Source organism: Anoplopoma fimbria, chromosome 17 (assembly GCF_027596085.1).
Source record: "Anoplopoma fimbria isolate UVic2021 breed Golden Eagle Sablefish chromosome 17, Afim_UVic_2022, whole genome shotgun sequence".
NCBI lineage: Eukaryota > Metazoa > Chordata > Actinopteri > Perciformes > Anoplopomatidae > Anoplopoma > Anoplopoma fimbria.
Window position 1 is genome coordinate 9,147,088 of NC_072465.1, and position 72,089 is coordinate 9,219,176.

The following is a 72,089-nucleotide window of genomic DNA, read 5'->3' on the forward strand; positions in this document are numbered from 1 at the left end:
TATGAAGCTTCAGAAGCCAGAGTATTAAAACTTGATTTGACTAATTTAAAAGCTTTAAAGCCTCTTAAAGCCTATGAACTTTACAATGTATTCTTGCTTAAGTTAAGCTTAAGAGTTTCTTTTTTTCTATGTGAAACATATCACAAAAAGTGTAACAGCATTTAACAAGAGGGAAGCCTCTTGCGTTATGACAGCAGAACACAATATTGGTCCGGTGGACTTGGCAGATGGAACCTAAGCCTTTGTTGTTCAGGACACATAACAAAAAAAAACAATAATCAAAACAATGTGTTGTCACTGTCAGGCTGAAGGTAGTCATTCAGTTCTCTCTATTGTTCAGATGGTCAGAAACAACAATGCATGCTTTTTTTTGAATTAGGTGACTCACAACACAACCATGTTTCAGTAAATACCGGATGCTGGAATGCTGGAAATGCATTCTGAGACTCGTCAAACCATTAATAAAAATCACAGAATGGTGTGTGGGCAAATGCAACAAAAAAAGAAAAGAAAATCCTTACTGACGACCAAAGAAGAAAAACTAGCCTCTATACTTAAAAAACAAAAACAGTTCAGTTCACGAAATTTGAGTTGGTTATTAGAAGGGATGGTACGTGGCTCACAGCCCAGAAGGTCCTGGGCTTGAACCTGTTCACCAGCTCAACCTTGAACATCATAAGTGGTTGAGTAAGCAGATAAAATAAAGACAGTTTTAAGATGTTTACTACTCCAGATCTTGCCTGCGGTATATTAAATGACACTTTTGCATCCGCAATTGCTACGGTGATTTATTTTGCTCTTTTCTTGAAAGGGACTCCTCCAGTGCACCCCCGTGTCTCACAGCTGCATTTCCTACTCCCTCCACTTCCATATTTTGACATGCTACAGTTCATCCCCATTGTTGGAGACAAAAGGCGCCGTTTTGAGTAAAGGTGACAGAAAAGTAGAGTGTGCTTCAGTTTGCAAAAGCAGTGAAGATATGCTGTAACTCCTCGTACAATCAGTTCTGGCCTGCAGTCACGAACAAAACAAAAAATTAGGTAAATATATTAATTCAATTCAATTCAGTTTATTTTGTATAGCCCCGAATCACAAATTACAAATTTGCCTCAGAGGGCTTTACAATCTGTGCACATGCGACATCCTCTGTCCTTCCCTCACATCGGCACAGGAAAAACTCGCCTAAAAAACCCATTTAACAGGGAGAAAAAAGGAAGAAACCTATGGGAGAACGACAGAGGAGGGATCCTTCTCCCAGGATGGACAGAATGCAATAGATGTCATGTGTACAGAATGAACAGCATAACAGAGATACAACATATTCAATGTATATGACATAAATGATTCATATAATAAGACTACTTATAATAACAGCAGCAATTATTACAGTAGAATTATAGTTATCAAAATAGGGATAGTAATGTGATTAATAATAATAATCGAAGTAGCAGTGGGTGTCAGTCGGCTCACAGCAGGAGGCACGACTACGGTCCAGGTACCACAACGATTCATGGAAACCTGCAGAACAAGAAAGCAAAAGGGCTTCAGGGTGGAAGTAAAGCTAAAATGCTTAATGGTACAGGTAATAGTAATGTGACTAGTAATAATAATGGTGGTAGCAGTCGGTGTCAGCAGGGCCGTAGCAGGATGCACGACCACGGTCCAGGTACAGCCACGATTTATAGAAGCCTGCGAAGCGCGAAAGCACAAAGACTCCAGGGTACAAGCAAGTCAATAAGCGTAATAGTACAGGCAATAATAATAGTAATGTGACTAATAATGATAGTGGTAGTAGTAGTGGGTGTCAGCAGGGCCTCAGTAGGTGGCACGATGACAGTCCAAATATAACCCCGATTCCTGGGAACCTGCGAGGCGAGAAAGCACAAGAACTCCGGGGAAGAAGCAAAATCAGTAATGTGCATAAATAGGGGATTAATACATAAAGATGGAGGGAGAGAAGAGGAGAGAGGAGCTCAACGTATCCTAGGTAGTCCCCGGCTGTCTAGGCATATAGCAGCATATCTAGGGGCTGGACCAAGGCGAACCTGAACCAGCCCTAACTATAAGCGCTATCAAAAAGGAAGGTCTTAAGCCTGCTCTTGAAAGTGGTGAGTGTGTCTGCCCCCCGGACTGAAACTGGAACCTGGTTCCACAGAAGAGGAGCCTGATAACTGAAGGCTCTGGCTCCCATCCTACTTTTATATACTCTAGGAACCACAAGTAACCCTGCATTGATTGAGCGCAGCTCTCTAGTTGGGTAATATGGAACTATAAGTTCCTTAAGATAAGACGGTGCCTGGCCAGTTAGAGCTTTGTAGGTAAGTAAAATAATTTTAAATTCTATTCTTGATTTAACAGGGAGCCAGTGCAGAGAAGCTAATACTGGAGTAATATGATCTCTTTTCTTAGTTTTTGTTAGAACACGTGCTGCAGCATTCTGGATCAACTGTAAAGATCTAAGAGACCTATTAGAACAGCCTGATAATAAGGAGTTACAGTAATCTAGTCTAGAGGTAACAAATGCATGAACTAGTTTTTCTGCATTGCTTTGAGACAGGATTTGCATGATTTTCGCAATGTTACGTAAATGAAAAAAGGCTGTCCTTGAGATCTGTTTTATATAAGAGTTAAAAGACAGATCCTGGTCAAAGATAACTCCAAGGTTCTTAACGGTAGTGCTGGATGCTAGAGCAATGCCATCTAGAGAAACTATATCGTTAGATAATTGATTTCGAAGGTGATCTGGGCCTAGTAGGATAAGTTACAGGTCATCCAGGTTTTTATGTCCGTAAGACATGCTTGAAGTTTAGAGAACTGGTTAGTTTCGTCTGGCTTAATTGATAGATATAACTGGGTATCATCTGCATAACAATGAAAGTTTACTGAGTGTTTTCTGATAATATTCCCCAAGGGAAGCATATATAAGGTAAATAAAATAGGTCCAAGAACAGACCCCTGTGGAACTCCGTGACTAACCCTGGTTTTCATCGAGCTTTCATTGTTTACATATACAAACTGAGATCGGTCTGATAAATACGACTTAAACCAGCTAAGTGCGGTTCCTTTAATGCCTATAAGATGCTCCAATCTCTGTAATAGGATTTGGTGATCAATGGTATTAGGCAGTATGTACTGGATTTTATCTTGCTTATTATCATTGACATCACAGTTTTGCCCTGATCCAGGACTATATGCTATACTAAACAATTAATTTACAGATCCACTCGTAAAATCTGTAATGGGAAGAATGTTGAAAATATATACTTTTTATTAGAGTGAAGAAAAAAATAACATCAGGTGGTTGTAAAGCAACAAAAGCATGATATATTCTGACGAGAAAGATCTCATCTATTAAAGTCAGTGCCAACCATCAAGGTGGGGAAGGACTCTTTCATTGCTCACACCTCATTGCCATGGAGGCCAGATTATGGCTAAGCAGTTGAGCTATCAGGACTGCTGCTGATGACCAGAAGCATTGGCAGCAATTATAGTGATCAAGACCTTGATCTCATTAATAATAATTAATATATTTATATATTACATTCATTTTAATGAGTGTATCTGTGACAGAAATGTTGCCATTCTGGCCTGGGTGACATGCGATTGTTTTAACGGCCTATTATTCCAAAACCCCTATAGTCCGATAAATGTCCCATTGGATCGAAAGCAAACAGCCATAGTTCCGAAAATGCAACTCCCCTGCAACAAACAGAAGGACATGGCTAATTATTATGTTAAATTACATCATTGGACCTTCCCCTTGAAGTCTATTATCCTACCATGACATGACCCGCCCTACTCGGCCTATGATCGGTTTACCCTGATATTCTTACCCCTAATCTCATTTCTAATGCCTAAACCTAACCAACCCAATCAACGAAGGACATGTGCTTCTGTTTGTTGCAGGTGGAGTGTGTGTATTTTTGAAAGCAATGGGCCTCGGAGCAATGGCCGTTAGTTTTTTGGGATCACGGGCTGTCCGACTTTTGGGACTATTGGGGTTTTGGAATATTGGGCAGCCCCCCAGGCCCGTATGTAGCATCTGGCTACACATTGTTCAGTGTGACACTGTAATAAATGGCATTCATTTTCTTCCATCACTCATTCACATCCCTACAGCCAAATATCCTACTGTCTTTGATTCAATTTTTTTGACAAAATGTATCCCATTGGTGTTTTCTCTTATATACAACATCACACAGATCCCTGAGTCCACATTTTCTAAAACTCCACACCTCTACAAAACTAGGGGCCACGCATGTAGGGGAAATACTGCAAACCAAATTGCTCCCAATGGACGACAAGTACCTTGCATGGTAGTCTTCTGCCATAGGTGTGTTAATGGATGAATGAAAGGCGAAATTGTAAAGCACTTTTTATAAAATTGCGTGTAAATGCAGTCAGTTTACATATTTTTATACATTGGATGAGACAACACAGCAGAATCTGATTATTTCTTTGTTGGGTAAAGCTTTAGAAATTGTAAGCAGAGGAAGAAAAAGCATGTTAAATATTACGTTTTCAAAGAGCGTGAAGGGAGTAAAGTGACAAGAAGCAACCCGTGGGTTTAAGATTATATTGTTTATAGCACAACATTTTTCTCCAAGAGGGAAAAGTTTTTCATTGATCTAGCATCTTAAGAAAAAAAAACAACTCCAGCTCCACTTGAAGAATTTTAAGGGGACTGAGGTTCATCGATGATGATTCAACTCATTGAGTTTCAGGGCCCCCCCTACTAACTACAGTCTTGAAAATGACTTTGAATCATCGACTCTCTAAAAAAATACTGAATAATTATTACAAGCAAAAGCTATCTCTGCCATCTCAAGGTCCAATTCACAAAAAGATAATGCACAATATTTTTGCGTCTGATTGCACTTATTTATGTGCCAAAGTCTGTATGTGCTTTAGGCCAGTGCGTCGGTTGTGAGGGAAGAAATTATTTGTCTATTCCTTAATGTTAATTTTTCATTTCTTTTTTTTCTTCCATGTATTTCCAAAAATGACATGTAGGGTATATGTATTTATATTTTAAACAACACAACCGTCATTGTATCCCAACAACAAATTACTTTTAGCGGACAATCATTATAAGTTCAGGTACCACCAACTCTCTGTAGACTAATATGTCACTGTAACTGCGTGGGGCTATCAGTGCGGATCTTAGGGAATTGGACTGTTTTTGCAATGAGGCTCAAATGCATGCGCCAAATGTCTGCATATTACTTAATTTAAATATGTGCTAATTCTAATAAGCGGCTCTTTACCCCCTTTGTGGGTGCTCCGAGAATTACACTGTGTTTTTTTTTTTTGTTCTTATTTGTGCAGGTTTAGCAACCGCAAAAGCTGGGAAATCCTTTTGTTAATTCACCCCTTGGAGTGTAGAGTCCACTGTGCACTGCGCGATAGTTCACACTCGTGGTAAACCCAATAACATCCAACAATCTTTGCAAACTTCTACCAGTTGAGGCAGGTACCTCTACGCAGCTACAGGTGCTGCCAAACTGGGTGCCGCAGGTAGAATTACAGCCATCACACAGAATCAAATGTAACACTGTCTAGGACTGTCTGAAGAAATTCACCCAGAACTCCTGGCTGATGCCGAGGGGTCAGTTGATCTCGTTTGAGGGTGAAGAGGGGTTCACCCAGCGCTTGAATCTCCATTCTCGTCAATCAAGAGACATCTAAAGAGCCAGAACACTACAACACAGAGACATCACGTTGCTTCACCGAAAGCATGAACCAAGTGTTCACATGTAAAGCAGTACATGTAAGTGTGTCCGTGTGTGTGTGTCTCAAAGAGAAGAAAAGACTGAAAAGATGAACTGAAGAGAAAAAAGGGAGATTAGTTTGAAAGCTGAAGAAAAGAGAAAAGTGGAGAAAAAAATGGGGAAGGGTAAAAGAGAAAAGGGTAGATGGAGAGAGAGAGAAAAAAAGAGAAGTGTAGAAAAGGGTTTTGTAATCTCAGTATACTGGTGTTGTGCCGTCTCCATGGCGACAGGCACAAAGGCCCGTGGTTGGCCATTGATGGCTAATTGTATTCTTCACAGCTCTTTTGTTAATTGTTGTCTGCCCAGCTCCCACTTCCTGCTGGGCCACGGCACAAAGCCACGAACAGGAGGGATTAGAAATGGCACATCGGCTCCCCCAACGCATCGCCGGGCTCTCTCTCTACCTTGTTCTCTCCCTCTCTTTCATTCTCTCTCCTCCTCTCTTTGTCCCTTTTTCTCCCTCTATCTCTCCCCCGTCCCCATAGAGCCGCGCCTCCTTTTATCTTCTCCTTACCGTTGTCCACTCCCGTGACCTCACCGATTCCGTCCTTCCCTTTCTTACTGTCTTGATACGAGGTCTTCACTTCTTCAGTCCCGTTTTCCCCACTTTCTGTCAGCCTCAACAATGATGTGTAATCGACAACTTCTGGAAATCATGGACAAAGTACATGACTTCCATTTTCCATTTTTCATCTATCGCCACCTTGGCCATTGGGAAATTGAGATTGTGGACCTTTTTCACTGTTACCTGGCAACGTTAAGAAATTGTTCAGAAACAACGTGACATCATCAGCATAAAATATAATTCTATTTCTGCAACGAGACACCTATTAAAAAACATCTGATAAAGACAATTTACTATTCTGACGTCTGATGACAGAAAGACAGAGCACCAATGATAAAATCTGTTTGCTTTGATCAGGTATATTGAAACGCAGAACAAGTGATCACAGCAGACAAAACCAAGCAGAGGTCAAGATGTTTCATCAATTCAACCACTTGTGGATGCAGTATTCGGTATGTACCACTGTGTTGTTTCCTATTAACACCATTTTAGGGGGGAGGAGGAAAAACAAGAGATTTAAAGAACCCATGAAAGGAGTACTTGAGCTTCCTGGTAAACAGTGCATCGCCTGTGGTGACTTCATGGTGTGTAAGTAGAAGTACATGCATGAATGGCAAACTACTAGCGTAATTCCAACCACATTGTCTAATGTATCCACACTGCCGTGGACCCAGGTTGAGGTTTGGAAACGTCCATAAAAAAAACACTCTTTTGTGGTTTGAATGTGTCATTCAGTGTTATTATGTTGGGAAAAAATGCTGAATAAAATACAGTATTTAGTGTATGTACTTTATGCAATTCTGTCATACAGTCTGTAAATATTTTTTCCCCAAGATTTCTAGGGAATTTAAAGAGGAAATAAAAAAAGATATTAAAGGTTCACTTCACCCTAATTACACATACAAAGTTGTCTCTACTCTTCTCTGCTGCAACATCCATGAAATGGATCTTTGCTTGTCCTGTTCAAGGCATTAAATTATATTTTGAAAAAAACCAAAATTGCCTTTTGGGAAAAACTGTGTACTCTGGATGAAACTTTTCTTTCAAACGTTTTTGTAAGGAAAAGAGTATTTGCATTTTTGTACCCAAGGTCACAAAATAAATTTAAGGTTAGTGAATTAAGAAACAATTTTCCTGGAAAGAGACACTGCTGTTGAGTTGGTGGAATGTCATTTATTCTGCTGCTTTAGGCAGCACAAATTAAATCCTGTTCATCTCTCCAGTGTTGGTGGCAGCAGATGTTTCGGTGAACATCAAAAAACCGTGACAAACAAAACAAAAACATTCTGCTGATAATTCAAACTACTGAGGGCATATTGGAAAACTTTTTTTGAAATTTAGAATTTTAAACGATAATTTGTTATATGAAGTGAACTAATTAGTCGATTAATCCATTAATTTGATCGACAGACAACTCTTTTCAACCTGTTTTTTTATGATCTAATAATTTGAAGGCAGTTATTAAGTGAAAATACCATCCATTTGTTAATTCCAGCTTCTCCGGACTGTATCAAAGTTACTGGGGAGGCTGGTTGAACTTTATGTTTTGATTACAAATTAAAAAATTAGACCCATCCAAACTCTAATCATATTTTCTTTGGACCTAACCCTTGACTGGGATAAAAACCAGCAGAAAAGCATGAAAGATGAGGGCAATGATAAACAAGATTCAAAACAAGAGCTATCCCCTCGATATACACATGTGGGAATGTTCCCCGTGCAAAGGGGACATAAACAAAGTGTTTTAGATACAGTTTGCTTAACCGTGGCGGAACGGACAATAAAGTGCGTGAGTTTTTAAATCACCCATGAACACTAAACATGTGAGCAGAACTGATCGTATTAGTAGCCTTCCAAACTGTAAGCAGCCACGGTCAACATGCTTCGTCTCACGACACCAACAAGTAGATGATGACTAAAGTTTATGTGACACATTTCACATTTTACTGAAATTCTGCTTCCTGTTTTGATGCAGAACAAAGCAAGGAGTGTGATGACTAAAGAACAAAATGTCCTCTTTGCTAGAGATTCAATTACGGATAGGATAATTAATTTGTTTATTTTATTTGACAGGACAGCAGCATTTGTAACATACATTTCTGCACAAGGGCCAGATGCACTGTGTTAAAATTTAAAAAAAGAAAAGAAAAACATACACAAAAGTACAAATGTTTTGTGTTTCTCAAAACAGAAATATTAGTCACTATTATGTACTTATTTGATTGTTATGGGGAAATAAACAGTTTTTTGTCCTCTGTATACGGCAACATTCACCTTTATGACCTGTGGTGGACATGTTAACCATCTTTCAGATTTTTTCATAGTTTCAGGCCCTGCCGGCGCTTTTGCTCGGACCCCACACCCATCTTTGAACTCAGCCTTCGTTTTGATCTCAACCACACACGTAAAGTTTCATTGCTAAGTCTTGCACATTTGTAACACTAATGGCGGCGACAAAATGTGTCCAAGGACAGAAATATAAAACCGGGCAAAGTCATCAAAACTTCTCCCTTGGCAGTTCCCGCTACAGTCTGTGTCTCCAGGACCACACGTTGTGGCGCTGTCGTGTCTGGTAAATACCATGACTAGGGCTGTCCTCGACCAAAGAAATTCTTAGCTGACTAACACTTATTGACAAATCAATCAGATGAGTAGTTTCTCAAGAAAGAATCAAAACCAAAGCACCACTTTAACTCTTGTGTTTACCAGAGATGTGCTCATGAATTCATGGAAATAAGTCATTTAGCATGGAAAGGCATTCAAAAAGAATGACTAAAAGACTAAAGGAATTGTAATCCACTCAGACCTAAACAACTAATCAACTATTTATAATTTCCCTACAGTCTCTATGATATTTTCCCCATCTTGTCCACTGGAAACTTGAGATTGTGGCATATCCCACTATTTTCCTGACATTTCATGGATACAACAACTAATATCGGTACAGTATCGGATAATGGAAAATAGGACCTACTAGTCACATATAAAAAATCGTATTAACACTTTCCATGTTGGTGGCAGATTGAACTGAACTCAATAAGCTTTTTTTTTTCTGTAGATCAACATTGAATGGGGATATCTAAAGGCTGTCAATTCGATTTTCGACTAACCGAATCGATAGCGATCAATAAGCATTTCATTTGTGTGTACAACATTTTTATTTTTATTTTATTGGTTTAGTTCAGGGACATTGCACACTAATCAACATTCAAAATGTAAGTGAGCCAGAGTTAGCCTGAGAGGCTAGTTTTCGTCTGTTGTCCCCTGCCAGATATTCAAAAGGCAACCTAAAATTACAGAAATAAAATGCATATAAACAAAGATTAAAAAAACAACATAGTAGTAAGAATGAATTGACAGACATGGCAAACCAACAATAAAATAAGCAGACAATAAAACACACAGTGTACATTAAACATTATAGGAAAGTGCACAAAACAGTAGATTAGAGCAGGACAAATGCACCTACAATAAAAACACATTCAGCAGCATAGAACACAAACATATATAGCAGCATAAAGCACAAACATGCAGCACAGACATACATCAGCCTAACATGTGACAAGCGGGCGGTGACAGACAAGTCGTTTCAGGTTTATGTTCCCTCCCCGCCGCCACCACCACCACCACCACCACCACCACCACCTGGAAATCAGTCCCTCTCCCTTTAAGTGGGAGGTGAGCGCTGGAAACGCACAGCGGGCAGACAGATAGAAAGTCACCGGGAGCGCGTGAGTGAGTGAGCAAAGGCAGTCTGTGTCTCCGTAACGTCTCTCTCTCCCACTATCTCCAGTTACTTTTCGCCCCCACGCCGTCATCTTCCTCCCAACATCCCGGCGCCGAACCCCTCTCCCTCTCCCTCTCCCCCCCCCCCCCCCACCCCAACACACCCCCGGAGCAGAGCGGAGAGGAGTCCGCGCAGCACGGACCGGCAGCGGCAGCAGAACCTCCGTCCCGAGCCGCCGCCGCCGCCGCCGCACCACCGTGCTCTGAATGCGGGGAGGAAATTAAAAGCGGGAGAGGAAGAGGAGGAGGACGGGGAAGTTTTTTTTTGTTTTTCTCAGTCTCTCTCCTTCTCTCTCTCTCTCTCTCTCTCTCTCTCGTTCTTTCTTCGCGTGGAGAGCGCACCGGGAACCGGTGAGTGAAGTCACATTTATCGCCGCGTGTTGAATGGAACCTCAGATAATCGCTCATTTGCTTTAAAAAAAACAAAAAAAAAAAATAGGAAAACACTTCCAAGCATGTGTTAAATGTCAGGTGTGGATGTGTGATGTTTGTGGTTGACTGTGATCAGAAACCAAGCAGATCATCTACCAACTACTAAAAAAAGTTTGCTCTCTCCTCCATAATAATCCATTATCTGAACTCTGTCACTCTCTCTGTCTTTGTTGACACTTAATATTTAGTTCCTCTGAATATTTTTGTCTGGCAGGGGTTTTAGCTGATGGTGAGGATGAGGCTAAGGATGAGGATGAGGATGATGATGATGATGATGATGATGGTGATGTCAGCTCTGTTGGCAGATGCAAATGTGCAGCTATCAGCCGGTTCCTTTTGAGAATAGATTCTGGGTGTCAACGTTTTCACCAAAGGCCTCAACACCTTCTGTTTTTTATTTTTTTTATTATTTGTTCGCTACTTCAGCTAATTCGCAAAAGTTCAGGAAGTGTCAGAGTGATAAGTAGTCTTAATGGACAAGGGAGCGCTTAAAAGCCTGTTTGTGTGAGGTGTCCAGGGGGGAGTCACGGGAGCATGTAGAGGGGCCCTTGGGTCCCCATACTGCAAGAGCCCTTTGAAAGCAATCAGGGGTCTCCAGTAGGCTCTGGGTCGTTTAGGGACGGACGGATGGACGGCAGGTCCCAGACCCAGCTAAGAGGTCTCATTGCAGAGCACAGAAGTGTGTCAAAGCTTGTGGGCATCTACCGCCACTGTGTGTGTGTGTGTGTGTGTGTGTGTGTGTGTGTGTGTGTGTGTGTGTGTGTGCTCCGTCTTTACAGTGACTGGACCCACACAAAGCTGTCCCGTCAGCGGGGAGTCCCTGACCTTTTTATTTTTCTGTCAATCTTCTGTCTCTTCTCCCCGTGCGCTCTACGTCTCCCCCCTCCCCTACTACTACCACCACCACCACCACCTCTCCTTTATTTTTTTATTTTTCTTCTCATCTTTTCGAGAGGACAGTTAGAAGGACGGCAATGCCAGAGCTAAAGAGCCTCGCTGTCTGTCACTCGGTGTGTACTGTGTGAAGCTCAGGGATAATCTCAAGGAGTGGTTTGGCATTTCACTCTTCACCTCTGCCTCCCCCCCCTCCTCCTCCTCCCCACGGTCCTCCCGTCTCTCGCTTTTTTGGAGCTTTGTCTTCTCAGGTGAATGGGTTCATGTGGGACGAAAGGTGACCCGGGCGCTCTCTCCTTTGTCTCTCTCTCTCTCTCTCTCTCTGGTCAGGTCGAGGTGCTATCATGTCTCTTACATCCTGTCCATGTTTGTTAAAATCATAGGTCGCCTCGCGCGCCTCTCAACTGTTTAACTGATGTCTAAAATCAGGGAGAAGTTATGTCAAAGTCCAGGTAGCCGTGGCAACAGTGCTCATGCTCCATGAGACAAAACTTTCGTCCCCATGTGGCCCTTGTGTGTTACAAGAGCGTCAAAGTGACAGAAGTGAAAATGCACGAGGTTGTTCATGAACACTTCCCAAAGAAGTGCGTCTGTATCTTAACACAATCGTACATGGTAACCAGAAAAAAACGTTATCTTCTTCAGTTTACGACCAAACAAATAATCTGTTACATCTGTATATATTATTGTCACGGTTGAGTAGAAATGAATCAGATTAGAAAAATAAGTTGCATTTTAATTGGCTATATTTTCTATAACATCTTTAAAATACGACAATTATAAAATGGCTTTTTTGTTGTTGTTGTTGTCATGATTAACTTTAGAAAAGCGCGTTTTTGTATACAACATTGATTGCGTTGAAAATGTCTAGAGATGACATGAAGTGAAAAATTATATTTTTTGGGCTGCGTTCATTGGTGCAATATTGTCAATGTTGAATTTTTAGTAACCTGAAAGTATTCTGATTACATTATATTATATTAGACAAAGTACAACGTTACTAATTTCATATATTGCCATGTAATCCGTATTCAGTAACAGACCACATTTCAAAGTAATCCAACCAAACCCTTATTATTGTTTCAGTCCAAAATGTCGTTTTTTGTTCATAAACAATGCGCTATTATTTAGCTTGAACCTGTACATGGGAATACTTTTTCATCCAGATGGTTTCTCTGAGGATTCTGATGAAACCTTCAGCACAGGTGTGTGGTATTTAAAAAGATCTCCAGGTGTTTATTTTTTTAGGAAAAGCGGATGATTATGGCTGTGACTGGACAGTAATGATAATCAGAGGCAAGACCGATAACTCAACTAGTACATTTATCGTCTGATATCAGCTCACTGCAGATATGTTGGCCGACTTGTGTGTATATCAATCACAATATGAAAAAGAAAACAGATGTAAAGGATCCGTTATCAAGATTGTTTGTTTATGTAAACCAAAAAAAATAAGTAATCTATCAGTCGCTATATCGTTATCTAATTTATCAAATATCGACATGATTATCTGCCTTAAAAACACAAACAGAAATGTTCCTCCAGCTGTGTTATAATCACTATAACGCACTGTCACAGAAAATAATGGACCGGTTATTTTTTGCATTATTTCTAACACATTTATTCTACTCATGTTAGACTTTTGAATTGTTGACGTTGCGTTTCAAATGATTTAAGTCATGTGTGTTGAAGTGAGAAAGTGTGTGTGTGTGTGTGCGTGTGCGTGTGTGTGTGTGTGTGTGTGTGTGTGTGTGTGTGTGTGTGTGTGTGTGCGCGCGCACCATTTCCTTTACATCGGACGTCTCCATAAGGGCAGCAGAGCAGACAAAGGTTTTTCTCTTCCCTCCCCTCTCTCTCCTCCTGACCTCTTATATCCTCTCCACATTGTTCTCTGATTCCTATTGAACCAGGAGTCCACAGAGAAACACCACAATGGAGAATAATGGTGTGTCTGTATGTGTGTATGTGTGTGTGTGTGTGTGTGTGTGTGTTCTCCTCAGCCTCTCCTTTTTAGCGCAGTGTGAGGCCCGAGCCAATCACACAGAACAATGCTGGGTTTGGGGAAGCCCGTATGATCTCTTTAAATAAAGCCCTCTGGCCCGCCATTGTCTCCTCGGGGAGAATCGCCACAACTGTGAACGTTCAAACACCGACTGGTAAACACGCCGACGGACGGCACGTGACGCCTCTGACGGGAAACCTTTTCATTATTCAGCTCATTTATTTGACTCCTTTCACTGCTTATATTAATAGGCTACTTAAGAGGCTTGTTTATCATCGTTCAACAGAATCATATTGATACGATACACATTATGTTATTAATGACTGACAAAGTACTGATGAATCTAACTTTTCTCCTGCCTTTTAGTGACATCAACTTGACTTCTGTCAGAAATAATTGACAAATGAATCTATGTAACATAGTTATTAACAATCTAAGTAATTTAGCGTAGATCTGCCATATTGTGAACATTTTATTAAAAAATGCTAATGATTTCCATCTACTTACCCAGCCCTGGCTGAGTGCAAAATGTATTCTCTTTTTATTCAACCAGGTCTAATATATAGACATCTGCACTGCTGCTTGGATGACTGTCACAAGCTTCAAAAGTGCACAAATGATAATAAGTTAAGATGCACATGCAGTAATCAGTTTTGAAATGGGGGAAAAAAGAGTTCAAACGATAACTTTTCTTTTCTTCAGCAAAACATGTCGGACTACAAAATAACTGGACTAGAATTGCTCGAAAGTAATGTCTCTCAATTTTCAAGTGTTTCTACACATAGTTTTTTGAGAGTTTAACAAGTTTTGTAGCTCAACTCTATTGAATATTGTGTGAATGCTTGCAGGCGAATTAAATGAAAAGTTAGCTTAAATTATGACCCCATAGTTATCACGTGTGCAACTTTTTTGGGTTGGTGTTGTACAGCAATGTCTCACGTTTTCCAGCTGTTTTAAGTCCGTTACTAACTTCTCAACTCAAATGCCTGAAATTTATCCTGAGATTTTTCTTACACATCATTTCCTTTTTGAGCCTTATTTTTCTGTAAAAACATGAAAAGAGACACAATCCTTTTGATGTGCTGCTAATTTTGTCTGCAGACCAGGAGTTTGATAGTTTTTGCCTTGGAATGAGTTAATTAATGGATCAGCAGAACATTAATCTTAAACTATATTTTCAGTTTCTATAAGTTTTCAAGCAGAGATGGCAAAAAATAAAATTCCCTTTGCTTTTTTTTTTTATCATTTTAATGTGTCACTTTTGGCTCTGGGACAATTGTGACATTTGTTTCTCATTGTCCTCGGACAGTTAACTGAATCAGACATCCTGAAAACAATTGGTAGAGGTCAATAATTAATTGATTTAGTGTATAAAATGCACATTTCTCGTCAGGTAAAAGTGTTTTTCTTTCTCTCTGTGTGGAAAAAAAAAAGCGGATAAAGTGAGATAATTCGGTTAATTCTTCACTTTGTCCTTGATAAGATCGCGTTATCGTGGTTCGTTCCCTCGTCCTCTTTTGCTTAATGTAACAGCCGTTCTCCCCTCGCGTTCACGACGGCGTGCATCAGTATCACAAAAAACTAAATCCACATGTAAGTGCTGAAAGTTCTTCTCATGAGAACTGACGTTAGAGCTCCTCTGTGACCCTTTTAAGTGTCAAGACGCACCTCGTTTATTAAAATCTACGAGGCCAACGGGGCGAGAACGAGCAGAGACGTTTAACGTGTGAGGAGAGGCTCTTTAATTCATCTCTTTGTGAAGGAAACACAAAGGTGGAAATGTTCCCTTAACATCTCCTCCACCTGTTGCCTTCATAGACGAATAACAAAAAAAACTGTATAGAAACTTCATAGGACACACACACACACACACACACACACACACACACGGGCGTACAAACACCGGGGCTCACGCTGGGTGATAAAGTCTTATCGTGGTGATAGGGCCCCACACACGCACACAGAACCCTGCAAGCATCTAGCGTCAAGGTAAATATGATTTTACTCTGAGGGCGAGGTTAAATATCTTCTTTCATGTGTTTTGGTTCTGAGGCAGATGCAGCAGGAGTGTGTGTGTGTGTGTGTGTGTGTGTGTGTGTGTGTGTGTGTGTGTGTGTGTGTGTGTGTGAGAGTGTGAGAGAGAGAGAGAGTGTTTCTGTGTGGGTATGTGTGTGACAGCAGTAATGCCGGTTTCTATTCCATAGAGCTGCAGATTAAACAGGGATTTGAAATGTTGTTTGAGAGATGTCACTCTTGGTGCGTTTACGTTTTGCCAGCTGCGCTTTGGATGTGCACCCACTCGCCAGCGAACGCCGTCGTAAGCTCATAATAAGGCGCTAATAATGCCGGGGGGGTGGGGTGAAGGGGGCTATTTATCAAAAGCTGTAAATCAGTTTTTGGAGAAGAAAGAGTGGATGCAATCTCTTGAACGCTGGCCCGCAACTTCTCATGCCACTTTTGAACACTTTCTAATCCCTCGAGGGGGGAAAAAAGAAAAGAAAAGAAAAAAGTTCTGAACTTCGTCTTGTGCGTGTGTGCCCCACGTTAAAATGATGCACGTGTGCGCTCACTCAGCACGCCATGTCAAAAAGCAAGCTCCCACAGGACTGAGGTGTGTTCCATTAAATACAGAGTGGGGAGGGAATCTTTTGTTGGAGAGTATGTGTTTTTTTTTTTTTTTTTTCCTTTTATTGAATTCTGACGTTTGTACATAACTACGGGTTTCCCTTTTGTCTCGCCGTTCCCGCAACGCTCGTCACGTAATGGTCTGTATTGTTTAGGCAGGAGACATGAACCAGCAGGTTGGTTTGTGACAAATCTGCCTCTTAATTTGAAGAGCCGAGAGAGAGAGAGAGAGAGAGAGAGAGAGAGATTTTACACAACTGCATTGACCCAATAAGGCCTGAGGGCTCCGCTCGCCATGTGAACATATTTCAGCTTCCTTTTCCGACTTTTTCAGCGTTACCCAACAGATTTGCATCGCCATCCGGGACGAGCGTGCCAATACAGATGTTTCGTTGTCCGCCGGTGACTGAAGAGCCTTTTTTATTTTAATTCTACAGCCCATTTGTTTATTCTGCCGTCGATCTAGACAATTCACAAGGCCGCTGTTGACAAATAAAAAGGAAAAACATATACCGCTTTCCTGGTTGATTTACATGAACGCCCCTGGGCTCAAACAACGGCGCTCTGTTCTCACATGAAACCTTAAGTTGATTTTTTTTTAATTTCTTTTTTTTATCAAAAGACTCCCACTGTGTGTGTGTGTGTGTGTGTGTGTGTGTGTGTGTGTGTGTGTGTGTGTGTGTGTGTGTGTGTGTGTGTGTGTGTGTGTGTGTGTGTGTGTGTGTGTGTGTGTGTGTGTGTGTGTGTGTGTGTGTGTGTGTCATTTGCAAATGACCAGAGTCCAGTGGCATGATTTGCATTTTCATTCAAAATCAGTGAAATCTAAAGCGACAGTAGGCCGTTATGTGCCCGACTTTTGAATAACTTGGTGGCTTGTTTGACTCTTAACATTTTGTGCTGCATGTGCAACGTACCAAACGGGCTGCTCCGACACAACTATAGTAGGACTCTGGCGTTATCATGCGTGGCCCGTTGAGGCGTTTGATATCTTTTGGTCCCTAACTGATTGATTAGAAAAGGGGTGTCTGGCTGCATCTGCTGCAGTGACACACATCTTTGTTTCAGTAAAGTAAAAAAAGTCATATAACTGTAGCTTTTCAGCATTTTTTTATCTGCCTGCCATTATAACTTCTTGAAAACATTATCTCCGCCCCCATCCGAACCCTTCGCCATTTTCAATATTTCAACGCCGGATCAAACATATAAAGTCGCCATGGGAAATAACCAGATAATGCAGGGTTTATGGTTTATCTGATTGTGTCAGGAAGAAGAAAAACTAAAAACTAAAAAAATATGAGATTGATGAGTAGATATTGTGACAGCGGTGAGGCCATTGACACGCAGTTACAAACTCCAGACTTGTCTTGTTACTCTGTTGGTTGCTCTTAAGCAGCTCGCTGTTGTTCCTCTGCAGTCAGATAAGGACACCCCCCCCCCCCCCCCCCCCGCTTTTTCATGTGTCTTTAGTTTTTATCATTAGCTTAAGCGTAACACAATTGAAGGAGAAACCACCCAGATAAATTTAAGTACATGGCATATAACTCCTTTATCAGCTTGTCGCCTCTAAAAACAAAAACCTCTGCGGACTGTGTGGAGAATGGTGAGCTTTTTCCACAAATTATATAAGCAGTATTTACTTTTCAGTGCTGTTTAACAAGTAGAGGCGTCAAAATAAAAAAAAGGAGAAAAGTAGCTGGTACATTTTCTTTATTATGAATATAATATTTAAAGCGGCAATGAGGAACTTTTATTTTGTGTTGATTTTGATTGGTACCAGAGTCCCTTTAGAAAACCTCTCATTTTACTGCAGCAGGGTTTGGCAGCCTTCCCCTCTCAGTCCTGGTTCTGTTTCTCCTGTGCCACCCTTCCCTCTAGAGGGCCGAGCAATACGGTCTGGGTCTCCAGCAGCGTGGTGTCCATGTTGGCCAACAGCTGAGCTTAAGGAGAACCGGGTGGGACCGTTGACAAGCATTAAGAATAACATCTCGCTGATGGTATCGTTTACTTATGTAGGTCATATAGAGGCATCGGTATTACATTTAGACTGTTTCATAACCAACATCATTAACTCCAGTGACTTCTGTTGTGCACAATCATTAGAGTGAGAGTTGCAACCTTTGCTCAGTATGTTTGTAATGTACAGCTGAGCCGAGCGAGTCACATCCATCTCCACCTTATCTGCAGCACCCAACCTCAAGCCCAGTTGTTCCTACTGAAGATGTAAATCTTTAAAAACAAGTTACAAATATATTGATTGATATTTAAGAAAATACAATGTCATTTAGTTGAACTGCTGGGCACTGTAGTTTTTTAAGCAAACTTAATTCAAACAGGAAGAAAGTGCATTTGTGGTGGACTATTTTTAGTGGCGGATTAATTCACATTTGGTGCAATAGTGTGGATTTGTGTGTGTGTGTGTGTGTGTGTGTGTGTGTGTGTGTGTGTGTGTGTGTGTGTGTGTGTGTGTGTGTGTGTGTGTGTGTGTGTGTGTGTGTGTGTGTGTGTGTGTGTGTGTGTGTTTTTTTATATATAAAAGTATACAGTGTGTGTGCTTTTAGAAATTAAGGAACATGTCACCCTGTAGCTGATGTGTTTTTTCAGTGTTTGAAGCTCTATGACACAGAGTTATGAAATATATCCCATAATATGTGTGACCAGGATCGTTTCAACACTGGTTTTGGTCTAAAAATAATCTTAAAAATGACCAACCTTATGCATTTTGAAGTTAGCCGGTGGGCAAACAGACTTACGTTGTGAACACAACACTAACGTGTCATTACTTCTGAAGTTGATATGATGACACTTGTTAGCATACAGTTGTTTATTTGCACATCCAGCAATTACGGAGCGGCACCATCATCCGCTTGGAGTAATGTTTGTATCCTCCAGATAAATGTAAGTCCAATATTGACTTTAGCTCTGTTTTTGGTCTCCACCGTCTCCTGAGGTAAGTGCCTCTATAGCTGCTGAAGTCCTCCACTATGTTAACAAGTCTGCTGTTTGGCTGCTGGGCCGGTTTTCAGCCGCGGCCTAAAACACCATGAGAGTGGTGAGACATATGTTCACGGCCATCTCTGCTTCTAGAATTGACATTCTTTCAAAAAAGATTCAATGGACTTTTAAATATATTTTTGTTCTCCATGTGTTCTTCCTGTTGTTTTTCCTTTTTTCAGACACTACCCAGACTTCTCTGCTGTTTAGTCAGGTCCGTGTGCGCGAAAGCCAGGCGCCGCGTCATTACCGTGGCCAGCCAGCGACTTCAGGCATGATCTCCAGCTTATTGCAGCTGGTTAAGACCTATGGCACTAAGTTGTTTGTGGCATAAGTGCGGCTATACTTGTGAAACGCGAGCACTGAAGCACACACACACACACACACACACACACACACACACACACACACACGCACACAGCAAAGACCTCCTGCTGTCCTCTCAATGCCGAGACGAACGGGCCCTCGGCAGAATCACCTGTTGTGCTCCTTACTGCGCAAAGGCGTTTCCATAGTAACCCCTCCGAGCCCTGGCCCCCTTGGTCTTTAAGACCCCTCGACAAACATAGACCCCCACCACCGCTGTTACAAACTCCATAAAACACACACGTAGACACACACACACACACACACACACACACACACACACACACACACACACACACACACACACACACACACACACACACACATACGTTGAGCACACGTGGGTGCTCTCAAGAAGCAGCGGTGAATAGAGTGAGGATATAAAGTGTGCCGTGTTGAAGGAGAGAGCGCATTGTGAGAGTCGGGGGCCTGCCTTTGTCTGAGCTAGCCTGAAGGAGTATGGGGTGGTGAAGGGAGTGGAGCTGGGGGTGGGGGAGAGGGGGCTTTGTGAGGGAAAAGGAAAAAGTGGCCTTCATACACATCCTTTCTTCTCTTTCTCTTGTTCTATCTCTTTATTGGGAGTGTGTTTTGTCTTCTCCCCTCTTCCTCCTCCTCCTCCTCCTCTCTGATAAATGCCACAGTAGCCTTTCGCTCGCCGACCACAATAGGCGACCTGTTTCGGAGAGCGAGAGGGGCAGAGGGAGAGTAACAGAGAGAGGGATGAGAGGGAGGGAGGCATGGAAAGAAAAAGAAAAGGCTGCTTTTTAACCTGTGCTTCTGAAAAGCAGAAGAATAAAGCGGCCGTGACTAAAGCCAGAGTCCTGTTCTCCTCTCTTTTCTCCCTCCTCGGTGTCTTTGTGAAGGGCACCGTTGTGTCATCGGCCTATTTATACATCTTATTTAGAAAGCTTTTGAGAGAGAGAGAGAGAGAGAGAGAGAGAGAGAGAGAGAGAGAAAGGCTTATGAAGTGCATTGGAGAAGGATGGAGAAGGATGGAAACGCAGCAGACATGTTTAACATGAAGACATACAATCACATAAAGTTAGAACTGTGCTCCAACATGATTTATTTCTGATTCCAATGAACTGCATGGAATGAAATAATGTGTTGTTGACTTATTGTGATATGTTCCTATTTTTTTTTCTTTTACTGTAGACTATTTTCACAGAGTAGCACATCAGTGGAAGATGTATTCAGATCCTTTAATTCTGTCAAAGTATCATTGTTGTACTTTAAAATAATCCATTATAAATTGAAGTAATAAAAGTACTCATGCAGAATTGCGCCATGCGGTATGTTCACTACGCCATGCGCAACTACATCATGCGCTACGTCATGCGCTACGTTCACTACGCCATGCGCAACTACGTCATGCGCTACGTCATGCGCTACGTTCACTACGCCATGCGCAACTACGTCATGCGCTACGTCCACTACGTCATGCGCTACGTCCACTACGCCATGCGCTACGTCCACTACGTCATGCGCTACGCGCTACGTCCACTACGTCATGCGCTACGTCCACTACGCCATACGCTACGTCCACTACGCCATGCGCTACGTCCACTACGTCATGCGCTACGTCCACTACGCCATACGCTACGTTCACTACGCCATACGCTACGTTCACTGCGCCATACGCTATGCTCACTACGCTATGCGCTCATTTACTACCCCATACGATAAGTTCACTACGCAGTATGCTAAATTCACTACACCATGCGCTACGTTCACTATGCCATACTTTACTACACTACGCCGTACACTACACGTTACACTACACCCAGCACTACGCTGCACACCACGTTGAACACTACGGCCTACACTACGCCAAACACTACACTGTAAGCTACATGCACTACGCCATATCCTTCGCCGTATGCCAAGTACACTCAGCCGTACACAACAGCGTTTGCTATGCAGACTACGCCATGCTCTATGTTGTAAGTTAAATTCAACACGCAATATACTGTGGGTGAACACAAGTGTGCTGACGTTCCTCTAGTTGGTTGCCTGGCGTCGTTATGGGGATCAGCCAAAAATCCTGCCTTTGCTGAGGGAGAAAACGAAATGGAGAAAAGCACTCCTTAAGATACTTAAGATACTTAAATTGAGTCGAGCCGAATCATGCAGTTGAACTAAGGCAATAGTTTCCTGAAACATTTCTTTATAGTGTCCTATAGTATTTTGTTAGCCAGGATTTAGACAGCCTCTTTCCACCACAAACAAAATACTTCAAACACAGTTCATAGCAACAGCGGCAATGAGAACACCGTGCTGGGCCAAGGTGGTCACCCTGGTTACGGGCACAAGTGGTATGCTGTTTTCATATTGTCATTTTTTTGTCTGACATAATGTCATTGCTTCATTATATAGTTTGCTGTGAGTTCGTCAGATACAGAATTACAGTTGATGTTAAAGCTTTGTTTCTTGTCTTGTTGACACTGAAACGCTAAATAAGAAACAATCTGAGCTTGAAAGCACTGCATTAAAGCAGCACAGCGGCTGCAGCTGTCTGGAGAGGCTGTGAACTTTGAACTGTGCGCTTACCTCCAGTCATCCACCTGTTGACTGGGAAAATTACTAAGCGTCGTCCACAGAATCTTTAAGATATCACTTAGAAACCCCTGTGTTTTTTTCCCCCTGCGTTGTGATATTTCTGCACTTGTAAAATGCTTGTATTCGACCAGCATGTGAAAACATAAAGGCCGTGGCCCTAATTTCTAATTTAGTCATAAAAATGTGTCCATCATCTTGTACTTTTAGACAAAGGTGAAAAAACTAAAACCATTTTTGTATTTTTAGGTGAACCGCAAAAAATACCATGCTACTCAACACATTTCCCTTAGTTACATACATAGCACCACATGCTGTGGTATATCTTGTTTTGCAGCATTTGAACGTGTGCATGCACACTTCAGGTGCGTGGTTACATGCTCACTAGTGTGGGCTGGGTTAATGTTGAAGAGGAAAACCAAAAGCTGACATTACATCAAGCTGGTGACCTCTGCATTTATCAGTTCTGTAGAAACTTAACCACAGTGCACAAACAGATGAGCAAACAAAAAACCACAACTTTGTCCGTCAGCAGAACACAGAGGAAAGTGCAGTCACGCGCTCTGATCGAGTCGAGATACTCAGTTAGGGGATGGCTGGTTAGGATGCAAATGATAAGTGATAAGTAATTTATGTTAATAATCAGTAATCATTTTATCATCGAAACCTTTTCTTCAGCACAAACTGTGGTTTTGCTATTTCAAAAGTGTCCATACTTAAGTTATTTGACAAAAGAGAGCTTTGAAAGGAGCTTAACACAGGACCTGATTCATTCCTGTATCAGTGAATAGGCCTGTCACAAATACCACTGTATGTAAAATCATTGGCCCTGATGTCCTGACAGCACACTAAAGTCTTTGTGGTTTTATTTAAAATAAATTGAGCTTATCAACGTGATACAAGGTGAGTCATAGGCAGTCTGTTCATTGTAAGCCCTCGACAGTTATGGCAAGTCCGCCGTTTTACTGCCGAAATAGTCTACTTTTGAAATTTTGGCCAGGTTTTTTTGGTCGTATGGTTGGGTAAACCTGTTTTGCATGCATGAATCCTTAGTTTAAATGAAATAATTGATTTATACCCATATCCTGGCAAACTGGCTCCAGATCAGACATGGATGTGCCCACCATTGCCCGCCTTTCTAACAAAGAAAAATAGTATATTTATATTGTCCATGCAGGAAGAAGGAAGTGGGAAACAGGTAGAGCAGGCAATATACAAAGCAACAACTCGCACGCTCATATATTTTTTTTATGATAATATGCTGTATCTAATTACACAACGCCATTCTTGGGTTAGGTTGAAGAGCTGTTAAGGGAAAACTTCTAATCCAGGCACCAAAACATCTGTGGTGTTCATTTTCTAGATGTTACAATACATTTGACAATGATGGCAATGCTGTTGGACTTTAAAAGCGGCATCTATGATTTGGCAAGGCCATATTTTCTAGTATTCTATCATCTGATATTGGGCTGGTACTGATGGGCCATTGGGCTGGTTTTATCACTTAGACCTGGCAACCGTGGTCTTTGTTAAAACGTTAGCATTCCATGGATGAATAATGGGCCCTCAGTGGCCCATCACAACAGGTTAATATCACCTGTTCCTTCTGATGATTAGCAGGGGAGAGCTAGTTCTTAAAACAACTTGCAACAAGGGAAAGGCCTATTACATTATTGTCTGTATTTTGTAGTTAAATGTAGCCAGGCAGCAACTCCCTGCTAGCAGACATTCCACTAATGTTATCTTTTGCAACTCAGTGCACTCTCTCTAAGTGTTAAAAGTGCTGGTGGAATTGTAATTTATACAGAGTGAACCACAGACATTTTCTTTAGTATTATGTGTTATTACAAATACTCCAAATATACAAAAAGTTCCTCTTTCATTTTGGCTCTGGGTTTCACTTTATAATAATCGTAAATTGATAGTTGATTCAAATTATTTATGGTACTGTTAACACAATGGAATGATAATTAACAATGTTTACTATTTATTAGTAGTGTTATAATTTGTTATTTGAACAGTTTATGGTTGCACACATTAAAACATTAAAACATTTTATATATATTATTAAGTATTTATTATTGATCACCAAATCATTTGTAAACCTTTAAGACATTGTGAAAGATTGTAAAACATCTAGAAACATTACTTATCGTTCATACTCTGTCAATGGTTAATAATTGGTTTGTACATCAACCAGTTGCAACTCATAGCCATCCAAATAATGTTTGACCTATTATTAACCATTAACAAAGTGTGACAAATATCTTTCTATCTATTGAATGTTTATAGATGTTTTTACAAACGATCCCTTTAAGCTTTACGAGTCATTTGGAAATCATTCTCAAATACCTGACATCATATAAAATGTTGTAATCTGTGCGACAATAAACTGTTAAAATAACAGATTAAAGCATTGCTTATAATAAGTAAACGTTAATTATTAGTTTGTTAGCTGTAAAATACTATAATTTAAGTTTAACTAACCATTCATTTAGCATGTATTAATGACGGTTATTACAAAGTTGCACCATGAATTGCGTTTCAATCCTCTGTCTCTCACTTTTTTTGTTTGCTTGTTTTCTTCGGGTCATGCATCAAAACGGGGCGTCTTGTGAATGCTGATGGGTGGGTGATGGTGTGCGATTTTATTTTCAAGCTCAGACTGACTTGCAGCTGGCATTTTACCGACACAAATGATCTTTTCATCAGGAAAAAGAAACATCAGATCATATGGCAAGAATGCTCCGCGTCCGTATCAATTCATTCGTAGCCGACAAAATAAAATGTGGGAACGGATCCGCATCGCGGAATTCTCTTTCTTCATTCCTTGTTGGTTCACTTCCATCTGTAATTTCTACTTCTACTGATATTTATGGGTATGGGGATTTTTTTAATTTCTTTTTTTATCAAAAGACTCCCACTCTGTGTGTGTGTGTGTGTGTGTGTGTGTGTGTGTGTGTGTGTGTGTGTGTGTGTGTGTGTGTGTGTGTGTGTGTGTGTGTGTGTGTGTGTGTGTGTGTGTGTGTGTGTGTGTGTGTGTGCGGGCAGGCGGGCCTCAGTGGGGCAGCCCCTGAACTCCAAGCGGAAAAGGGAGTAAAATGTAGTCTTTGTGATGTCTCTATCACTGAATCGCAGCGCTGGAGTTCCCAACACTGCTCTTTGTGTGATGTACTGACCAGCAACCGCAGTACAACAGCACCTTATCGGGGCTTGTAGGTCTCTGTGCTCACTTCTCATCGCGCGCACACACACACACATACACACATACACACACACACACAGGTAGAAAACAAACTAACAAAGAAATGAGGAAACTTAAGTGTGTATTCTTGATGAGCTTTTTCTTTGGACTCGCCACTATATGGTTCAGTACCCTCGACATCAAAAGGCCAAGAGAACAGAGGAAGAGAGGGGAAGGAAAGGAGAAGAGGGCAAGGCTTTTGTGTCTCCAGTCCTGAGAGCTCATTCTCTAATGAGGCCCAGTCAGCAACGCAAGGAAGCTTTGTTCCACAACTCTGTGTGTGTGTGTGTGTGTATGTGTGTTTGCGGACGTCTCACCGACATTTCCAATAAAGAAATAATTCAAGTCCCCAAACACTCACACATACACACAATTCTTTGAGACTACTTCTGTTGGTGTGATCCCATGTTCTGTTAGAAGGTCTTGAAATTTCACCAATAAGATGATCTTTACTAAAAGCCAGTTAGGTAGTGGTAATGACAAGTGAGGTAAAACTGCAAACAAATCCAGTATGCATCTGTTTGTGAACCGAGCACAAACCTGTGCATGTTTTGACGGAACAACCAAAGACCCTGTGCGCACTAAGTCTGCTTTTCTTTCATTCAAGGTTGTGGCATGGTTAAAGATAAATCCGACCTCACGTTGTGTCAATCATTTTTACACACTGACATTGTCATTTTTCAGAACAAAAGAGTTGTGGTTTGACCACTCAGAGCCGCCACCACCATCACCGTCATCAATCAAAATGGCAACCAATGAACATTCACAAAGTACTTAATGCTTTATGCTCTTAGATGCTTGTTTAAGAAAGGAGATGCGCTTATGACTTCTGGTGACTAGTAGTTCTCTTGAATACCTATGTTGAATACACTTATTGTAAGTCGCTTTGGATAAAAGCGTCTGCTAAATTACTGTAATCTTATGTAATGTAACTTAACGAAAAGAAAAAAAAAGATGCGAATTTTGAGGCAGGTGAATGCAAAAACAGCTCGGAATCGAGGATGATCGAGACACAAATGATGCACAAACGATCAGAAAGCAGTGAACGATAGCTTCTTGCTAATGCAATTCATTCATTATCCCCGTTCGGGACTTGCGCTATACATTGCACCGACGTTATTAATTTAGTTTAGTCTCGTATTACAGATAATATACATTTTATTGGATGACGGATTAATATAAAGGCATACGAAAACTACGGCCTACGTGTGCAAGCCTTAAGACCAAGATTTTCAGCTTTTGCAGTAAATATAATTTATAAAAACTTTCGTCATGATATTGGCCATTTTGGGCTTAATTCACACCTCTGGTTGTTAACAACTGCTCTGAATTTGCAATTGCTAAGTCAGACAAAATGTAAGGCTTGCATAGACTTTTTTTTACATTTTAGACACCTCATTACAGTATTTGTTCTTTAAGACAGGAAGAACCATTAGGGATTTTTATTTATTATTTATAGTCATTCCTTTCAGTCAGTCGGCATATGGACCAATAGCATTCGCTCCTCTTCTATTTCTGGTGAAAGACACTTGTAGCCAAAAGCACAACGAGACAGAAGAAACATGTTTTTCACCATCTTGCCGTTTGCTCAGTGTGATGAAAATATTTTATATAGAACTAAACTTGAGCTGAGCATTCAGTGTGTGTACTTTCAAAACCAGTCAGGTGTGTGCTGGCTGGTGGCCTGTCTCCAGATGTTACACCTTAAATTACCCAAATGTTCTGATCGAGCGCTCCCGATAAAATTGTATCAATAATTTAAACTTTTTTTCTTTGGCTCATGTTCTCAACTACACACAGCTCACAACACAATAATAGAGTCAATGCTAACTGAAGGCCCAACACAGACACTAGACACAGACAGCAGATTCAAATACCATATATGCTAATACTATATTGGGTGTTCTCACATATGCAGACGGCATATATGGTTCTTGTTTACAGCCACCTAAATCTGCTCGCAGATATTAGCTGGTGACGGCATCTGTTATAGCTATGCAGACGCACATAATTAATCGGACATTCACAGCTTTTACTCTTAAAGCGCATTCTGCTACTATTAATTATTTTTTATTTTTTTTTAATCTATGCCAGGAGATTATGTATTCAGTTGTGTGCGTGCATGAGTGTGCATATGTGTGTCTGTCTGTCCATCCACAGCTAATCTCGCATACTGCTGGACCCATAAGCCCTTACATTTTTGCAAGCATTTATGGATGTATGCTCAAGGACCTCTCGTGGTTACAGTTATTCACATTTTTGGCAAAACATATTTTGATGACAACATATTTATTGACCGTTTTATGCTGTCATTGACTGCTGACTCCTCACTACTCTTAACCAGCCAGCAGGGGCAGCAAGTGATCAACCACTGCTTTAGTTTGAACTCTCATCTACGCTACGGACGAATGACGTGGATGTGATGAATTATTCATTTATTTTACACTGGCATCTCCATTATATTTGCTGCCATGATTTAGACTTATTTTACGCCACTATAATTTCTGTCTCTGTCTTTATGTCTTGGCGCATTTAGGGTCAATGTTTCAAACGCTACAGATCAAAGTTGAGCTGGCCTCAACTGTTTTCAGCGCTCCAATGACTCGGTGAAGCGCCAACCAATAATGTATTTTTGTCTCACCATTTCGAGCCCTCTTTCTTTCACCAGAATTCCAGTTCTGTTCTGTCTAGAAAATGGAAGAAAACATATTCTTGCCGTTAGCCAGTTCCAAGTGCTATTCAACGGCACAACTACGTCAAAGAGCACTTGGGCAACACTTCAATGGCAACAATGTAGCTGGCCACGTTGGGCAGTTTTGTAGCTTTGTCGCTCGTAGTGTGAACACACGCATAACACACGGCAAACGCGTCCTTACCTATTTGCATCCAACTCAAGTAACCTGCTGCAGTTCTTTCTACATCACAGGCTACACACGCATCAACGCACATGTATAGGGTCGAAATAATATGGCGGAGCCCAGATATAGTTCCAAAAGTGTAGTCAGGCTTCACAACGAACAGTAGTAACACAGCAAAATGTAACCACTGGACCAGAATGATTTCATACAACAGATGAAGTTTACATGTGACGGAACATTTCCTGCAGCTCAACATGAGCAATTTTTTTTTTTACCATAGTGATTTATAACCGATAATGCAACTGTGCCCAACTCAAGTAAAAAAACAGCCATCATGTGTATGACAAGAATAAGTCTCTTTTTTTCAACCAAAAAGAACCACAATGCGTGAGTCATTTATAACGAATTACAGTTTATGGCGACCTAATTGGGCTTCCAACTATTGGTTTCTTTTCTAGACTATAAAAGAGATATGATAAGCACCAGAAAAAGCATTATCACAGACTTTTTAGCTTATTAATGATTTAATAAACAGGGTATTGTGCCTACAACTAGGTTGAAAATTTGACCGTCTCCTCTCTTCTCAGGTAAAATAGGGATATTAAACAGCAGTAACAATGGATGCCTGATTCTATCTCACTCTGTTGTCTACGTGTTGCTTTTATTTCCTGGCCCTTAACACTCCACGGCTTTGTCACGATTTCGTGACCTCGCTTTGGCCGGTCACATGTCCAGGAAATCATAACAGAGGATAAAGCCGACTTTGTTAGAAAGCGTCCGCTCGGGCCCGATGAATGCCCTTATCACACCGCCATCGCACCTGTTGGTGGGCTGATGTTCGATCGGTATCGCGCGGATCGTGTCTGCGGTGGCGGTTTACCTGAAACAGCATGCTAATTATGCAAATGCACGGTGGGATTTGAAGAGGCTCTTTGTACTTCCCCTCCTTGAGGGGGAGAGACAGGGGTTAGGAGGGAGGGCAGGTTGGACGGGTCAGAGGTAACAGGGGAGTAGTGAAAAGACAGGCGTTACAGGTGAGGCAGAGCCAGTCACCATGACTCATGTCAACAGGTCTGTTCCAGCAAGGGAGCTCCGATGGCCCTCCTCGTGTCCGCTCCTCCCCACCAGGTCAGTACCCAAAACTGCAGGCTACATGGAAAAATCTCATAAATGTATCTTTTAAACATTCAAACAGTTTGTTCTTTTACTATATTTTAAAAAAAAAATAGATATTTAACTGTTTTACATTTAGCCGCTCTGCAAAATTTATGAAAATCAGCTGAATCCAAGCGAAGCAATATACCTCACTGTACTTCGTCCAAAGGAGACCATGTTAAGCGAAACCCGGATGAGTCCTGGAGCAGATAAGAAAAAAAAATACAAGATTTGACATGTGTCTTTCAGTGATATGTCAGTTGCTGGAAGCTCTCTGTTTGTCGTAATCAACCTGAGCCAAGGGCCCCAGGGGTTAGACAAGCAGCACTCGCTGGATCGCTTTATCACCTCTAAGCAAACTCTGCTAACCGTGAAACAATTCCACAAACATTTGTTTATACATCAGCTTGCACTTGTCTCGACACGACAGCGCAGCCGGGTTGGAAACTTACTGCTAGAGCGTCCTATCGACAATGCAAACAATGTGACAGAACGTAGTGCAAAATGTTTCTTTTTCAGAGATGATGGCTGTGGAAATGTGAAAAGATCAGGGTGTGAGATATTTAACTTTTTTTTTTTTTTTTTGTGTGCCGTTTGATCGACCGCCAAGTGCATTGTGGTTTACTGCCTTTTGACACATTCCTGAGGGGGAACCTTCTGCCATTACAGCTGTCCGTCTCAGAGTTGACAATGAGAATGTCTTTATTTGTTTATCACCAAGTAAAACCTCTTTAGATGTCTGACACTTTATCCTGCTGCTCTCAACCGGCTCCTGGCACTCTCTCTCTCTCTCTCTCTCTCTCTCTCTCTCTCTCTCTGTCTATTGTGTTCTCTCTGCTATTCTGCCTTGGGCACTAGTTGGAGAGCGGCATGGAACACGCAAACCCAACAAGCTGCTTCTGTCGGGGAGAAGGGGGGGGGGGTGGAAAAGAAAACAGAGAAAGAAGAAGGAGACAAAAGAAGAAAAGAAAAGAAAGGGAGAACAACAGAAGGCATTTGCATTGCCAATCCTTCCCCCCGGGGGGGAATGTTAGTTTTTCTTTTACGTGTTACAACTTGTTGGGTAACTGACGGTTTTGTGTGAAGTGATTCCTGTGTCGTGGGAAGTGTAAGGTTTCACTGTTGTCGGCGCTTAAGGGAAGAGGAGCAGATTTTTATCTGAGGACAGAGGCATGTTCCCCTCGGTCCACTGTCATCCTCCGTCGCTTCCATCTCTGCTGTGATGGGGGGGGGGGGGGGGGGGGTCCGCTCTACGGCGAGGGTGATTCCTTCAGCAGCACGGCCATTAACGTGGTCGGAATCTGACAGTGAGCCTCAGCTCAAGGGATTCCTTATTTTTTTCCTTTAAAGGGTCCCTTCACCCACAAAGTTCCTGTACACCAGAAAGTGTTCTGGACTTTGTATTGTCGATGTTGTGGTCATCGTTTATTTATATATATATATTTTTTATGTAGTTCAGTGACTGCTTTTGCACCAAAATTCAGTGAGATAAGGAGAAAATAAAGTTAAAAGTTTGTTTCCATTGAAGTTTCACTTGGTTTTCAGGACTTTCGGAAGACTTTACTTCAGTCTGTCAAAAAATAAATATCAAACAGACAGGTGTGAATAAAGACAGATAGTGATATTGCACTGTGGCCCCTGGGGTCGGGGGGCCGTAGAGAGAGCAGGTCCTTCAAGAATGTGTTAACCAGTTCTCTGCAGTTGATTCAGATTGGAACCTTAGAAATTTCCAGTGTTCAGAAAAGAAACCAGTTAAATAAAAAATGGTGTCATTTGCTATATAACTCCTCGAAAAGGCAAACCCATCTCCATCATGGTTTTCTTTTTGTTTCTTTTGTAAAGTCAGAAGCCAACCAGAACAAACAACTATTCATTTGAATCAATAGTGTACTATTGTACTGTGGCCAGTCATAACCAGCTTGCGCCACTGATTCTACTAAACTACACTTTCAATTACATTTTGAGACAAACGTATTTTTCCAGGATAATGTTTGATTTTAACATGTAGGGACGAGGTCTGCCTTGACGGATGTTTCAAGCAAACACAGGACTTTCACCCAGAAAACCGCTGTTTGTGTCCTATTTGAATTGACAGCACGTTTTCATATTTTTTTGTCTTATTTTAAGCCAAACCATGATATTTTTCAAAACTTAACCAAGTAGTTTTGTTGCGCCTCTGTTTTGTTTTGTTTCAATTCCCAATGTAAATCAGGTTTTTATAACAGCATTGTAGTCTAGGAGAAAATATGTTTCCCTCAAAATGTAATTGAGAATGCACTTTTGTAATTTTTGTGGGACAAAGTTGAACAAACATGTTGAAACATTATTGTGCAAACAAATAAATGAATAATTCTTGAAATAAATCAGTCAGTTCAGGTTTAAAGCTGCAGTAATTACTATTTTTGGTCACTTGAGTCGTCTGAACAAGCCTTATACACTATTATCAACTGGTAACGGCTAACAGGTTGGCTAACCGTATTCTATTATTACTCATCCAACAGACAGACGCTGATGTGTTTTTCGATTACCACTAAGTGAAGGTGGGACTAAGGTTTCTTTAGCCGTCTCTAGCTAGCTCTTTACACTAGCTAATCACTGAATGTGACTGTCTGATGTAGGTAGTACTGTTCCTGGGTTCCACAGAGGTTTTTTTATTTGGAAAAAGCTGGAATTGTGTTAATCAGAGACAAAACAACAGGCTTTAGTTTTTATACCATTCTTATTTAAGCTTTATATACCTCTTAATATTTGTTTATTTTACTATCTCCATTAAACTGCATTGTTGCTGTGCTGCTGCAACTACTGAATTTCCCCACTGGAATCCTATTTGTTTCCAAAGCACTTTCACCTTTTACTCTGGAATTTCTTAACAACAGGTGTCAATGACCTGCTCCGTGATGCAGACCACACCCCTTTCTGTAAAACAAAGCATGCTTGATCCTCAAACAAACTTATTTGCATCGGAAGCAAAAAAAACACCTGCTCGGGTGGTTGGTTTCCAGTTTGATCTGAAGTCACCACTGCAGTACTCGCTCAGTCTAAAAATATTTGTAGCGTGACAGAAAATTGTAACAGAAGTCTTAAGCTTTTTTATTTATTGGCCCCCTTATTGCTACACTTTCTTTAGCTCAACAGCTGCTCTGAGGTCTGTTTTATTGTGATTTCCCAGTGGCATGTGATGAGCGCCCGTAAAAGCCCAACGACTCCGTAGGTGGTCGAAACAAACAGGCCGCAATCAGATAACCTCGAGAAGAAAGCAATGCCCTGCAAATCATCCAACACACACACAAACACAAACACAAACACACACACACACACACACACACACACACACACACACACACACACACACACACACACACATATTGAGTACAAACATGCATACGTACACAAGGTCAGGTTTCCAAATTGTTGCAGTCAGCTGCACACTGGGCTAAGTGCGTGTTTAAGTAGACGAGACCGATGTGGAGGGAAAATACATGACCCTGAAGGAGTTGCCCATTGTCGAGCTAAAGACGCTAGAAGCATTGTTTGAAGAAAAGACAACAACATTGTGCTTGTAAAACAGTCACACACCTTGACGCATTCCTGGCTGTCAGCGGCTCTGTGGATTGCTGAGATTCAGGGCATACCTCAGCGTTGGGTGACACACACATACACACACTGAGTCCGTGCAGAGGCGTGTGAAAGCCACCTGTGGCAGCTCTACAGACCAGTCATCTGTGGAACGTGGAAGGGGTTGGGGGGGGGACACCCAGAAATAACTCTCCGTGGGACAAAACTCGGTGTGATGCCGCTTGCCAGCACCCCCCCCCCGCCCCTCACACAATCAGCCCCTCGCTGATACCTACGCTGGCTGCTGCTGCAGTGTTGGCTAAACAGCCTCCCACCTCTCCATCCTCATTCCTCACTAACTCTAGGCAAAATAAAAAACTCCTGAAAACAAGATTTGGCCCAAACACAGACACATATCGACACACACACATAACTGAGTGAGATATCTCCCCCCCTGTTGAAGCTGTATTAAATGTTATTTAATATGCAACCATGCTTTAGTTTCCTTCAGTGGCATGCAATGGTTTTATTATGATTCAGACACACACACACACACACACACACACACACAGGCGGAGGTACACACACACACACACACACACACACACACACACACACACACACACACACACACACACACACACACACACACACACACACACACACACACACACAATTCGTGCAGGTTTAGATCTCTGGCAGACAGGTGGTGTGTGAGGTGTGTGTGTTGCAATGCTGTAACAACAGTGTTTGGCAGAATGCTAGCATTCTGTTTTTTTTCCCCCTGATTTTTCATGGTGCTGAGCAGGAGCCGTTGAATGAATGTGGCACACCTGGTTCCATCACCCAGTTTATAGACATTTTAGTGATGTCAGGTTGTGATATGACAATACTATGTTACTTTTTTTTACAAATATCTTAATTCATTAATTAATTAAAACTTAATTCTTGATTCCAAGTGAAATGCAATTAAAAAGTAAGTGAGTTTTTAGCTTTAAGCCGATTAAATAAACAACACCGTCCTTTTGCAGACATTTGTAAATACTAACGTTAATATTGTGATATTGAGTTCAGCCGCATCGCCCAGCTGGTTAAAATTACTAGAACATGTTTTAAATTCAGCAGCACATGCAGTAACTAGGAGTGAATATAGATAGCAATGGTATGTGTAAATTATACCGTGGTATGGAATAAATCTTCTTAAAAGTCAATTGAGAAACTGTATTTAAATGAAATAATTAGATGGGGTTGTGTCGCTCATTGCTTTTCAACATTTACCACAACGGAATCATTTCCCATAAAAAAATTAAAGAGGTACCACTGTATCACAATGGAAACCACTGTTTCAGCACCTCGGGGCAACCTAGTAGAAAGTTGGTAGTTGTAACACAAGTTTGTTTGCAGTAGTAGTACTGATAGTCGGAGCAATAGCTGTAGTCGCAACGGTAACAGCTGTTTTAGTAGGAGCAAAAGTACTAGTAGTAATAAAGATGGACTCTTTTGTAGCAGCAGAAGTGTCAGTTGCAGCCCCAGTTTTGCCAATATTGTAATATAATGTTTCATTATACACTACTGAGCAATGTTAGCCCTATGTTTCCTTTGTTTGTTAGCGTGCTGGTGACTTAATTCCTGCGAAAGGTTTCATGCTAGCTCCGTTATTTGGCCCAGCAGGACTGTGCTGCCCACCGATTGCTAATAGCTAACGCTAACTAGCTCTCCTTCTGCCGTTTTTCCAACACAGATTTGTTGTCAATTCATTCTGAGCTTATTAGCAAAAAAACTTGCACCGAAGTTGACATAGGTTGACGTTTCTTCCTTGACCACATTTATTCGTGACGACACACACGCAAGTTACCTAGCTAGCTAGCAAGACAAGGATGTAAACAATGCAAGGTTCAGTCACTGCAAACAAACAGCTTTTAACTTGAGAAAGGAAATGCGCCGGACATGTTTGTTGGGCCACAGGAATTGTAAACAGAGTTGTTTACTGACAAGAAAACCCTGCACCTTTTATTCAATTCTGAGAAAGTTCCCATTGCAGGAGAACAATAGGTTAATTGTGTCGAACTTTCAACCACAAATACAGTCAGAGCAATTAACTTGTGAGGTGTCTGCTTTCGGTGTGTTGGCCTCACTTTGTGTTTTAGGCCGGTTGCTGTGTTTTTATTGGTGCAGCTTTTGAACACACACACACACACACAAACATGTATACATCACTGAGGTTTGGAGCCATGGACCCTGGCAGACAGGTGGCTTTGTTCGGAAACACGGTATGCAGGCTGGGAGAGCAGGGTGAAGTGGGGGGGGGGAGGCTCTAATCATTATTATGCTTCCCCGCAGAACGGTGGCGCTCCGCTTTTTTTTTTTTTGCCGTGTTCCCGAGTTGGTCGGCACATTCCGCTGGCATTGTTATCCGGCCTGTTTCCTGCGGCCGGGCGGCTTTGTCAGCCTCTCCCCCATTGTCCCGGCTTCCTTTGTTCCCCGGCTCCAACAATGGCTTTCCTTTTTTCTGCCTCTTAATATATATGTGCACTTTTTGCCCTTGTGTGTTCTGTTTGTTTTGTTCTGCTGTCTGCTGTGTTTTTCTTTCCTCCCGCTGCAGAGCTGGGAAATAAAAAAAAAAACACACAAAAACACACGCACACACACACACACAAAACTAAGTTGATATGCTCAAGTTCACTGTGGTTCAAACCTCTCTCACTCAAACCTGTCCTCTCTTCCTTTCTCTCCCCTTCTCCCTCACTGAGGCGTTGTCTGTCTCCCTCCCCTTAGCCTCCTATTATTCACTGCCACACACACACACACACACACACACACACACACACACACACACACACACTTGGACAATATGCCTGACTTTGTTGTGTTACCACCACCTGACCCTTGACCTTGACTTAAGCGGTGATTTATAACAGCGGCTCTCATTTGTTGTCATGACGCAGACACTACAGACCCACCGCCCCCCATGTGAAGAGGTTTTGGGCCATATTTTCACAAACCGGTCTGCATCACCTCAACATAAGGGTACACTGTGAGGGGCAGGCTGCAGGGATGGTGAAATCTATTATCCAAGTCTTATACATTCTAAAATTGTGATGCTGTGTGACACTTAATTACTGAAAAGTTAACTCCAGCAAGTTCTTTAAATAGTGGTCAAATATTCAACCGCAGACAGAGCCAGGCCTTTATTTCAAACAAGTTCATATTAAAGCTGCTACAAGGAGTTTCTGTTGTTTGTGTTGATTTTTCTGCCCCTGTAGACGAAAGCAGTATTGTTTCCAAGCACCAGACTCTCTTTAGAAAACCTCACGTTTTATTGCAGCAGGGGTCTGACAGTCTTGCAGTCCTGGTTCTAGTTCTCCCATGTCCCCCTTCCCTCCAGCGGTTGCAGCGGTACGGCCTAGGTCTCCAGCAGCATTGTGTCAGTGTTGGCTCCAAAGATCTGCTCCTGGTCGGAGGAGGTGACGCCGCTGTAGGTCGCATGGCTGCAGCTAAGCCGGATCTGGGTCTGTCCGTAGTGGGCTGGTCTCTGCAGGAGTCTGAGCTGAAGGAGTTTCTATTGAGCCTGCATGTTGTAAATAGTTTAGTGATTGTGCAGGGGAATCAGACCAGATGACAGACATTTAGAATAACTGTATTTCTATATTGAAATATTCGATCTTCTTGCTGATGGTCTCGTTTAATTATGTAGATCATATAGAGGCATAAGTATTAAATTGAGAATGTTTCATAACCAACTCAAAGTTCCTTGTAGTAACTTTAAAGATAAGTATTTTTTTTTCTAATTTAGAAAAGATAGCCTTTTTCATATTTTAGTAAAAAAGCTCCCTGTTGTCTCAAATTTCCCTCTACTTGTTGTCTTAATAGATTTGCCATAATTTACATTTCCACAGTACTAACTCCATCACTACAATAATAAGCTCAAGTGATACTGTTGCTACCAGTTTTACTTTTCAACAGTTTGAAACACACACTGTTTCAGAATTTACAGTATTATTTTCATAATTGCAGAGTGCAGATTTAAGCCATGCTAGGATCATTGCTCTAACAACGGCAATGCTGCTCTGTTGGATATTCAGTCTACCACTTTCAGACAGAAATATCTCAACAACCATTTGTTGGCTTGTGATACAATGTTGTACAGATATTCATGGTCCCTTGAGGATGAGGCCTACTGACTTTTGTAATCCTCTGCCATTTCCTCTGGCCTTACCTGAAATTTCCCTTTTGTGGTTCAGAGTGATATATCATGACACCTATTGGATGGATTGCCATTAAATTTGCCACAGATATTCAATGTCGCCAGAGGACACATTCTAATGATTTTGGGTGATCCTCTCAATTTATCTCGAGCAGAACCAGCCGGTCAAAGTTCTCACTTACTCTGTAGAGTCATCATCTACTTGATGGCTGGACTTTGGTGGACATTCGGACAATCTTCTTCGTCCCAAGAAGATGAATTTTAATAACTTAAATCCCCTGACTTTCCATGTTTAAAGTCAGTGCCATTATCAGGACAAAAGTTTGTCCAATACCTGCAAGATAAATGACATTCCTATCAGCCTCAGCTGCACTTTGTGTTTACTGCTAATCAGCAATTGTTAGCATGTTCAAGTTGGTGAACATGGTAAACATTATACCGGCTATATCAACTTGTTAACATTGTCATTGTGTGCCTGTAATCATGCTGATGTCAGCACTTGGCTCAAGGCACCACTGCTTTGTGCTATCTGCTAACAGTCTCACGGAGCCGCTAGCTAGCTGTAGACTCTTACTCCTGTCCAACTGGCTCTTTCTCCAAAAGCTGTTTTAACTTGTTTCATCTTGATAAATTATCAGTTAGAAGTGATATGTTATGAAATTTGTTTCCCTTAAGTGAAATGTACGTTTGGAGCCTTAAAGTGCTCCCCTTGTTACCTTGATCTCTGCTCTTTGCTGTAATTATATCAACTACCCAATTCAAAAACTGCCATGGCAAGTGCCCAAACCCTCGCCACACCCACAATGACACCCAGCTTTGTGTGCTGTCATTTCTCTTTCAACAGAATGGTTGAGCCCAGCCCTCCAGCACTGCACCTCCTGTCTGGCGGGGATGTCAGTATGGCGTGTGTCGGTGTCAAAGTGGAGCAGGAGGAGGCCGGTGGAGCGGTCGGAGTCATAACCCACGCCGAGCCTCATAAGAGGTCTCCCTCGCGTGATTGGTCGGGAAATCATCCGCTGGAGGCACGCCAGCTGACACCGCCGCTCTCCCGCTCCCCTTCGGTAAGGATATTACTATAAGGCATCAGGAGAGAGGTTGTCGAGGTTGTCTTTTGGGGAAATGTCCGAAGTGTCATGGATTGACGTGAGGAACCAAAAGGTGTACTTTTTCTTGTCCTGTTCTGAGTTAGTTTGCTCTCTGTGCCCCCGACAGGAGGGCTCTCCGGGTAAGGAGCTGCCTCACAGACAAAGCCCCATAGGACTGAGGGAGGCCAGGACGCATGCTAGACCAGAAGGACAATCCAACTTCAAGGAAGGTTTGTCTAAACTCTACATGCTCGCTTGTGCACTTTCTGCTCTGCAGTGTCAGGGCTGGTGTTGACAGAGCTGCCAAGTAATCATACTCAGACTGGCAGAAGGAGCCGTCCCAGTATTGATCATCTAATCACTGGCACTTTGGCTCAATACAAAACTGAAAAATAGCTCCTCTTATTTAGGAGGTCATGGCTGTGCGGACTAAGAGTTTAATTCTGTACACTGTTTTTAATCCGTTAACCTGCTTTGTATATTTTGACTATATAATCTTAACCCAAGGGGCCTTGTTAGATTTTTACAGAGCTGTTTTTGATATACTGTTTTTGAGCATCCCTCAATGAACTAGTCTAGTTCTAGTCTATTCATCACTTATTCATAATTCTAAGAAATGCCTATTTAAATACTAAAGGGTAATTATGGTTAACCCAGGCTGCAACCTCCTGTTCTGAGAAGCAGGAGGGAAGAAAATGTGCGAAAGCATTGTTCAATACTGCGATGACGATATGACCTGTGTTACTTAAGCTAATATTAAAGCGTGCATACTAGCTATACATTTCCTGCATCAGGCTGGGTGTCTTATAAATTCAGAACCGCAATAGAATTGAATATTTTAAATATAACTAGGCTAAAAGTTGCTTCAAGAGCAGCACCATGAAATGGTTTAATATAAAGTTATAAATATAGTTTCCCTGCCAGCAGCTAAGCTAACAACAATTTTAAGATATGTGTTGAACTAAGCTAGTCTGTTTATTCTACATACAGACAGCTTTTGTTTAGCTTGTGTAGCCGAGGGTTATTAGCCGTCTTTACTTTATTAAGGAAATAAAATGTAAACACGGAGGCTCTGTAGTCTGCACCAAGACAGCAACAACTTTATAACTCCAACCTTGTCAACAAAAGCACATCACCCCTACCGTTTCACTTTTCACAATAAAATCCCTGGACACATACACTGGAACACTGCCTACCAGAGGGAAGGCGATGAGGATGAAACTACTATTTATCGATCAGCATTATGCGGAAGTGCCTTTAATATGCATTCTTTCTGATGGCCATCAGGGGGCGACTCCTCTGGTTGCAAGTCTGATAGCACTTGATTTATTCCCACAGTAAACATTATAAACATGAGTTTATGGTCTCAATCTCTAGTTTCAAGTCTTCTTCAATACAGCAGGATGTTCATTTAGTAAATTATGGTCACTTGGCATAGCTGGAGTTTGCCACCTGCTCTCCACATATCGTTTTAATATTTAATATACAAACATTTATCATGTAAACTGCAGTTGATGCACTTTCAAAAGTTTTTAGAAGCGTTTTTATTTTTCTACAGAACTCAGTAGCATGAGAGACCAACTTGCATTTGGAGCTCCACTTAATTCACCTCAACAAGTACTCAGCACTCCCCTCAATACTGGATTGAAACATCGGTATCAGTGCATCGCCACAGTCTGTCTCCTGCCTGCACACATACACACACCAGCCATACAATTTTCTCAGCTACCAGACTTATGTGTTTAAGTGCACTACATTCTGCCGCTATTCAGCATTAAACAATGCTGTCTGCTGAAAAATCAATGTGTAGAACCGACGGTTTGTCTCGTGAAAGCGAGGGTGTTGTTTTTGCCTCCTGAATGGGTTTTCGGAGGGATGTTGGTGCTTTTTGTCTGATTTCGTTCAATCCTTCTCACATGGAGTAAACGGCTGCTCTCCTGAGCTGTTCCCAGAGACTCTCCGCTCTTTCACCAGCACTGCACTGCAGGCCCTTACTTTTTTTTTTCTCAAATTCTCTCCACTTGCTGACCTTGGATTGTTCTCTGTCCAAATATCGATCCACTCAAACACTCAAAACTTCTCCAGAAGGCACAAACAACCTCTGCCCTCAGGCACCTCGAACGTCTTCTTCAATCAATGCCATTAGGGAAGGCAGAGGAGAGGCCGAGAATGTAGTTTTAGTGTCAGATGGACTTGATTTGATGGAAAAATACTTTTCACGCTGTCTAGTGCGTACCCTGCTGAGTACCTGTTGTGTCCTGTTAACAGTAATGCCCACCATTGAGAAGCTGCTGAATTCTGACTGGAAGGAGAAACTTCTGGATAAAAGCACAGCACAGGCAGGACAACTGAAAGGTCAGCTCTCAAACACCAACAACACCTTCATACAGTTTATACACCACTTACATACACATCACTGTTTGATTGTGCTAATACATGCCGTGTTTCTTTTTATTTGCAATGAACTTCATCTGATACATGAGACTAGAAGATAACTGGGATAAATTGGTACACCACCACTTTGATAATTTTTCTGTCAGAATTGTTGGCTTCGAATGGCGTTCCTTCTAACATCAGAATAAATTGGGACAAAAAACACAGAAACAAACAAATGGACACATCTGGAGAGACAGAATGAGGAGTAACCAAATTATTTATGCATATAAACTATGTATTTATTCCCACTGTTGCAAACCACACTTTGTGATATGGCAGCTATCTGAGTATCTTGGCGTTTATTCATCTCTATTGTCCCATTGGTAACGTGAGGAAAAATATATCACCAATATAGAAAAGATAGTTTCCACTTCGAATGAGCAAAAATCTGAATAGTCCTTGTTGTTTTACTGAAAGAAATCAAAGGGGAACGGTAGAAAAGCTAGAAAAAAAGCTGCCAAATGCTGCACTATGTGTACCAGCCAGCCTCTTGCTGTGTATCTGCTGTTTGTTGCTGAGCAGGTAGTGTACATGGTGTGGTTGTCACAAGAACCCATACTTTGGCACTAAGTCAATGCCAAAATACCGAAAACATGACTACTTGTTTTTCTACAAATATTTGCTTGTAGGTTCGCATGTTTGTACCTTAGTCCCGTGTACGTTAAAAAATGTCCCTGAAAGTGCTACGTTGTGATGAACATTTTAGTGTTGAAATTGAAAGGAGAGCTAGTTAACGTTAGCTGGTAGCAACCGGCAAGCAGCTCAGTCCTGCCTGGCCAAATAACGGCGCTAACAGCTAACGTTAACTGGGGTTGCATTGAATTACATTATGATTCATTAAAGCTCTATTAGGTAAAAATTTGTGTTGGGCAAACGTAAATTCATCGTCGTCATGAAGTTCACGAACGTAATCTTATAAAATCTAGTTCATGGCGATAAATTTAAGGCGGAACATCAGGGATTGATAATAGTTTAGCAAAAAAAAAGTTTGCAAACGGTACATGGGATTTAATGTTTTGTAAATTTTTTACCGTGGTATTGAATTGGTATCGATATCAAATACTAGATTTCTGGTAACTTGACATCTGTAGTCCAGAGGTCTTCCTTAGACCTTTTCTCTGATAACAACTTCCTCTTAATGCAGAAACAACACTATACTGTTTTGGTTCACTCCCAACACTCTGAGTTGGGGGGCCCAACAATTAAAAAACGATCTAAAACTCACTATAAAGACCCGTAAAGTCTGCAAAAATACAGACTAAAGCCGCTTTAAAAAAGTTATTTCTTACACTTCACATTGTAAAAATGTATCAAGACCCATCAGAACCCAACACTGATCATGGTTCAGATTAAAACCTGATCTTCTAACCCCCCTCTAGGTACCCCAGAGGCTCTGGCAGAGAAGGAGCTCCAGTTGTTGATGATGATCAACCAGCTGAGCGGTCTGAGGGAGCAGCTCCTGGGAGCCCACTCTGAGCAGAGGAACATGGCCGCCCTGCTGCTGGAGAAGCAGCAGCAGCAGATGGAGCTGGCTCGCCAACAGCAGGAACAGGTACGTACCACCCGGAGGTGTCCGATCAGAAACCAAACCCAGATACTAAGGAATCCCAGGAGCTGGATCAGGAACTAAAAGTTAAATTTCAAACATGTAGTCTTCAGCCCCAATCTACTGAAGATCAAGATAAATGGCTGCACGTGCCATCACTTGAGGTCTGACTTCAGACAGCTTCCTTTTTTTTCTTCTTGCATGCGCAGTATTACTCACCAAGACCTGCTTCCGCACTTTAAGTAAAATCAGGGGAGTTCCCCTTGGCAGATACACATTACATTACATTACATTACATTACAGTCATTTAGCAGACTAAATGACTTACAGGAAGTGTAAGCCGATAAGCCGATATAATTGAGTGTGAATTTTACATGAAAGAGGCGGGATTTCTGGTGCTGTTCAGGTTCAGTGCAGCTTTATGCAGTTTAAAAGGTTTTGTTATGATGACATTTTCTTTTACTAATGCGTTTTAATAATGCAAATATACATATCTTCTAAGTATGTATATCGGGCATCTCTCAATATATTTCAATTGTAGCTTCTGCATCAATGTTTTTAGTAATTAGACTTTTGTTAAGTATTTAATTGTGATACAGGATACGAATCATGCGTTCTGCATTCGGTTGGGGTTCGGGTTGATTCCCTTAGTGAAACCCTGATCATGGCCACCTACACTGTGTGCACTTGTGTCTATTTGCCACATGCGTACGTGACGTATGTGTGTGTGTGTGACAATGACCGTCTCGTCTCGTATCCTCAGATCGCCAAGCAGCAGCAGCAGCTGATCCAGCAGCAGCACAAGATCAACCTGCTCCAGCAGCAGATCCAGGTCAGCTCCCCTTGTGACCCCCAGATGTTCCTCACATAAAAAAGCCATCACTGCAGCATCACAGCATCTGAGGAAACAACTTTCATGTGTTTGTTCTGCCTTGTCCCAGCAGGTGAACATGCCCTACGTGATGATCCCGGCTTTCCACCCCAACGCCCAGTCCCTCGGCGTCACCTCCGACCCCCAGATGACCCTGCCACTGCAGCCGATCCCCTGCAAGCCAGGTCAGTCCCTAGGGAAGAGTTGGGTTGGCCCCCACACTGGCCCCCATGAAACCATAAATCCATTGTTGCAATGGGCAAAATGAAAAAATTCAACCTAATTGAATAAATTTATATTTGAATTTACATTTACTACATACAGCATACAATATCTTTTCAAATGTTTTTGAAGCAGAATTTCCACAATAACAAAACATGGTATTGCCACGCAATGTACACAGGAAAACATTCCCAAAAATAAATAAATGTATAATAAATTAGTAATAAAAAAAGAATACATAAAAAAATATTTGAAAAAGTAAATAAATAATTAAATTTGAATATTTTATGAAAGTGTGGCTACATTGAACTGAGGTATATGCTAATAACTCTTGTTGTCACAATTGCAATAAAACCCTCACAAGTAAAGACACTAGCACCAGCAATTTATCACAACATTTGGCCAACAAGCAGAACATCAATCTGCAGAAATGCAGTTTTCGACTGATGGCGAGCGGCCATCCATCCTCATCCACTGCAGGTTACGTTAGCGATGCCATATGGAGTTTGATCATAAAGACAGGCAAATAAATGAAAGCTAATCGCTTAGCAAATGTATTATAAAGATTTTAAAACATTTTTTATTGATGCTCAAGTAAAACTTGTTAACATACAAGAATTATAAGCAATGTCGTCTTTTTTTCTCCCGATACAATTTAAAAAAAAAAAGTTTAGTGTATCGATAATTAACTGCACCAATAAGCTGAATCGACAAGAGTACTGGTATTGATAAAATCCTAACGTTACCCATCCCTCATCTTGGCCCTCACTTGTTTTTGAACAAGTGAGGGCCCAAGGCCCCACTTTAACGCTAATGGAAAGGCATCGGTTGAACAATGCGGCTGATAGTAGCTTCCACACACTTACGCTTGTACAGTTAGTCGGCTATAGAGGGAGCAGCTCAGAAAGCCCCAGCTTTGTGCAGTGCTGCTTTCACCAGTCTTACAAGCTGTGCTCGTGGGTGACCTTGTCTTCTATTTATCTTTTCAAACCCAAAAGACACAAGGCCAGTCTCTAAAACATTGTAGGCGCAATTTAAGGATAGCCATTCATTTGCTTTCATGAAACGGGTGTGTGTGTGAGTGCTTCAGAATGTTCTGACAGATGAATGTAAAAGATTGTTGAAGGACTGATGGATTGTGTGGAAGAGGTCAGCTACAGCCAGACTCTCTTTTCTTTGAGGGGAATGGAACGGAAGGAGAGGACGGAACTGTTTGGTTTAGTTTTGTCAGCAGCTTCTATTAATTTCCTCATTTACATCGACTTCAAGGCTGTGTGATGAAAGAGGATCACCATGTAATTTGCTCAAAGGTATCGTAGCACAACTTAAGCCTAATGCTAAGCTACATTGTAAAGTCGATTTTGTACCATTCATTTTACCTTGATGACGAGATTACAAGACATTACTTACGTTATAAAGTCACTTTAAAACCCATTTGCCATATTGTTTCTATCGTAAATAGCTATCTTCTGTAATAAATGTATTACTGTACTATAGAAATAGTGATGTTGGATTCAAGGTTCTTTTGCATTAGTGATGAAGAATTTGGATTTGTCAGGTATTTAACTGATTTAGTCAAAAGATAGAGAGAACAACTGACGGAACAAAAGTACCAAACCTCATAATATATTCTAAAGAAATTCAAAAAAACAACAACAATTAATCTAGTAGAGATATATATATATATATATATATATATATATATATATATATATATATATATATATATATGGAGACCCAATACAATACATATATTTATTGTTAGGATCACTGTGCACACTACAAATAGAAAAAAATGCCCTGTCAAAATGCCAAATAAACTATGATGGACACATTTACAAAGAATGGATTGTTAAAGCTGATAGTACCGTGAATTTTGCACCACTTGCAACGACTTGTCTGCTCTGTCTCAAGGTCCGATTCAAAAAACGATACCGCGCTAATGACATAACAACGCCAAATTGTTCTCTTAATCTTAATTTGCGCAGGTTTTGCCGTCACAGAAACGGCAAAATCCTTCTGTGAATTTGCCCCTCAGTAAACTATGAGAAAAATATTTGAAACGCTACGGCATGTCATTTATATGTTTCCTTTTTTTCTAATGTAATTGCTTTGTTATTGCATTGTACATAATGTCAAAGCAACTATAAGAAAAGAGGAAGTTTAGTGAGGAGGGTTGCTGACATTTCAGTTAGCTGTGTGCTGCCATTACAGTTACTTACCGTAGTCACCAAACTCTGTACCGCCAGTCACACAGGTAGTTTTCTTGTTTTAGTGGAAGTTGTTTCGCTTCATTCACACAATTTTACTACCTCTACAGCCGTGGTCTATCCCATGCAGCTGCTGGAGAACCCTCACCCCACCCCTGTAAAGAGGACAGGTGGATCCTTCCAATTTACTTACCGTTAGCTAGCGCTAGCTGCTAAAAATCACAAAACTCTGTTCCGTGGCAAATCAGAGTCACACAGGTATTTTTAGTGTTCATGTTTTTATACGCACCATTTTACATCTTCCACAGCTGTGGACTATCCCATGCAGCTGCTGCAGAACCCTCACCCCACCCCCATCAAGAGGAGCAGTGGTTCCTTCCGACAGGTACAGTGTCTCTGCATTATACCTGTTGTGTGCCAGCAATTTCATTGTCTATCTTACAGTAACAAACCTGTTTCCCATATCCTTTGAATTCAAACAGTCACAATGCACACGCCTACATTGTACATCCAAAATACAACTTCTGGCAGTGTGTTTATTTAATGTACAGTGCGTGTGTCTACTATATGCTGTGTATTTTTGTTTTAAGGGACGCTAAAGAAAGTGATTCCCTCCGGATTAAACAGATAATGCTCTACTCTGGCATTTGGGAGGCTGAAAAGGCTTTTTGGATTACACCACACCCTCTGTTTAATGTGTGTTCTATAGGTGTGTGTGTGTGGTGTGAACAGTGTTTGCACGGCTGGTTCTCAAGCAGAGATAGACTAACACAGCTTAGATAAACAAAAGGGAGGAGAGGATGAGGTGAACATGGAGACAAAAGACTAGAGACGCTACAAAGGTGTGACAGATGTGCTCCGACATGCCAAATCTGCCGTGCATAACCGGAATCCCTCGCCCTTTGCAGTTGTGCCCGAAATATGTGCCAGTGGGACCCGCCCCTGCTCACCTGCTCTTGCTGAGTGTGTGTGTTTTTTTTGGTTTTTTTTTAGGAAGCCAGTCAGCCCTTGAACCTGACCTCCAAGCCAAAGGGGCTGGAGCTGGGGAAAACCCAGAGTCCGCAGAGCATGGAGCTGGGATCGCTGACCCTGCACGGGGCCTACAGGCCCAGAGATCTCCAGAGAGAGGTGTCCCACAGCCCACAGCGGTCTGCCCTCAGTGAGTCACGCTGCTGGGAGAGGAAACATGTCGCATGTTGTGGTATTTGACACCCTTTGTGTTTCTGGTTTGCCACGGTAACAGGCTGTCCTTCATTTATTAAAGCTAACATTTGTAGCTCTATGGAGCAAAGTTTTTAAGAGTGAAAGGTCTACACAAAGTGGCTTCAAACTTTAAAGAAGTGTGTACAGAATATGATCAAATATAAAGCCTGAAACTGCCTCAAAGACAATTAATTGGTAAGGATGTTATAGATGACACTGTGAGCACCAAGGGGAATATTTGTGTACAAGTATACGGGGACATTTTCCTAGTCACTACGATAACATAAAGCTCATTTGGGACAAAAAAAACAAAAACAAAAAAAATCTGTCCTCCATTCATTGTCTATGTTTTAGAGTTACCTCTCTGATTTCTGGCTTCGAGAAAGAGTAGCCAAGCCCTTAAAATAACTTATTGGAAGTGGGTGGCGTTCCCCTTTAAAAACATCATATGTTGCATCGAAAGCAATGCATTTTACATTTCTACTTGTTTGTAACCCTGTAAACAGATGAAGAAGAAGGGAATTTAGCAATAGCACCAATAGCCAATCTGAATTAGTAGATGCATATAGAAACTAGTACCACCTGCAGTGCCCAATTGACAGAAAGTAATTAATGCTTGGCAACAAAATGGGCAGGAGTTGTGTATATATAAAGCAGGAATTGTGCGTAATATCACTTTAAATGTGCTGAAGAAACAAACAGAGGAGAAACCCCTTGTTTTATTTGTCTTTCTCCTTCCTCCTTGACCTGTGTGTTTTTGGTCTTCAGGTTTCCTTGGAGACGGCGATGTGGTCACCCAGGCCATCCATGACGCCCAGCAGCTCCTGAGGGGCCACAGCACTGCCGGGCGAGAGAGGGATAGGGAGAGAGAGAGAGACGGCGGCGGGAAGATGGTGAGCTGATGCCCAAACCGCACAGTCCGCACACACACTCACAAGGCTTCTGTTCGAAGTGCTTTTAGACATGCACTGTGTTAGGAAAATATGATGGCAAATGGACATTTATTTTACATAAAAGTCACAAAGGCTTTTTTCACATGTTCTTGCCAGATTTCATCCCTCTCTCTTTCTTTTATTCCTTTTTTATATTTCATGCAAATATCAAACAAATGAAATGTGTCTGGTTGTAATTGAGAAAAGTTTCATTTTCACAGATACACAAATAATCCTAGCTCATGAGCGATTTTTGGCTCACTATTCCTTTCTTTATGCTTAGAACTACAAACAAACACCTGCGCCAGAGGTACTTCCTACATTAAGTGATGTTTTTGGCTGCTTCGGGGGCAACGGAAACAAGCAGTGAACACAACATTGACATATAATCTCCTTTTATGTTGATAAGGAGATCATTGCAGCAGTGATTGAGCAACGCTATCATCCTTTTTTTCAGTCGCGTTTCTGACCACCTGATGAATGTAAGTCAGATATTCACTGTCTTTAAGCTCTGATAGTCCCTACAAGCTGCTCTACTATGTTTGTCAGATAGTAGCGAACTGAAGCTATGATTTTTATCGGCCTCAAAAATAATGGGAAGAAGGTGTCTGCTACACCTACAAGTAGGTTCAGAAGACTGTTAGCATAAATACAAGAGGAATACATCGACCTCTAGTGGCCGTAGTATTTATGACAGGGACAAAGGAGGAAGTCGTGCGACAAAGTCTGCGTAGGTAGGAGTTCAGAGTGGGCAGACGGGACAGAAAAACACAAGACTTTCACCCAGTAGACCTTAGTTGGTGTCCTGTCTAAAACCAAAAACTCTTATTTTAGGTTACATTTATATACTTAAGTTGCATAACAAACTATCTTATTTGAAACCAAACCGTGATGTTTTTTTAAACCTAACCAAGTGGTTTTATGCCACTTTCACAACAACATTATGTGGGTAGTAATGACCACAAATAACGCCCATTCATCTATCTGATAACATTGGACATGGGAGCCATAAGCAACGCCATGAGAGTGAAACAAAGGATTAAAGTTGCATGTCATATAAAACTCCTCTTTGTAGGTTCATCACTACGAGCGACCCTTTTAACATCCTCACATTGTTTCCACACTGTCGATTAATACATCGGAAGTATGAAAAATATCTTTAAAGTTAATCCACACCTGTCGGACAATCAGAATTCTCAGGGGACATAAGTTACATTTACATAATGGACACCTGTTTCTGAATGACAAAAAGCCATAACTGTACTTCCACATTTAACGTCTTGCAGAATTGCCATAAAATTGCATTTTAATAATTTCACCACTGAAATTCTGAATAGTTTGATTATGTTACGATTATACAGAAAAAGGCCAGAGTATCATCAAAGAAAAATGTCAAACCTTAACGTAATTAGCTGGAGTTTGTCTAACGCAAACTTGCTTCCTCTGACTGACAAGGAGGGGTCAGGGGTCACAGTCGGGTTTAGGGTTACAGGGAGTCATGCTTCTCCTGAGGATTTGACCAGCTGTAGGGTAACCACGCACAGAAGCTCATTGTCACAGCTCAGTGTTGCCTTCTGGAAAATATACACTGTGTGGAAAAAAAGGACAAAGAAGTTATGTGTCTGTTGTTTCTATTAATAGTAATTGAAAAGGGGCTTTGATTCAGTGTCCCCTGACAAAGATGTGATCGACCGCTCTTCCTCTTTGTGCGAGAGCAGCCGTGTGCGTCGGAGAAAAAGCACAAAAATGTTTGCACACAACGACTTCAGTGTGGCGCAAAATTGTATATCTCATGTAGATCTCGTTGTTTATAAGAGCCATTAAAGCATCCTCAACGTTACAATTTCCTATCTGAAAACCCCTGGGTGTTACTTTTTTGTGTTGGTACTTGTAAAAATCGTCTTCTATTCTGGTCTCCTGGTTTTTGCAGCTTTGGTCTGAGCCTCGTCCCGGAGCAACAGCTGTTGCAGCCTCACAATAACCACAAAGGCCTCAGTGTGGCATTGACTGAGCCACCTGCCCTCTCTCTCTCTCTTTGTCCACAATACTACTGTACTCTGTGGCTCTCCTCCTCCTCTCCTCCATTATCCTGCTCCATCTCGCCTCCGCTACCGCCGCTGCTTTAACACCGATACTGATGACTGACCTATTTTGGTATTGCTCTCCACCGAACGGGGGATCAATCATGTTATTACAGCACGGGGGGGATGGATGATAGATACGCCGACGGTGTGGTAGTTTACATTCCCCGACTTCTCCTCCCCTTCACCTCTCCTCCCTCAAACAATAAACACCATTCTTCCTTCCCTTGTCATTCCCTTCCTTTGCATTTACAGCTCTGCATTTAAACAGCAGCTGATATGGTGAGCGTGCAGTGTCTTTACCTTAAATAGTGCTCTGTGAAACACACACACACACGCGTGCTTTGAACACACCCCTTAAACATGCGGTTCATTTTTTTTTTTACTGCAGCCGGAGTTCAAAACTGCCTCTTTGTGTTGGGGTGTGAGTATTTCTTTGACTTCATCTGTCTTTGTCTTTCTTTGTGTCTTCAGGAGTATAAAGATTCTCCCCGCAGCGAGAGAATCTGTCACTCCGAGCGGGGCGAGGACCACCTCAGCAGTGACTCCGAGGGTAGGTGTCCCCGGAGGAGCCTGTTTGTTAATAATGAGGGCCTTCTTCATTAATGTTTAAAAACTCTTGGTAACACTGTCAACAACGCCCATGTCTATAATGCATTATAAACATGCTTGTAATGCGTCATAATCTGCTTGTAGCTCTGTGTAATTATAGTTAGAACATAAATATTCATAATTATTTATAACAGTACTCATAACACATTATAAAGAATTTCATAAATGCTTACAAGGTCAAGTAGCGTTAAACTTCATAATTGTCACTCATTAACATTTACTTTTCCAAGTACCAATGTGAATTATAATTATCATAGCTGTAATACATTGTCTTTTATTAACGCATAATAATTACTGTTATAATGGGTTGTAATATTATTATGAGTTAGTCTATGTGGTCATTACATATGTACTAGAGCGCTACATACTTACTAACGTTGTTACATTCGTACTAACGTAGTTATGTATTAACATAGCTACATACGTACTAAATAGTGACGTAGTTACATAGGTACTAATGTAGCTACATACACACTAACATAGTTATGTACTAAGGTAGTTACGTACTAACATAGTTACATAATGTTCTAATGTAGTTACATACGTGCTAACGTAGTAACATACTTATAGTTAAATGTTCAAAAGTAGTTTCATATGCACTAATGTTGTTACATATGTACTAACGTAGTAACGTACAAAGGTACTTAGTTATAAAATAGTTACGTACTTGCATAGTTACATAAGTACTAACATAGTAAAGCTCTAAAAATGTTAAATACGCACTAATGTAGTTACATACATACTAACGGGGTCATGTACTAATGTAGTAACGTACGTATATAGTAATGTAGGGATGCACTTAGCTTAAAATAACTCAACATGTCGACTATCCGATTTATTACGGGACAGGAACAACAGTCTCTTGGGTGAAAGTCCTGTGTTTGTTTGACCCATGTATCCACCCTGACTTTGTTCCTCTTAAAACTACGTCACCTGACTTCCTCCTTTGCCCCCCTCATAATTACTAGGGCCACTAGAGTTTTTCCGCCTAAAAACAAACTAAAATATGGGCGTAACAAGCTCCTTGCCCAGACAACCGATACGATTTTTGGTGATGGTGGCTTGAAAAAGGTTAACAACAAGAATGAAAAGAGACATATTTAAGGTGGAATGAGTACTATATCCCAAAGCCAGCAGTTTGTAGTGGACCTCTCACTGTAGCCCTCTTTCCTGTAGGTGCCCTGCCTGTCTCTGGCCAAGGCAGCTACGTCGAGGTGCGACCCCCTCCCTCCTCGGGACACATAAAGAGACCCATGAATGCCTTCATGGTGTGGGCCAAGGACGAGCGCAGGAGGATCCTGCAGGCCTTCCCCGACATGCACAACTCCTCCATCAGCAAGATCTTGGGTGAGCCTTGCACGGGGTAGGGGTGGGTGCCTCTATTCTGAGACGTTGCCTCGCATATGTGAAGGCACCAACAGCCACCTGCTCGTCCCACTAGACACACACACACACACACACATACACACACATATTGGCCCGAATCCCTTTCCTTGGAACAAACATTTACATTCCATTCCACTATTGATGAGAGCTTGTTGTTGGGAGCAACCACAAGGACACACACAGACAAAAATAAACCATTAATCTACTAAATAAAGTGTATTACTAATTACTATTTAAATACCTCATCTCAATCTACAGAAATTAGTTATGTCCAATACACTCACACAATGCTGGGATCATTAAGATCCATGACGTGCCGGTTTTCACACCAATTGTTAACTCAAACATGTCCGGGTGAAGATGTGTCAACGACACCTTTACACAAGAACAAGGAACTTAACCAATCAAATCAGCTTGATCTTTGGTCTAATATAAATATACAAAATGTGCATCCTCATTTGCCATGACAAAATCATAATCGCAACTTTTTTTAATAAGACCATGATTATGCCACATTAATGAAAATGTACTGTACAAATGATACATTTGAAAGGAGAAATATGCAATCTTCCTTTAACAAATTAAACCTAGGTCTCAGACTTTGAGTACTTGTTGCTTACCGAGTTGGTTTGGCTGAAGATAAAGATATAGGTTAGAGTTTTTGTCCGGCAGTTAACAGAGCAGAACATTTTCACAATGTTAATTGTCACATGGAAAATAAAAAAATCAATTTGCCATTGCAAAGTGAGCGTATTTTTTCTGTATGAATCTGCCTGTAATTAAATGTCTGAGTTCACAGACTGGTTGGGAACCTTTACAATTCAATATAGATGTGGTTAAAAATGGTGTTATTTAAAGAGCTGTCTATGCAGATTCAGCTTAGCTTTAAAAAAATGCTTTCATTGGCCCAAACAAAACTAACAGTCAAACCTAAATAAACCTTTTAAGCATGCTCTCATCCCAACCCTGACTTGCTGTTGGAACTCGTCTCCTCTGTGCATTCACTCTTTGCCCTCGTCCCCCCTAACGCGTCTTTGTCCTCAGGCTCCAGATGGAAGGGCATGTCCAACCAGGAGAAGCAGCCCTACTACGAAGAGCAAGCGAGGCTGAGCCGGCAGCATCTGGAGCGCTACCCGGACTACAAGTACAAACCCCGGCCCAAACGGACCTGCATCGTGGAGGGGCGGAGGCTGCGGGTGGGCGAGTACAAGGCCATGATGAAGAACCGCCGGCAGGAGCAGAGGGCGACCTACACGCACAGGTAGATGAACCAGCTCGGCTCATGAGATAAAGCCAGAGCTTGTCCCTGGCAGTCATCATTTACACTTCCTTCCATTGACAGGAGTTCTCTGCACCTCCACACATCTCAGACAATGCTGCAGCTTCCAAAGCTCTGCTTTTATTCTCCAAAACACAAACAAAAGTGGAGTATTGATACCGCAGCTGTGCTGTTTTTTCAGTCCGTCCTCGGCGATGAATAGCATCCCTCGCCATTGTTCCTCGCTAACTCCTCCAACTAGTTAAGGTGGAGGAGTAGGGAGGATTGAGCTGTTACGAGTTGGTTTTCTCCTTTGCGTCACAGATGCACTCAATGTCTTTTAGACTCCTTTTAGAAATGAAACGTCAATATCAGAATGTCACGACGGCCTTGGACTCATTTCTGCTCAGTTTTTATTCAACCAGTTTTCTCCAGAGTTTCTGGAATAATTTAAAGACCATCATATTTTTATTTTCTTATTTGTAGGTGTGTCTGTACTGGACATTGTCAAGCTAAGTGCTTAAGAAAATGTATTTAAGCTGCAAATTTGGTTTGTTTGTGTTGCTTCCACCAGTTGTTAGTGGCACATGAAACACAACTGGCAGCTAAGTGACTGATTGGGCCTTTCCTGCTAGAAAGCACAATGGGAATCATATTTCACTTTTCACTTTTTTCTTTATACACAAGCTTGTACTTGTGAGCAAAAAACGTATCTTTAATGTGCTTCACCTAACATTTTCTATAGGAATAATGAACAGGCAGTTTAACATTTTTCTCCTCTTTTGAAAAAATTTGAAAATATTGCACAATATCATCATAGTTAAAGCCTAAAAATGTCAGTTTGACCAAGATAATAAACAAATTTGGGAATACTTCAGCTTAGAATCACCAGTATGCAATGTTATATATAACTCTTTTTTTTTTTTATCATAATAGCTCCAACTGTCACTATGTCACAATGAGAAAGTGTGTGAAAACACTCAAGCAGAAACTAAGCACCGCCCACCTGCTGGAGCAAACTTTCTGATTGCCAGCTGCGTCAGAGACTCCTCTGCTCTGATTGGTCGCTTTTGTTCGGCCACAGAGGATTCTTGCCAAAGCCATTAGGAGAAGTAAAAGGACTTGATGTTTTCACACATTATCTGTCTTGTGTGTATCTATCTGGATATTATTATTATAGTTATTTCTATAAAAGTTCCCAACTGAGGCTTTAACCTCCATCATATCAGCAAACTGACGTATCAATAGCAACAACTGAAGTATTAGTATTTATTATCTTATTGTACTTGTCCCTTCCCGTCTCTCCAGTCAAACAGAACCACAGCAGCTCCACTACTCCCACGGTGACGTCCAGTACCCGGGCGGTGCCGGCTCCGTCTCCGTGGCCACCGTGCCCTTTCACCCGGCGCTGTTGGAGCACTACCTGCCGCAGGTCCCCCAGACGCTGCGTCGAGTGGAGGGCCAGCCCACGCCCACCTCCCTGCCCCGAGAGAGGGAGAGGGAGCGAGAGAGGGAGCGCCCTCCGTACAGCGAGGGAGAGGAGAGCGACGGGGGAGAGAGGAGCGAAGGGGAACTGGTGCTCCTGACGGACTGAAGCTGGGGGGTGGGAGAGGAAAAAAAAGAAAAATGGAGGTGAGGGATGAGAGGAGAAGGGTGCCCTGAGTTGATTGACAGTCAGAGGAGAAAGATGGACGGAGGGTAAGGGGAGAGATTGAGTTTTTTTTAAGAAATCACCCTCTGTTGGGACAAAAGTGAAGAGATTTTGTCGGGAAAAGGTTGCTCCCTTGTACATTAGCTGTTTTTCAGTGAAACGCTGCCCCACACACACACACACACACACACACACACACACACACACACACACACACACACACACACACACACACACACACACACACACACACACACACACACACACACACACACACAGGCAAGCTCTTATCTTACTCATTTCCCTTCATAGACATTTCACCAGCTGCTTTGTTTTAGAATACAGAACATAGAATGTTTCATCGTTTAATCCCTCATGCTCCTAGTTTTTCCTCCCCTATTTGCCTTTTGATAAAAGAAATGTCCCCGTGGGTAAAAGTTTAGACAGAATCCCTGTTTTCACCTGTTGGACAGCAGAGTAACTTCTCTGCTGTTGGAGCAACAGGCCAGAGACGGAGCTGTTTGTCATCAGCATGTCAGTACCGTCCCCTGCTGGGGAAGGCTGGTTATTACTAAATGAAAACACCCAGAGGAGAGTTCCTGTCTGCTTTAATTCTTACACAAAAAGTCATTTTAGTGTTGAGTTACTCCCATTTTTTTAACTCTGTTTTTTATAATATAGATTTGTGATCTCTAATAACCCCCTGATGACATCATGGGGGTCATTTTTCAGACTCTGGTAGGGATCCTGATGGAGCCACAGAAGATATTTAACAGCTGTTTTCACTCCTCATGACAAGTAAACTGAACTTAATGTGTAAAATTGCCATTTAACAAATTCAATTCTCGACCATTTTTAAGATAATACAATATCTCTTTAAAGGCAAGGCAAGTTTATTTGTGTAGCACGTTTCACACATGAAGGTAAGTGTGAAAAAAGCATCGATCTATTAAAAAGCTAGTTAAAGAATAGAAACTTTTAATAGGTGAGGGATTTCTCACTGCACCCTAAATGTTTACAACAAAAATAGTTTTTCCAAAGTTGGATCCCAGACAATGTAGAGTAAATCAACAATCTGACCCTCCTTTTCGTCTTCATCCCCTATCCCACTGTTCAGTTGAGCTGTTCTGTATATGCTGTATTTGTGTGTCTTTTCAGTTCCCTCTTCACAACATGGTGGGTTGACCTCAGGCTCACCCTATTTTTTATTTTTATTTTATACCTCTGTGTTTGCATTTTGAGTGTTAATTGATTGTTGTGTTGAGCACCTCCTATCCCTGTATCCAAAAGGTTATTTGGTGTTTTTTTTGGCTGCTTTTGAGATGCAGCTTCCTGCCACACTGCAGAAAAATATTTGCATACGTCATCTTACACATTCAGTTTTGAAAAACGACTTTCAGGAATTTTACAGCAAATCGTAATTTTCTTGGTACAAGCGCACCAAGGCCTTGTTCCAAGATGTTGACATTCTGATGTTTCTCTCGCATTTTACTGATGATGCGCTGGAATGCAGTAACAGCCTCAAATATTTTATGAATAGGCTAACTGCTGTCATCTTATTTCATCAATATCTTTCCCTGTACCTGATTCATCTAACAGAGAGACAAATCAATCCCAAATCACATGTCACATGGGAGCGGAAGCTGATCATTGGTAGCATGAACTTGGTAGCATGTGGCTACTACAGAGAAAAAGTAAATGAATGGTTATAAGCTCTGGACAATAGTACCCAAGGTGAAAGAAATGGAAATATAAACAAAAGTTTCGGGTTGACTGAATGAGAACACAGAAACCAAAACCATCCACTGGTCCTCAGCAGAGCATTTAAAGAGAAAGTCCTGTCAACGGAAGTTCAAAATGCTTGATCATCACGTAGACTTCAGTAGATCCTGGAAGTACTTGGCGGCCAATTTGAATGCATAGAAATCGGTAAAACAAATAGACAGAACTGCGATTTACAATATAAATATAGAACGACATATGTATGTAATTGCATCGATGTTTTGTTTTGTTTTAAGTAACTTGTGCTTTCAATCTCACATAGTTCCTCCAACATCCTTCTCCCATATCCATCACTTATAAATCAGCTGAGCTTCAACATAATGCAGACAGGCAATAATCAACAGAGTCACAAAGCCTAAAATAACTCAACCCTATTTTAGGTTTTTGTTTAGTGTTAAGAAGTCTCAAATATGCATTCTAAAGTATCACAAAATATCTCTCTTACTTATTATCGTTTACAGTTTACAGCTTTGTTTTAATGGCTCTTACTACAAAGTTTAAATGCTCATTCCATCACCTACATCCACAAATCTGCATTCACACGGGTAAGAGTTAAAAGCCAAAATGTTATATTTAGCTAATAAAATATGACATTCAATATTAATATTTAGCCTTTATCCCTCTAATACACGTTTGATAGAATGGCCTAAAGAAAACCCAATTTACAATCATAGACTGATTTTGCTGTTTACCGTGTTGCTAATTTTATCCAATGCGGTTCATTAGCTTTATCTGTAATAAGTTAACATTCTCTAAATCTACTAATTTAATGGTGGAAAATCCAATGACATGCTGTAATTCACATGCTTTCAGGTGTGTGATAATACAAAATATTTTTCTTTAAACATCTTACCTGTTAAAAGTCAAATCCCAAACGGTCCATTCCACTGCTACTCTATGGCGCTGCTGGTATACGCTGCTAACTTTTGGAATCGTTTGAGAGGCTACATGAGCCGCCATTGCGGGTCCATTAGAGAGAACGGAGATGATGGGATTCTCTCTTTAGAGGTCTCTGTCCTTAGTAAATGGTTGGCTATGGTGCTTTCTGCTAACGATTTACCTCCATGCTAACACTTAGCATACGCTGCGTGCTTTGATAGTAAGAAGAATAAAGTTTGATTGTAGTAGGTTTAGCTAATAGCATGTTACTATTAGCTAAAAAATACATAGCAAGTTGCTATTATCCTTTTGGAAGCTGTGGCTAGCACTTCAGAGCACACGGATAGTTTTGGTGTCTTTGTTCTCATCACTCAATAACCACATTGACCAATATGACCCTTTAACAAAAACATAATGTACCTTAATAACACTGGGGTCAATCCACCTTTAGCTACTGCAATGGTGACAAATCAAAATGGCGGTTAAAAAGACACATTTCAGACATCGGGGTTTAGGGCTCATCCTTTACAATCAGGGTCAGGGCTGTGTAGAGTAAAGTTACGGCTTTTGTGCACAGAGGTGAATATGAGAGGAAAAAATGTTTTATCTTATTTTAGCGGAGACTTGCTGAGGAGTCACCTGTCGTTACCCCTGCTGATGTAAATATAGAAAGAGACTTTATTTTGTTTATAAGAGCCTGTGTAATTTAAAGGTGTACGTTTCTCTATGTTTTCAGAGTTTTGTGTTGTTGTATTTTTGTTTTTTTCTTGAAAGACAATAAATTGGTTGTGCTAATAATGTTTTGTGTGTTCTTTTTTTTTTTTAAGTATGTCTGAGTGTGTTTAACACAGGACAAACCTCATGGATTAATCATGATGGAAAAATCTTAATAAATCAACATGCAATATTTTAAAAGTGTTGGTCTTAACTAGCCATGCACAGGTGTAACTAATCACACTAATTACAGCTGTACTCTTTAGCACTGTACATGTTGTCTCAGTGGAGCTGACTCACCTGAATGGATCACAGTTGTAATTAGTGTTGATTAGTTACACCTGTGCTGTCCGGTCTTTGGAGGGAAGAGTTAGAAAATGGAACAGGACAACATGTGATGCTTTCGTTGCCGCTTTGTCCTAAGGCAGTTGTATTGAGTTTGCTGATCCTTGAACCTATCGCCAAGTGCAAATATCATTAGTTGCCTTCAGCGCTTTCTTACAGAAATGTCCTTTGGTTTAGGCAACAAACCTATTTGGTTAGGTTAACTTAAAGTTCATGGTTTGGGTTAAAATAAAACCCTTTTTGGCAGGAAGCCCTGTGAGCTCTTTAATCGGCCTGTCATTACTGATTAGTTGACAATTCCTTTAGCTTGGCATAAAAAAGCAAATGGGTATTTTGCTAGTTCATTTCTAACCTAACCGGGCATTGCGGCTTTGCAACTTTTAAATAAGTGTTAGTTTAGAGACCCTAGCATGGTTTCCTCCCAGGGTCAACTCTCCAGTATTTCTTCCTTTTTTAATATCTGTTTCTGGCACTGTACAATGTTTATAAGCCCTACAACTGTAAAAGTCTGCTTTTTTTTACTTGGACACAAAAAAAAAGCTATACTCATATCCGCTCGCTCCTCATCCTCCTAAGTGAGTGAGAGATGGAGAAAAGTGTCCAGAATGCATGAAACTTTAACATTCATTCATTCATCTTCCGTTACCGCTTATCCAGTTAAGGGTCGCGGGGGTGCTGGAGCCGATCTCAGCTGTCATTGGACCCTGAACAGGTCGCCAGTCTATCACAGGGCCGACATATAAAGACAAACAACCATTCACATCCACACCTAGTCATCAATCAACCTAAGCTGCATGTCTTTGGACTGTGGGAGGAAGCCGGAGAACCCACGCTTACACGGGGAGAACATGCAAACTCCACAAAGAAGGCCATCTAGCCCAGGAATTGAACCCGGGCCCCTCTTGCTGTGAGGTGACAGTGCTTACCACTACACCACGGTGCAGCCCCAAACATTGTTTCAGTTAATTTTACAACTTTTTAAGTAGCTGAAATAAAGTCACTGAATGCTGTTGAATCAAGATCCAAATAGATGTTTACAAATAATAAATCTACTGTATTTAACGCCTTTTCAAGTGCAAATCCAGAAACCATTACTGGAACAGATTGTGTTTGATTAAAAACTACTGCTTTTCATGAAAGGTGGCCGACGGTTGTTAAATTGATGCCTATCATGAAATTACAAAACAATGGCACAAAGATAACAGCGTCATGTAACTTGGAGACATAGGGCTCAGGTCCTGGTGGTTCCTTATAGTAGTAGAAATGATTGGAGAATTAAGATGGGCACTTTGACTACAGTTGTTCTCTCCACTTATTGATTGGATAACATTAAAGAAATTCATTCACCAGAAATTGCAATTACATGCAAAGCTCCACGTCAGGGATGTTAGGAGTCATCACCATACTAAACTCTGTTTTGGCCCCCGTGTGTGCTGGCAGGATGTCCCCCAGCACAAGTTTCCTCCTTCCTTCCTTCCTTCCTCCTGCTAAGGCCGAGGCACCAGGTCACTTGGCACGGAGAAGCAAACAGGAGGTCAAAAGGAGAACGTTTTTTTTTTGTTTTTTTAATGGATTCCCAGAACTTTTTAAGAGCGAACCAATGAAAAGCAAACAGACAAATTTTTATTTATTATTCTATACATTTTAATGGAAATTTTTACTGACAACTGTTAAATCATTCTTCTTGCCCCTCCTACAGAGGGGAGAAGGATCACTGTACAGTAAGCTTTTCACAGTATTTCTTACAGTATTTACATCCTCCATCTCGTCTCCTTTAGCAGTTGAATGAGCACATTTACAAAGTCACATCTGCGAGCTGATGCCGGGTCCCTTTAGGCAGCGCTCAAAGCACTTTACAAAAAGTAAATATCAGCATACAAACGGGAAAAAAAAAAAAAAACAGTTATCTGTACAGTGTTTCTTCAAATTAAGTTAGTACACTCACACACAAAAATAGTTAATCTCAAATGAACTGCAATGCAAACCCTCTGAAGCTTACCATTTTGGTATGATTAGAAAAGAGCAAAAGAAGAAAGGTGCGAAATGCAACGTTAGATGCAGTCAATAAATAAACCCTGTTATACGGCTTTAAAACACCACATAAGGCCCAATGTAAAGTGAACAGTAGATTCAGACTGACGTCTGGGATACTAGAGGTGTCCAAAAAAAAAAAGAAAAACACACATGGAAAGTTAATGCATGGACTTTTAACACGTTGTCAATGACTTCACTGGATGCCAACACCAACTTCTTGTTTGGCTCATTTTTCATCTTACCCACTGTGCAATTGTCAACAAAGTAATCCTAAATAAGAAATAAGAAACAAGAATTTGAAGGTATATCGGCATACATAGTGCAACTAAGCATTTGTAGACTAAAAAAAACAATCAAGGTCATGTGATATCATTTTTAACTTAAGATTTAGTTAGACAAAGCGTTTCTAAACAGTTTTCTAGCTTTTTGCTCTATAACAGATGTCCACACATCTATTCCCATGGCAACTGAGCAGTCTCCAGCCACTAGCTGCAGCTAGTCAGTCCATGGTCAATTGTTGTTACCATAGACTGAGCCATTCCAGCGCTTATTACTGTGGGATACCGTAGGCGAGGACTGATCTGATGCATACTGGGATTTTTCTTTCCAAATCAGCACATCATCTGGGTATTTTTGACATACTGTATATTCTGCTTTTGTTTGCATGCTACATTTGGGCCAAATTATTACATAATGCTAGCATAGTATGTGGTTTCCAATACCAGAACCATGGGGCATGGGAATTTGAAAAGACCCCAAAAAGCTAGTAAGTGAACATTGAGCTGAAATCGCTTCGATTTAGTTGTCCTCCAGTGCTAGTTTGTGAAGAGTAACTCAATGCCTACCAAACATTTCGTAGTGGTTTAATTTTCTCACTTAGCTGCAGTGATGTAGATGTGTACTTTGTACACTGTGATGTCACTGTTAGGTATGTTTACAGATGCTTACAATTTATAACTAAAGAAGGCAGTTAAAAACACTGCTTTTTAGCATGGAGTTTCTCTTTAAAGACATGTCAATCATTCTGAGAGTGGCAGAAGCTAATGTTTTGAATGTTGATGGCGGGGCCACATTTGATTGTGGACTGTGCCTTTAACATACTGTATAATTACTAGTGTCCATGTGGTTTTCAGTGCAAGGATGAGGGTACTTCAGTAGTTTTACAATAAAGTGTTTGTGACACAAGTTGAATCCTTCAGAATACACACCAGACTAAAATATTTCGTTAACACAGAGATGATTTTGGTACCAAACTTTTTCAAGTAATATAAATACAACACAGTGGGTAGGGTGACCAATGTGGAAAACGGCTGCTAAGATATGAGCCCACTTCTAACAGAGAGCAACGTTTTTCAAGGACAAGCTCAATTCTGTGTGGAATGTGTTTTCAGTTCAACCCTACATTTAGCTGGTAACATCACTGACTGCTCCAGATGTACTTTCTAAGTAAAAACAAAATAAACCTGCCCATTTTGTCTTCCAAAACCCCAAATGGTGTCAAAAGATTGAGTTCCACTCATGGTCAGTTTCCGCTATTAAGAGGATGGAGAAATTAATTTCTTTTAATCCAGGCTGAATTCCTACAAGGGTATTCGGATTGTGCGTACAAGCAGCAAATTCACTAATTTGGCGTTTGTCTAAAATTCCAAGCAGATTACTCCACCATTAGTCCACTAAAATAAGGGCCTCTTGATTATCCTAAAATGAAAAATGCACCACTGATGTGGGTGATTTAAGACTGGTACCTTTTTACTCCCAATCGTGTCAGCATACGAGTACCCCTCTCGCTAAGTGACTCTCAAACCCTCTTGAAAACTTGTTTTTAGGTAAACTGTTGTGACTGGTACCATCAGTTAGTGTCTCTTCTGCTGCTGCTCACTCTGTAAATTATTAAGCCGATCTGTTACATGAGACCTGCAGCAGAGGACAAAGTTCAGGGCTCGGTGTCTCCCCCTGCTGTGTCTCAGAGGGGCCGGACATCCCGCAGAGTGAGTGGGTGACGGAGAGGACACGGCCCATTTTATGAAGCCCAGCATGGACAAACAGCTTCATAGGAATATATCATCAGGAGCACACATTCATTCGTAAATGAGTTGCGTTTATCAGTCCAGTTGGATCATATCAGTTATTGCCACTCTTCAATCGAAAATGGAAATCAAGCTTGTCCAATGTGTTGTTACGCAGCTTTTCTTTGTCATATATCCTTGTAACATAAATATATATGAGTATTGGAAAAACTGGGAACTGATCTCTCTATTTCTATATTTTACATTTCATAGATTATACAATTAATTGGGCTTTCATCTTCAATGTAAACCCATCTGTCACTGTTAGACGCTCAGAGCAACGGAGGTAGTAGAGAGCCAGGATGTCCTTTAAGGGCGTGAGGGAGAGTTTGGTTGATGGGTCGAACAAAGACAAGGTGGAGAGGGGGCGGCATACGTGTCATAAGTGAAACCAAAAAGTCAAACTATTATTTTACCCATGACGTTATGTGACGCTACGTCACTGAGTCACTGCATCACTAGCTTAAGTTATGTAACTTAAGTATCATTTTCCAACCCTAACCAAGCAGTTTTGTGGTCCTTCAGCTAGCTGCAACCGTTGAACTATGTTAATCATGTATTACAACATTAACAAAGTACGAACCATATGTGTTAAGATACTATGCAAAAGGTAGGGCCTTCTGCCCAAGTGACAAAATATGACCAGTAGGGAAGAGATGACATTGGTGTGTCAGTTGCCAGGCTTTTCCATCTAAGTGAAAGTTGATATCATGACAGCAGCGAGGACACTTCATAACCACGTCCTGCCTCTAATTGAAAGCTACACTTGATCTGACCCCAGATATATCTTACGCAATGTCCAATTATGGAACATAAATTGTCTCCAAATCTGGGATGTAAATGGAATACAGTGTGTGGGGCCTGATAGCAGGCTCTGGTGTATAAGATGGCCTGAGGAACACCGTTATGGGAGGAGATCTGAGGGAGTAAAGCGCAGAGGGAGCACACGCAGGAGGGCATGAGAGGGGAGGAAGGGCTGCAGTGGGGGGAGGGGGGGGGAGGTGACGGAGGTTGTGATTTTCCAAGAGGTCTGGAACGTCTAAATGGAAAGTTAAACGAAGCGATGCGCTGCAACCATAAAAGTCAAGTAGGTGGAAAACGCACACGGAGGTCAGAGTGACAGAGTAACACAGGCTCCCCTCATTTTTTTTTTACCCAGCATCCACCTGCTTCCTGTCACTTCCAGATTCAACACGAAGCCACGCTCACTAAAGCAAACCGAAGAGCTGTTTCACCTGAGATGTTAAACAATCCGTCTCCACACCAATAAATAAAGTCACATTTAGCTACTCTCTAGCACCGATTGCTGTAACACAACAGTTACGCAACCTACAGCGAGTCCTTGAAAAGCTTCTCCTTTTGCCGTTCCGCACACCCGCCGCCTGGTAGTTTCCTTCCTAGGGGAAAAGTCCACTAGTACACAAAAAAAGTTTGTTTCACATTTCAATTAGCAGCAGCAGCAGTTTGCTTGGAGTTAATACAAGATGATCTGACAAAAAACAAAGAAAAGAATCAAGAGGAAAGACGACGGAGTACTGCCCCCCCAGTTTTTGATGCACAGGTGATTTCTGGGTGCAGTGCAGAAAAACTGCAGCTACAAGCACTTAGCATCAAAGACAGGGCAAAAAAAAAAAGGAAAAAAAAAAGTGTTAAACTATCTGCAGACAGAAGGAGGAATGCTCTCATCACACACACACCACATACAAAAATGTGAGGGAATCCCAAGTGAAATGTCTGCGTAGTCAGTTTCTAACCATAATGAGGCCGTGGCTTTGAGCCATAGATACAGTGCAGAATCAGCTATCAGTTAGTTTCAGCATCAAACTCCTCTTTTAGCGTCTTGTCCCTCTTTTGACCTTCATTACGGACGTTGTGGAACATTTTGGGCGCCAGAGTATCGGGACAAGACGCGAGTCTCTACCCTAAACTCAAGACGGCAGTGCTCACTACGCCTTGTTCAGTCGTCCCAAAGAGGGAATGCAAGACGCCTGGGTTTTTTGAGGGGTAAATTAAGATTAACATACGCAGGTGCACACTCACACACGGAACCCAATGGGAGTTTTTTATCATTCTCAAGCTAGAGCTTGGGACAGCGAGGAGCTAAGTTGGAGCATTGAAGGAGTGACCGCTGCTGGTTGCAGAAAAAAACAGGATGCCGTAGACCGAGCAGCAGCCCGTCAACAGCTGGTCCACGCCGAGAAGAGTGCACGGCGTAAAAAGGCCCGTTACACCCTCCCGTCTTCTCTCCCTCTCCTCTCATTCTGGGATCTGCAGGGCCATGAGCGCAGGTTTGGTCTCGAAGTACTGGTTGAAACGCAGCACGGCGTACCTGAGAGACAGAAGAGCAAAGAGTTGCTGATGGCACAGAAAGAGGAAATCCAGCCTCAAGTATGAATTCACCTCACTCTGTGTGTGAGGGAATTGTAAACTAGAAGGATGTGCATGTTTTTCCGTATTCAAAAAGTGGACAAAATGTGTCAAATGTATAGCTGACACATGTTGATACAAAACATGTTCTTCCTATAGATAAAGTTGATTTATTTTTCTCTTGATTACATTCAACAGTTGGGAAGACCCATTGAGCCCCCCCCTCTAGCTGCTGAACTGAAGTGAAATCATATCCACACCTGTATTGCCCGCCCACGCACACGTTGCACCAATCAAATTACAGTACTGACATTGTAAGAAATTCCCGCTTCCAGGAGAACACTTATGTAGAGGGCGATGTCCTGGCAGTAAAATAAATGAACTTTTATTCGACCAATGTGGTCATATAAAAGTATTTTGTGATATACTTTTCATATGAGCAGAATGACCCAACACAAACTGCAGCACATTTACAAAACAGCCAACTCTGGACGGGTAAACAACAATAACTATATAATCCATAGTCATAGTTTCATTACAAAGACCTACGTGTGTACAGCGTTCTGGACGACAATAAGTTTGACTGGTACTGGCTTCGCCGCAGAGAGGCTGTTCTCCACTGCTGGACACTTAACGATAGTAACAGCACACAGTGATTTTGGCTGAACGGAATAGTTCAAAGCTTCATCAAAAATGGGTGCATCTTTCCAGTATCCCGCGGGTTTCGGGTAAGCTTACTGAAAACTTCACAGGTTCGGGTGGGCGGGTCAAAATATGACAAAGCAGCGTTATTAATAACTTTCAGTAACAAATCTCAAACAAAAACATACACACACAGCAAGCACTACTGTGCTGAGTCATGATAATTGTGCTGCTATAATGCATAAGGTTTGCAAGTCAGGTTTGGGTGTTGATTGATGCATATTATTGCTGGTTGGATCTCATAACGACCTGGGTGGAAAGCAGTTATTAAAAAAACCCCGACCCCCTTCACTACTGTGTAGGATTGTTTCCTTCACCGATTCCAACAAGTCCAGAGCGATGCAAGGTCCAAAAGTCAAAATCAATTGAAAAGTATGGATGTAATCAATTCAAAAATGAATTTATCTAGCGAAATATTCTGCTTCAATCTATATTTATTGGTGTTTAGCCTTTCAAAAACAACATATTCACTGCGGTGAAAACATCATTTTTTTTTTCAATTTTTATTACGGGAATGAGCTTCATTTGAAAACCTCAATAGAAGATTCCAATAAGAAACGTTCGGAACAGCCTTTACAGTGTTATTGGTCAGTAAATGACTATGATTTGATTATTGTTACACAGTGAAAAGACTGTAAGATGCTTCCAAATTAATGCAGTTAACCATTAAAACATTTTTTTGAGAGTCTTACATGCCAAGTTAGAGCGATAGTCACTCTAACACTACCTCTGTGTGAACCACTAGGGGAGGCATACTTGTTATTGTGTGAGTTACAAGCTTGTGGGCAGAAAGTGTTGAGTGGTACGGAGGCTCACAAAAGAAATGAGAGACTTTGGCTTTTGGTTTCATTCTTTCATAATGCTTCGTTTAACCCACACGGGCAGATTTCTTTCAAATGCACAGTCAGACCTATCACTTACGTAATAGCCTACTGGGGGGGGGGGGGGGGGGGGTATTACGTAAGTTATCTAAATCGTCCACACACACACGGCAACTTACCCTAGGAAGTCAAAGTCAATGGTGGAGTATTTGGCCTGGATGAGCGCCCAGAAGCCCCAAAAGAAGTGAGAAGCCTTGAGAGAGCAGAATCAGAGATCAGGTGGAGTAAAGTAACGTGAGACACTGACAGTGTGTGTAAGAGATGGTGTGTGTTGTTGCCGACATATTCCTCCTCACCAGAGCGAACTTGTTGACCTGCACGTAGAGCGTCTCCAGCTCTCGAGGGCTGACCTCCTCCGTTTTCTTGGTGAAGAGTTTGTACGCCTGCAGGTACACTTTGAGCCAGTCCATCTGCATCTCCCGACTGGGGTACAACCCGTAGTCCAGCTCCGCCATCCCTGACCACGCACAAGGACACGGACAGTTGTATACAATAAGTCACTTTTTGTGGATAGGACATTAACTCTTAACACACAAATCACTGTGACGTTCGACATACCTGCGAATTCATTGAAGTGGTTGCCGATGTCGAAGGCCTGGTAGTTGTAGCTGGAGTATTCGTAGTCGATGAAGCGAACGTGACCTGAGAGACGACAAGAGGACACTGACGATGTAAAGAGTGTAACCGTGTGCTGGCTCACAACCTGACCGGCACCATTTAGGTAAAAGGTAACCAGGAAAGCGCCATGAAATAATGTTTGCAATAAAAGCGGTTTGCTCTGGGTCCCCTCGTCCCCAAAGCAAACGTCTCGTCCCATAGAGAAAGAAAAAAAACACTGAGGTGCCTACCCTCTTTGTTGTTATGGATGATGTTCTTGCAGAGCAGGTCATTGTGGCAGAGCACCACGGGGGAGCCCAGGGTGGAGAGATGCTCCTTCATCCACACCATCTCCTGCTCCAGCACCGCCTTGCTGGGAACTTCCTGCTGAATTCTGGACAGGGAGGGCAGAGACGGGGAGAGAAGTCAGCTTCAATGCTATGCAAACACATACACTCACACACGTTTTTTCCACAGTTTTCTCCACTTGGACTGTTGTGAAAAATATGCAAACACAGTGTGTCGGCAAACTCAACGCTGGCTAAACGAGCATGTTTAGCAGCCAGGACAGCTTATGTGATAAGTCTGTAGTGTCACCGACACTACACACAGCTTTTCCTTGTTTTTGGGATCATCATCTCAAAGTGGGGACATGTGAAGAGAGAACAACAGGTACAAACAGCACACAGGCTCAGTGGGGCTCTGGGGCCCTGGGGAGCACGGTTACAGAGAAACAAGCTCTCGGTGGACACCTGTGGTACTGCGGAGTCACTATGGCAACACTGCTATGTCTCCTGGAGTTTCCAGCTCTGGCAGGCCTAGTAAACATTCACACATCTGACCTGTCTTCGGCCCCGGTCATGTGATGAAAGTGGCCTAATTGGCTAGTGGAGAAAGGGTTAAGAAGCCCAGTTAGTGTGTCAGCCGGCAAGACTGCCGTGCTGAGCAGAGACCCCTGTGCTCACTGTAATGGGCTTATGGGGCTTAATCCACAGTCGGCATGAAAGGCTGGGAGGGAGGCTGTGGAAAAAATCTCTCTCTCTCTCTCTCTCTCTTGTGTTCTCTCTGCTATTCTGCCTTGGGCACTAGTTGGAGAGCGGCATGGACCACGCAAACCCAACAAGCTGCTTCTGTCGGGGAGAAGGGTGGAAAAGAAAACAGAGAAAGAAGGAGATAAAAGAAGAAAAGAAAAGAAAGGGAGAACAACAGAAGGCATTTGCATTGCCAATCCTTTCCTTTAAAGGGTCGAGAGAGAGAGAGAGAGAGAGAGAGAGAGAGAGAGAGAGAGAGAGAGAGAGAGAGAGAGAGAGAGAGAGAGAGAGAGTTCTACCTGAGTCTAACTGTTCAATCCCTGCCTGCTGTGTGGAAAAGAGATCACAAGGAGGAGGTCATCTCTGCTAATATGATGATGTGATACGGAAGTATCACACTGGAACATTACGCAGATTTCTGCCAGTTCTTTGAAAAGTGCAACAAGTGTCTGCCGTCCAGGACCGGGACGCTCTGGCTGTCTGCGTAACCAAGGAGGAGAGCGAAGTGACCCGATACGCCGAGCTGAGCAAACATCTGCTGGCCCACTGCATGCCTCAGACTCCCTAATCCAGTCGGCTATTATTGTTACAGTTATATAAGCCACATGCTGGACTTAACCTAATAGCCATCAGAACGAAGATATCAGCTGGGACTGGGCAGCTGATATCTTATGAAACGCTGGTCAGGTTATGAAACGCTCTACCTTCGTCGGCTCTGAGGGGTCCGGGGCCAAGTTGAAAAACCGAGCCATCTTCAGCCTGAACTCTCGGATACTGCTTAACCCTTCTTCTTTACCAGAGATGAAAACTCTATCAAATATTCTAAAAAAATGCATTCTTCAGTTCCAAATGCACAGGCCTTATACTGTATGCGTGTCAGCCAAGCAGTCAAAAGATGTTTGGATAAGTTATGACACATTTGGTTATCGATATATGAACTAACCTATATTGGAACAGAACGTTTTGGCCATATCGCACTGCTCTATTTAAAGTCTGTCTGGTCAGAAGCAGTCTGATTTATAAATCACATCATCGATCATATGTTATGCTTGGCCATGACTACATAATCAGTATAGGTAGTAATCTCATTAACCTGGATTTACGATTGACGGTTTATCGGAATGACTTTTGACTACTTGTTAACAGGAAGTGTTTATGACAAGAGATCAAAAGAAAATATGGAAATGATAATGGAGGTTTAACTGGCTGTGTTTCTGCTCAGTCACAGTCGACTGTGTGGCAGCCACGTTAACAACACAACTCTCTGTTGTCTTTAACTTTCTCTGTGGTTGTGCAGTTTACAATACAGCCAATGATACCACACTCCTAGAGTAAAAGGTGCTTATTAGAACCATACAGGGTTCTTCTGCTTGTCCTTATAGGAGAACCCTTTTTGATTTAGAAAAGATTGAGTCATTTTTCTGTTGTTCCGGTGTGTCACTTCATTCTCAACTAGAGCAACGTGGACAACCTAGTGTGGACTCATTTTTAACACAATTTATTTTTTGACATATTTGACGGTGGAGCAGAGAAGTAGTCTTATTTTTGCTAGTTTTAATCTGAGTGTTTGAATGTTTTTTACCAATCAAAAATGCGCCTGAAAGTTCTGCGTGTGAACAAGTTTAAATAGAAAGAAGCAGCAGTGTTGCATAACTCTGTATTTCTACCTTTCGGGGAGGAGAATAACAATTCATGTTTAGATGGATATGTTAAGCAAAGTGCACCCAGACAAACTTATTATTATCAGCTTAGTTGTTTAAGAGAGTGAGAAAGACAGAATCAGATGGGTATTGGCAGATACTCAAAGTTGTGGTACCGGACATGAAAAAGTGATATCGAGCCATTTCTACATCTGCTCATCAGCACTACACACAATGCACTGCTCATAGGAATGTTTATAGTTTTGCAGGTATTTGGAAATGCTAATGGGGCCAAATGAAAAGTCAGTAGGATTCATCATCTGGGGACCATAATGTCTGTATAAAATGTCTAATACCTAGTGTGGTTAAAAAGGTGCTCTTCGCAAACAGTACAGGTGGTTATGAAGATTCTGGTCTGTTCTGGAAAAAGCAGGACACCTTCTTGTATTAACCTCTTGAGTGTCCTCTCACTTCCTGACTCGTATTTAAATCATGAGTTAGATCAACTACCTCTGGTACCTCTAAAATTAAACTGGGTAACGTCACTGACTCCTATCAGAGGACGTCAGGCTCTGGGCCAACTGACTCAGGTCACATCACTTATATTAGAGGCAAAACAGGCAGCGCTTCAGGATCAATTTGCATCATATCAGTGTGTGTGTCTGTCTGTGTGTGTGTGTGTGTGTGAGAGCCGGATCTCACCTAGCGTTGGACGCTTGGTCGGTGAACTCGGTGGCCACAAGGGAGAAGTATTTTCTCATCTTGATCCAGAGGTTGGGTTTGGGGACGCAGCCGTTGTGCGCGTGGATGGCGTGGATACGAGCCATCTCTCTGGCTATCATTCTGAGAGGAGACAAAAAGAACCATCCTGCATTACACTCCAATTATAAAGAAGTTCCTGGAAAGAGTCAACTGATTACATCGTGTAACACACGGAGCACATGTTGATATTAGAGTGTTTAAAAGCCAACACCCAGGACAATGTGTGTTACCACATTAAGTGGCAGTATTGATCGCTATGGACACATTACCATAATTGCTGTAGTAATGAACAATGTAATGTGACATGGGAGACTCTCCTGCTTCCAAACATTTCTTTGTTTTTGCGATATTTGCATGAGACTTGCATGTGTTTGCCTCATTTACCTCTTTCCTGTGCGATGTCGAGGCCTTTCTGCATTGTAAAGTAGTTTGTGTGTATATGTGGAATTTAGTAAACCGAGAGGACTCTGAGCACAATAGCACAATGCTACCATCTCTTAGCTAAGCCTAAGAGTAGTCCCCTGACTCTACCGTGTCCCCACCTGAGCAAGGAAGGATCCCTGACGTCTTGCGTCCCGAGAGCGTCCCCCTGCATGAACTCATAGCAGATGCCGTTCAGAAAGGTGCAGTAGAGGCGAGGGGCACAGCCATTAGCATGTAGCACCTAGAGGAGACACACAAAAGAAACAATTAGATGGGAGAAACTATTCCGGGGCATTTTAACTCACAGGAAGAGAGCGCGACCCTCTGTGCTACCTGAAAGCTCTTGAGCTCGTTGTCTCGGTCCACAATCAGCTCTGTCTTGTGCCCGTATACTCGGACCAGGACCACGTCCTCTGGACTGTCCTCTACGTAGCAGCCCACAAGCTTGTTGGTGGTTCCGTCGGTGAAAAGCTGCAAGAGGAAGAAAAACATTAGAAGAATACCCCCGACCTCTGACTGAACAGCACCTCTGTGGCTCCCAAAAAACATTTTAAATGTATTATCTTGAGGTATCGGTTTTCTTCAGCTCAGGACCAACGGCGCACACACCACGCAGCTCTGACCTACATGAGATAAATGTTCTCACGCAGCAGCATTCTTAGCTGAATCACCGTCACGTGTGCCTTCGGACCACAGATTACTGCGACAATGCCAAGCAGTTTTTTTATCTTTCGGATTTTATTAATGTAATTAAAAATAAACATTTTATTTAACACATTAAGTCATTTAAAAACTAATATTATACATTAAGTATAAACTATATATTGATGTCCTATCAATGTCCTAATGATGCAGTTGCGTTACAATAGATGAATGTATTGTATTGGCTTATTACTGTCTTTTTTCCAGAATGCATCGTAAGTGATTTTTTTTCGCCCAACAACACCACACTCAAAAAAACAGAGAATACAATTTTGCATTACATGTTAACAGCCTAATAACTGTTTGGAACAGCAATGAAGACCTTGAAAATGCACAACAGGACAAGATCCTACAGTTGCAGACTTTGACAAGCATTCCGAAGTTCCCCCTCCTCCTGAACGCGGCACAGTTTGCGTAACGGATGTGGACGGGTCTGGACGGGTCTGGACGTCTAACCACACCTTCCCCAGCTGACCGCAGACAGAACCGCTCGACTCATCTGCAGGGCGGTGTCAACAAGTCCGACGCCTCTTTCGAAAATGAAGAGCAAGCAAAAAAGCCGTCTGTGCCTAAAGCTAGGCCATTAAATATCCGAGTGACAACGTCACTCCAGTGGAAACCAGCAGGGCCGCCAGTCGACCCCACTGCATCGAGCACAATGACAACA

The 72,089-nt window shown here is 41.7% G+C and overlaps 2 protein-coding genes across 4 annotated transcripts in view; one reads left to right on the plus strand and one right to left on the minus strand.

The window, feature by feature from the left end:
• Window positions 1-10,385: 10,385 nt before the first annotated feature.
• LOC129105910 (transcription factor SOX-13-like) lies at window positions 10,386-54,686 on the plus strand. 2 transcript variants are annotated; one of them, XM_054617179.1, is made up of 14 exons: window positions 10,386-10,473; window positions 37,849-38,065; window positions 38,217-38,319; window positions 40,358-40,444; window positions 41,905-42,077; window positions 42,835-42,903; window positions 43,013-43,127; window positions 45,683-45,759; window positions 46,368-46,533; window positions 47,346-47,470; window positions 50,065-50,143; window positions 51,379-51,549; window positions 52,633-52,849; window positions 54,155-54,686. In XM_054617179.1, the coding sequence occupies exons 2-14, from the start codon at window positions 37,850-37,852 to the stop codon at window positions 54,438-54,440; spliced, it is 1,884 nt and encodes a 627-aa protein (XP_054473154.1). In that variant the 5' UTR covers window positions 10,386-10,473; window position 37,849; the 3' UTR covers window positions 54,441-54,686. The 2 variants fall into 2 exon arrangements, with proteins under 2 accessions (XP_054473154.1, XP_054473155.1); XM_054617180.1 differs by having other exon boundaries at window positions 43,016-43,127.
• Window positions 54,687-63,319: 8,633 nt separating this feature from the next.
• The window catches only part of etnk2 (ethanolamine kinase 2), a 14,653-nt gene continuing 5,883 nt past the window's right edge, over window positions 63,320-72,089 (minus strand). For both annotated transcript variants that reach the window (XM_054617232.1, XM_054617233.1), the window contains exons 2-9: window positions 71,054-71,191; window positions 70,840-70,961; window positions 70,238-70,378; window positions 67,116-67,258; window positions 66,826-66,909; window positions 66,564-66,724; window positions 66,387-66,460; window positions 63,320-64,646 (exon numbers count right to left, since the gene is read on the minus strand). In XM_054617232.1, the coding sequence (XP_054473207.1) occupies window positions 64,574-64,646; window positions 66,387-66,460; window positions 66,564-66,724; window positions 66,826-66,909; window positions 67,116-67,258; window positions 70,238-70,378; window positions 70,840-70,961; window positions 71,054-71,191 (936 nt within the window). In that variant the 3' untranslated portion in view covers window positions 63,320-64,573. The remainder of the gene's footprint in view (window positions 64,647-66,386; window positions 66,461-66,563; window positions 66,725-66,825; window positions 66,910-67,115; window positions 67,259-70,237; window positions 70,379-70,839; window positions 70,962-71,053; window positions 71,192-72,089) is intronic.

Excerpts from the sequence above, each read along its gene's own strand:
- LOC129105910 (XM_054617179.1), top strand. The coding sequence starts at position 37,850 with ATGGTTGAGCCCAGCCCTCCAGCACTGCACCTCCTGTCTGGCGGGGAT. Across the intron at positions 45,760-46,367 it reads GCAGTGGTTCCTTCCGACAG|GAAGCCAGTCAGCCCTTGAA; the intron begins GTACAGTGTCTC and ends GTTTTTTTTTAG. Across the intron at positions 52,850-54,154 it reads AGGGCGACCTACACGCACAG|TCAAACAGAACCACAGCAGC; the intron begins GTAGATGAACCA and ends CCGTCTCTCCAG.